The sequence below is a fragment of the Cinclus cinclus genome, chromosome 3, assembly GCF_963662255.1.
Source record: "Cinclus cinclus chromosome 3, bCinCin1.1, whole genome shotgun sequence".
NCBI lineage: Eukaryota > Metazoa > Chordata > Aves > Passeriformes > Cinclidae > Cinclus > Cinclus cinclus.
The window spans coordinates 32,341,207-32,413,295 of record NC_085048.1 but is presented as its reverse complement, the minus strand read 5'-3'; the positions used below and the strand labels follow the sequence as shown (position 1 = coordinate 32,413,295).

The 72,089-nt window shown below is 40.1% G+C and overlaps 1 protein-coding gene across 1 annotated transcript; it reads left to right on the top strand.

Moving 5' to 3' along the window:
• The first annotated feature begins 13,119 nt into the window (after positions 1–13,119).
• Positions 13,120–45,140, top strand: ELOVL4 (ELOVL fatty acid elongase 4). The gene is made up of 6 exons (XM_062488605.1): positions 13,120–13,219; positions 31,760–31,947; positions 35,146–35,226; positions 41,864–42,035; positions 44,240–44,367; positions 44,865–45,140. The coding sequence occupies exons 1-6, from the start codon at positions 13,120–13,122 to the stop codon at positions 45,138–45,140; spliced, it is 945 nt and encodes a 314-aa protein (XP_062344589.1).
• Positions 45,141–72,089: the final 26,949 nt, after the last annotated feature.

Here is a 72,089-nt window from a genome sequence, read left to right as displayed (position 1 = left end):
GGGGGAAAATATATAATAAATCTGGATTGAAGAGAAGCTCATACATAGGGACAGGAAGCCCACTGAAGGTGTGAACAAAACCTGGCACCAATAGACACCTATGTCCCCAAAAATAAATTTGCAGCAGGAAATGTTCATGATCCTGAAATTAAATTAGCTGCACTAACAAACTCCTAAAATGCCCTCTGTCTTGCTTTCAAGGGCTCCTTCCATGCTGTTCTGAAGGTTTGTCCAGGGAGTAGGACCCAAACACTCTCACCCTGTCTTCACAGAAGAGGTGCTCCATCCCTTGGATCACTTTTATGGCCTTCCTCTGGACCTGCTCCTGTGCTAAGGTCCCCAGAGCTAGACACAGGTGGGGTCTCATCAGAGCAGAGTAGAGGGGCAGAATCATCTCCCTTGACCTTGTTGTCACACTTTTTTGTTACAGACAAGGATATGGTTGATTTTTGGGCTGCAAGTGCACATTTCCAGCTTATGTCCAGCCTCTCAGCCATCAGTACCCCTAGTCCTTCTTGTAAGGGCTATAAAATTGTTTCTTTGATGAAAGATTTGATTCTGCAGAATCAAAGTGAAACATACAGACATACAAATATGTCAAGTATGTGGAACAGGTATTTGACCCTTGCCCTGTTGCTCTGTCCTCAGACTGGCTGTCTCTGTACCAAGTTTAGTGTATGACTGATGTGAACTCCTCAGGAATTACCTTGTGCACACCACACCTCAACCTATTTACTTTGAATAGGCCGGAAGCAAGGACCATATTAAACTGTTTGTATTGATTTGGAAACCACACCTTATGATTACCTTATCTTTGGGCTATGATTGTGAGGCATCCTCTTGTATTTACATTTATGCCACTGGTTTTCTGTGCAACTGGGGACAACTTATTTAAACATGATATGGCTCCATTTCTTCATATCTAAATTGGGAGCAGTCCTTTCCTCATGAGATTGTTATGAAGACACATTAATTAATGTAATAATAATGATAAACAGAGGATATCCTGGTGTGAATGAGATAGATACATGAGAAGTATTCTTATTATTCATATTATGACAGCACATTCTGCTTGTATGTACACAGGGAACATACACACCAGCTCAGAATGGGTGAAGTTTACCTAAACTATACATAAGGATGGGATTAATTTTCTTTAGTCCTACTAGTTATTTTTCTTTAGTCCTACACCTAACAGCTACTAGTCACTATTCTAGGCTTTTTATGCTATTAATAGAGACAGAAAACCACTAAGGGTGACAGAAAACATCTTCTGCAAGTATCTGTTTCTCCCCACTGGCTAAGGAACCTAGAGCAGTTCACTGAAAATTTGCGGGTGCACAAAGGAAAGTGAGACTAAGCACAAACTTGCCATTTTGATCAAGCAAGTGCCGCTACTTATTACTTATTCATTAGAATGATAAGGCTAAAATATCATCTATATTGTAGCCACCATATCCTTTATAGTCAAGTTGGACAGCCACATAACAAAAATTATGCAAGTATGTACCCAGCTTTATTATTACCCATGTGGGTTCTTATTGCACTGACACAACACTGGAGAGTCACCTGGAAACTCGAGAAACTCCAAATTCCACAGGCACGAGCTCAGGTTTCTTCATTGAATGCACTGCAAGCCCTAGCCCCAGCAATTGAATAAGCAGCAAGAATCCATTTAAACTTAGCATCAGAGCTGAGCTCATATTTGGAGGAAGGAAAGGAGTAGGAAGAGGTGAAGGAGGTGGACTCACCTCAGTTACCCATTTAAACATCAGTGAGATCAGTGAGTCATTGTTACAGGTCACTATACCTATACAGGAATATTATCTTGGCAGCCTCTAGCCATAACATGGACCAGATGCCGTTTTCCCTAGCCTTTTCTCCCATGGCCAAAGCATTGTTTATGCAGCCATGTCATAGTGTGTTAAAGCTGCCAATATCTGACTTGCCTGCAAGATATTTTTATCTAAACTTATTTTGCAAGACCCTTATGGTAAGGTCTCTGTTCCTGCTGTAGGTGTGATTTCTAGCATAAAGGTTCCAGTTCTAGTAACTATGGTGTTACAGATAAAATATTAGTATTTGCAATTAATATATTTTCTCAGCCTCCTATAATCCATAGTTATGATGCAATGGATGTATTCCACTCATAGGTGAAATTCCACTTATACATGTGTTAGATATAAAGAATATTCACATTTTAAGATATAGTGCAAGACATTTTAATGTTTGATATTGTCATGCAAGAAAAATCTGTACACATTCATATGGAATCTGAGCCCACATGGCAATAAATGTTGCTGTAAGCACTATATATGGTTTAGTGCTTGATTTTCTAGGTAAAATTGTCTTCCAAAACTCCTGTTATGACTATGTTGGATATTCTGGCTGTATTGTAACTGCTGTTATTATTATTATTAATCACAGTATTGCCATTCCTATGCAGTAACATATTTGTGGTTATCATTACACCTGTACATTCACAAATATTCCTTTACAGTATGATTCAATCTGTATCATTCATGAATTTGAGTAAGTTTGGGATTATAAACATTACCTGATCATAAATCCTGTATGACATACTGTGAGATAGCATACACTGAAAGTATAGCTCAGGTCATTAAACATTGTAACCTGTGCCCTTTTGTACATATCAGAAAAAAAAAAAAAAAGAAGACAACTACCTACATCTAGGAATAGATTTCATTTTTAATTGTCATACAAAAACTTTTCTGTCAATTCTGACACATTAAATGCAGTACACATGGAACAGAATACAATTTGCATCCCATCTAGCCACTTCACAATTCACCAAGTAAAGCTATCCCATTTGAAACACTTGAAGTACCATTATAATATAATGGATGCAAATCTTTAATTATATTGGCAATATTAAAAAACCCCAAACAGCACAGAAATAGAAAACTCAGAGTCCAAGAGTATTAAAACATTAAAATACTTGGCCAAATGGCTCCCTTAAATATTAAAGCTGATTTTTCTCTAATCTTGAAACACTAATTAATTTAATGTGCATTAGAGAAAACATGTTCAAATATTAATTTGGTTGGTTTCACAAATGTGTAACTCATTAATATGACTCGTTCAGGACTCAATTAAAAAGGCAGAAATTGGATTTCATCAAAGGAAAAATAAAATATACAAACAGTTAATGGCCACCAGCAGGTATTATGAAATACAGACTTTGTTAGATAGGCTCAGCATTTGAAGATCAGCAGTCTGACCAATAAAGGTAATGGTACTAGCGTATAAGATAAAGCTTCTGTAAGCATCTGAATTATGTGAGTTTAAAAAATTAGAAGTGCAAAAACTAGTCAATTTAATCTATATGGATTAACAAGTAGCTAAGTGACAGTAAGGGTACTGCAAATAGACCATAAGCTGTATGGAGTACGACAGTTTCTGAGAAACCATTGACAGATCTGGCATTCACATTTCTGTAATAATACTAAAAACTTGCAAAAGCTTTGGTGGACTATATAATATCTGGAATGTGCCTAACACTAACCATCAAAATAAGACTAATCTGGTTTGCAGTCCAATAAAAATCAAGAAGTTACTAAATAAAGAAATATTAATTGATTTCCTTCTTAGAGAAGAGATTACTGACAATAGACTGATCTATACAGCAGGGCTAAGTATAAAAGCTGCAACTGGAAATTCTGACAAGAAAAAATTATGATAAGTAAAAACTTACAAGAAATTAATTCAGAAAAAGAGAGAAATGGAAACTCTTGTATGCCACAGAGACAAGATATGACTTCTTTTTCTGGAGGCTATATGATAGGCAGCCAGTCTGGGTTTAACACAGAGCAGAGATGGTGACAGCACCAAGAAGGACGTTTCATCTGCTTCTTGACACAAGAACCAGCAGGTCTGACGACCATGTCCTCAGTGCTGCAGCCACTCAGCACATCTAGGTTGGCACTGGATTATGTAGGCATGGACCTGCACTTTGGCTCAAGTTTCTGGTGTAGTCCCTTACTTCTGTGTCAGCAAAATACAGGAGATAGATTCTCTTATAATCAGGTACTGTCCTGCACTGCATTTTTCTTTAGGTACCAATATTGTACTGTGTAAAAGTATAAAATAAAATTTAAAGAATCATTTCCCTTCTGTACTTAAATAGCCTCTGTGGAGTTTGAATACAGCCCTGTACCTACAGATACCCTTCCTAGAGCATGCTGTTATAATGAGTAACTGTAACTATATATCATATATACTGTGTAGACACTGGTACTGTTGCTTGGTGTCATTCTGTCCAAGATGCAGGACTGCATTTGTTGAATTCCATAAAATGTTTGTCAGCCCATTTCTTCAGCTTGTCAGGGTGACTCCAACAGCAGACATATCATCCAGCGCCATGACTGCTCCCTACATCTGAATATCATCTGTGGACTTGTGGCAGATACACACTGTTCCATTGTCAAAGCCATGAATGGAGATGTTAAATAATATTGCTCCCAATATGAATGCTAAAGGAATATCATTTTTAAACAGACACCACATCATTTTCAGCCTGTTGCTCTAGCCCATTTTTTTTACTCACTTTAATTCACCCAGCTAGTGAATTAAACTAATTGTTAAACCCACCTACTCTGTCTGCCTAATTTAGCTCCAAAGATGCTGTAAGAGCAGAGACAAAAGCTTGCCAAAGTGAAGGGCATCCACTTCTCTGCCCTCATCTTCAAATCCAGTCATTACAATAAAGAATGTAACTAGGTTGGTCAAGAATAATTTGCCATTGGTAAATCCCATACTTTTTTCCCAATCACTTTCCTCTCTCTTATGTGCCTGTACATGGCTTACACAAGGATTTGCTCCTTAACCTCCACAAAGATGAAAGTAAATCCAGGTGGTCTCTATTTCCCCAGCTCTTCCTCCTTGTCATCCTGGAAGATGAGTGTGACATTTGCTTCTGCAGTCATTGGGAACTTCACTGTAACCTCTTGAAGAGGAAGGGGAACAGGCTTGTAGTGATATCAGTCAGGTCTCCTACTTGACTCTGTGTTCAAGTTGCTTGAGTAACCCCTAACTCAGTCTTCCTTCAACACTGGTTATATTCCACCAAACATATGGAAAGCCTGAGAACAAATTTTGCCAATAAAAACTGGGTTGTAAAAACCTCCACCTTTCTGACTCTTTCATTACTAGACTACCTGTTCACATGGCCTTATTCTTCCTCTTGCTGCTTCTTTCATGTACTTCACCAAGTTTTACTCTGGCTAGTCCTTGGTTTTCTTGATTCAGTCATTTCAGACTTGGGCATTCTTTCTGTATTTATCCTGAGCAGCCCATGCCTTCTTCTGTGTCCCATGGGATCCTTTTTTCCTATCTAAGCCCTGTCAGGAGTTCCCCATTCAGATAGTCTGGCCACCTCACACCTGCATCATGTCCTGCAGAGAGAAATTGATGTTTCTCATGGTTTGAAACTCACTCTCCTGGACTTCTTTTTCTTTCAAAGGAGCAGTTCCCAGGAACTTGCACAACAATAATCTCCCTGAGGTCCTCTTCTTTTAAGTTCTGAGTTGATATCACTTCTTGCCTCTTTTGCTTTCCATCTTCAAATCTTATGGCTTGCCAGGTCTAGACCAAACAATCTTGGTTCTTTTGCTATTAGAATCAGCTAGGCAGAAATAAACCCAAATGTTATTACTCAACAAGCTTATTTAAAAAAAAATATTTTTTTTTCATTTTTGACACGTATCAATAAATTGATTCTCAGAATATATCACTGTTATTTTATTACAGTCATATTCCATCATCCTTGGCCTTTCTCACATTGAGCACTTTCCAGTGAAAAGGCAAGTAGTATACTTGGTTTTTCTGCTGTAAACAATATAAAATAGGTGTCCATAAAGGCTACTGAATCCAGTTGAGTCTTGTTCATTTACACATGATCTTTTCCAAGTATTGATCCATGAACTCTTGAAATAATTCAGATACAGACATATCCTTTTGTGTCTGATTTGCCTCTGATTACTTGTGGTTTTTTGGCAGGTATTACAGTATCTGATTGGCCTTTGTCATTTGAATATACTTTAATATTGCCTCTATCAGATAGTTTCTCTTCCAATGTCAGATTTCCCAGGTTTTGGTTTTAAGCATCCTGCTCCATTACATAGATAAGACCTAATATTTTGAGATAAGACCTGAGGCAAAATAAAGATTTGTGGGTAGATGCAGAGTTCATAAAATGTACTTATTTTGTGCACCTACTCATATGCAATAATTATCTTTTAAAAAACACGACAGTTTAAGGTGTCAGCTTCCCCTTTGGGAGTCCATTTATCTGCCACATCGAGCTGTGACTCTTACCTTGGGGACAGGTGACTTCATTCCCACCAGAGCTTTGTAATCCTAGTAAAATCTTCCTGAGTATTAATTGCCTCTTGTGCTAAGAATGGATGGCTCAGAGGCTAACACCAAGCCCAGTGCCACAACACCCTGTAATGGGCAGCGCAAATCCCAGCAGGAAGCACAGTATGCCTGCAGAGCAGTCCTCCCTGGGGATTTCCCTGCCTATCCCCAGGCAGAAGAGATAAATGCATGGCAACTTGAGCTGAGTGTGAGCAGGACGTGGTAGAAGATGATTTCAAGGCCCTTTAAAGGTAATGACTGTATCTCTGATTTCAACAAATAAATAAGTTCTATTATCTTTTTCTGCTCTTGCTTTTTCTTTTGAAACACCATTGTGTTATACACACACATACACACAACTACTACAAAATTTTCTACTGCAAATCAAAAGAAGTCACAGTAGTCACTGCACAAAAACTTAGAACAAAAGTTCTCATAAGTTTAGTAAGAAATCTGGAATTCCACTATACAAGCCTAGGAAGTGTTATATTTTTATGTGCCTGTCTGGCCTTCAACTACCTGGTGGACCTTCAGGTTCTTTCTAAATAGTGTCCTGAGGCTCATGCCCATGCCTGCATATGGCACTGGAAAGACCAGTGAACCATGGGTTTATACCAGGGATTGGCCAAGACATAGCTTGTTTAAGGGACATGCCAAAAATTTCTGCATTCCATTCCGAATAGCTGGAACTGGCATCACTTTTCTCTAAGCTTGGTTTCCCCATACATAAAATGAAATTAATAATGCCAGGTTACCTCAGTAGGGCTATATTGCTAACCTACTGTTTATAAAATATGTAAGCCTGTGGCAAATACTTTCATGCGATTTTCTGAAGATAAGACATCATGCCTATAAATGAGGACTGGCACTCAGGCTGTCCATCCAGAGTGTGCAGATCCACAGTGTATGCCCCTGGCAGAGTGAAAGGCAGAGTGTGTGCCAGCTCACACCAGTTCAGAGGTCCAGAGGCTGACACAGCTTTTATGTAACTCCTTTACCACAATTTTGTCCTCCGCACACCACACAGATAAAATATATGAGCAGCACCATTGTTACCACCCATCCCCACACAGCTACAGCCAGAGACAGCACAATGGCACCCAGCTTGCATAATACGCCCTTCCACCTGACTACATTGCTATAAGCAGCTTCTGCAGGGGACTGTGCCCTACATTTCAGGCCATTACTAGTGCAGAAGCAAAGGTGCAAGATCATCCCTACAAACAGCCACACGCCTTCAGGAGACTGACACACCCAGTGAAGTGGGTGCAGTAGCAGTGACACACACCTATGGAAAAGGCTGGATTTGGTAGTTAGTGACTTGCTGCAGATCTGACTATACATGTTGCTGTCATTTCAACACAGTGCCCTCAAAACACCAGCCCATAGTTTAGCATCGTCCTTCTCCAGCATGTACACATATGAAGCCCTCATTGCAAAAGCGTGCTTGCCACACCTCACAAATGATAGATGCTGTGACAGATATCACTGCAGATAAAAATCTTAGCTGTGTAAAAGTATGAGAAACCATGTAAGAAAAGTATCATTAAGGCAGAGCAAGATAGTATATATACAGGTTTTTGTCATCCTCATGTCTGTTGAGCACTCATTTTTAAAGGGAAGCTGAAATGCAGGTAAAGCTATGAACGTATGTGTACCCGCTGGGTACAAAACACATCTCATATACTGGATATGCCCATTAGCTTCATGGTTAGTGACATCTCTCACATGGGAATCAATTAGAAATTAATCTCTCAGAATGGTGCTGGGAAACACTGGACTAATGGCACCTCTTCTGAACCAGTACTAAACAGCAGCAATTTAAGCTGAACGCAGCCCAGCACTGCAGGCCAATATTTCCAGTCCTGCCCCAACTGCAGTAAATAGGGTTAGTTCTACAGTTTAGAAAAAAAATCCATCTAAATATAATGATCCTGAGTCAAACCACAGTTATATTTAATTGGGAGTAAAGCCTGATACGGCGTGGGAGAAAGCTGCCCACCGCTTCCCTTATCATCTTATTGGCACCAAATTTTTACACAGAAAGATGAAGAAGAAATGTCAATATGTATAGAGAGCCTTTTGGAAACAAAACTTGGATATTTATTTCACTGTGAATGTTCAATCTGGCCCTTGACCATTTCAACCAGGATATTAAACACACTTTAATTCTTACATTTCTGTTAGAACCACAGTAAAAATTGCTGATGTTCAAAACATGAGAAATCCAATTCAGTGCTGGTGACAACAGTGAGGTGGAACCTTGTGGGAACTTATATCAAAGGTAAATTTTGGCCAAAGCCTGCAGTGAGCATTAACATCTCTGGACACTTTCTGATGCATCTCTCCAATATATTTGGTTTGGAAAAAAATTCTTTTGATGTAGTTAAATGTATGAAAGGACAGATGGCATCTAGCAGATGGTTTAGAAAGCAAAAAAAAAAAAAAAAAGTAGGATCTGTTTCAGATCCTATGAAAGACACTCGTTGGTGTGGAATACGTGTGTGCAGCTACCCCACCTCAAATTATGGAATTAACAGTATGTTGCGTAATAAACAAAAAATTAATTAGTGCTGAAAGACACATGGTTTGTTTTAATGTTATCATTTTTAAAAATTATGGTTGTATTTAAACAGCTTCTTTTTAAGCATTTATAGTATAAACCTTCCTTAAATCAGCCTCTCTATTGAAGCAGGTATCAGTTATACTATTGCATATGAATACTCTTGAGCCTGTACTTGTTGATCCAAAGAACAAATTAGCTTTTTTTAGCTCAGATATTAGTCTTTATAAGGCATATCAAGTATATCAGTTGGATAGGCTGTGCAAGAAAATCCCATCCATTGCAAATTAATGTGCTAATTTATTTAATAATTTTCCCTCCTAAGACATTGATGGAATCAAATGAAAAAATATGAGAATTCAGTAATTAAAATAATCAAAACATATTTCTAAAGTTAAAGGTATTTTCAGCATTAAAATTTGGTCATGCTCAGCACATAATACTTTAGATGCCTCATTTACTGATAAGTGAATAGGTTGTCCCTTACCATAGCATGTAACATTTAGATCTGTCAAATGCACTGATTCAAGCAATTTTATGCTTTCCCACCAGGTAAGTTCCTGGTTGTGGTGATTCTTTTTGTAGCAAGGCAGAATTCTTTTACTGCTGTTTTTGTCTTTTGTTGAGCTGCCTGGAGGGGCTCACTGTCAGCAACATACAAAGCTCTGACTTCTTTCTTCCTACTACACTTCATAAATATTACCAAATATACCTGCATTACATTTTCCCCTTACAGCAATTTCATTGCTAACCTGAAGCAAAACCTGAGTGGGAATACTTACAGCTAGTGCAGAAGCATCTGCTGATTCATCAGTCATTATGCTAGCATATGCTCCACTGAAATTAAGGAATAAATGTGTTTTTACAAGCATGACTAAAGGCACTGATCATGGGAAACTTGTAACATTTCTATCCTATTTGTTTATTTCATGAAGAAGCAGAAAATGGCTTGAAACAGTTCTGAAATGAGACATCATCGGGGGTTTTATACAAAAATATCTGGAAGAAATACAAATTGGAATGGGAACTGGGAGGAGATCTTCCTAGAGCCACCTGTCCCAAGACTTCCTGTTACCTTCTGCACCCTTCCCAAAGCACACAATTGCCTGCTTGCCAGCACAAGCACCCTGGAGCACTGGGCAAATGGCTGGAACACACCTGGAAATACATGTGTGTGTTCCTCTGGGAACAGCTGTCACAGATCTGCCTTTTCCTGGCAGAAATTTGCCCATTTGTGATGTCCAGGCCTTAGGAACATGTAGATTACCAAGTAGAAGATGTCAACACTGGGTAACTAATGATATTGAAAAATCATCATTTTCTGACTACCATGCTGGAGATTTCCTCCGAGGATATTTTGATACAATGCCTTTGGATGTCTTCCTACTTCTGCTCTCTTTAAGTAGAAGACATTCTAAGACAGCATTCTAAAGGCAGAATATCCTGCTGGGTGCACAAATGTAGAAAACTAACTGGGATGTGTGTTTGGAAGCCCCAGACACAGACCTGATCTTAAAAGCACATCCACATATTTTCAGGCTAAAAGTCAAACAAATGAAAGTTTCAGCACATTTTTTAAAGGCCATCTCAAAGCACAGAGGATATTACTCTGGTTAGATAGTTCATCTTCTCCTGTTGTCCAAACTCTGCAATCAGTTGTGTCTCCTCTCAAGTCTTAATGGCTCTGAAAAATTATCTATGTACAACCATATTGCTAATACAAAGAATTTAATTGCCATCAAGAAAAATTACCTAATTGGAAATAGCTGAAACAGTAAATTAGATGATATAAACATTCTATAAACTATAATTATTGGTGCCAGTTGTGCAAAAAAAAAGACTTCCACAGAATAAATAATAAACATATGTAGACTGTAATACAAATAATTATTAACAGAAATACGTATTCATATTGCCAATATGTCTTGTTCCTTTTTTGTTCTTTGGTAGACTGTGGGTCTTCACTCCTTGTGTTGGTGGCACTCTCCTAAGTCCCCATCCTGCCCAACAGGGCAAGGGAGTGCAAACCTTTGTCATGTTGATTCACTCAGTAGTGTTCTGTTTCAAGTGTGTGGCCAACGCAAATGGCCACATAACAATTTGAGGATTATGACTCAATCTCCTGGTTTCCTTTTGATTTAAATGATAATGTTACAAAAAGTTCTGAAGCTGTTCTTTAGACAATGCTAACCACATACCGAGATCCTAAATGTCCAACAATACTCTCCAGTGGTTTCTCCGATTGGAGGCACAGGAAACACAGCTAACACTATACTGACTGCCTGCAACTAGAGAAGCAAGTTGGTGTTCACCTTGCCCTACCCAGTGACACATCCATTTCAGAGCTCTCACCAGACCTTCTGCCATGACCAGCACCATCAAAATAAGGCATAATTCAAGTCACTGTAATAAATGAAAAATTTTGATTGATTCTTCTCATGTCAGAGAAGTAGCAGCTGTCCATACATCCACATGCAATAACCTTGCTTTGCTCCAAATTTCAGCCAGCATTGGGATAAGCTGGACTTCCCTGTCCATCGAGGCCTCCAGGTCTTGACATGGCTCCTCTTCCTTTTCCCAGGGAAGGTGATCCCTACTGTCAGCTGCCTGGTTTTGGTGCAGTGATTCTGCTTCCAGTGGAGTAACTAGTGATGGCCAGTGTACCTCTCCTGTCCATGGGGCTGGGATCGCAGCAGCCAGAGAAGTGCGGGAGCTGAGCCGGGGGTGACTCACCCAGGAGGAGGAGTGCGAGTTGTGCTCACCAAGACCGAGTGACAGCAAGTGACAGAGGAGCTGCTGCACTGGAGGAAGGAGAGGCAGACACCATCTGATCTGCTGCCTGCTAGGAGGAAAGCTTGCAGCTTGGGTGGAGCAGGTCCCCTCCTGCCCCTCGCTCCCGAAGATGTCATGAAGCCGTCTGCACTATGCAAGTTCGTGGGACAGCCAAGCTGGCAAGGAGGAGATAGGAAGCAAAGCTTCTGCAAAGCTGGTGCCCCTCACACCAGACAGAGGGTTTGCCGGGACTGAAACACAGGGTGCAGAGTGGATGCTTCTCCTGCAGCACCCAGCTACACTCCCGGCAGCTGAATCTTTCTGCTCCATGAAGCGACCATAGAGGCCTTGGTCCAGGAGATAAGGGGAGGTGTGCCGAAGGGCAGCTGGGTGGCGTCTGGAGAAGGCTGGTCAGGGAAGTCCCACCAGGTGGTGGGGCAGGGAGGTAGCGAGGTCCCGCTGCGGGTGCTGGTGTTATCCGTACTGGGAGGAGAAGGGATCTTAGCGGAGGCTCCTGGAAGCAGCAGAAGAGCCTCGATACGAACGCACGGACGGAGGTTAACGCCAGCAACGCTCACGCCGGACGCTCGGCGTGTCTGTCAAGGGGTAGCAGGAGGGGAAGAGAGAAGAAAAATCCAAAGTGCTACAAAGATAAAAGAAAGAAAGGAAATACGAGTTGGCTGAAATATTCATTTCACACACACCCCCTCCCTTTTCTGGTAAAAATAAAATAAAATAAATCATCTCTGAACATAAAAAGCCAGACTGAGAGAACAAGCGCCTCCTCGCCATCCCGAGGGAGGAGGAGGAGCGGGGTCCCCGCGCCGCCCGCTCCTGCTCGGGCCGGGGCCGCCGGGCGCCTGCGCGGCCGTGCCGTGCCGTGCCGGACTGTGCCGTGCCGTGCCGTGCCGGGCCGTGCCGTGCCGTGCCGGGCCGTGCCGGACTGTGCCGTGCCGTGCCGTGCCGGGCCGTGCCGTGCCGTGCCGTGCCGTGCCGTGCCGTGCCGTGCCGTGCCGTGCCGTGCCGTGCCGTGCCGGGCCGGGCCGGACCGTGGGGCCGAGCGCCGCGGGCGCCGCCGGCGGGCAGCGGGACGGCGGCCACGTGACGCCCCCGCCCCGCACGGCGCCGGGCGCTGCGCACCGACCGAGCCGGCAGCACCGAGGAGCTGCGGAGCCGCGGCCGCCGCCGCGCCGCCCCCCGCCTCCGCGCCCTCCGCCCTGCCCGCGGGGCACGGGAGCCGGTGACGGGAGCGAGGCGGAGTCTGGAGGGAAGATACGGAGAGATAGAGATTTAAATCACATCCCCGGCTGTAGAAGGGGCAGCAGCAGCAGCAGCCCCGGCGCAGAGGCACGGACGCGCCCGCCGAGACAGGTCTGCCGGCTCCGCCGCTGCTGCTGCTGCTCACCATGGGTGCCGCCGCCGCCGAGCCCCCCAGCGCCATGGGCCTGGTGTCCAGCGTGGTGAACGACACCCTCGAGTTCTACCGCTGGACCTGGAGCATCCGAGGTAACGCGCCAGGGCGGCCGCGGCTCCGCCATCGCCGTGCCCGGCGCCCCCCGCCCGCTGCCACTGATGCGCAGCGGCTCAAAATGGCTCCGTCTCCCGGGAGACGCGGAGCGCGCTCCGGATCCCCGGGATGGGGCCGCGGCGGGGGCCAGACCCCCCCGCTCCCGCCTGCCCTCCTCGCCCCTCCGGGCGTGCTCGGCGCAGCGTTCGTTTATCTGCCGTGATCCCGCGTAGCGGCCCGGGGTGCGCGGGGCATCGATCCGCGGCAAGGTGAGCGCGTCCCCCGAGCGCCTACGGGTGGACGCAGCGAAATCCGCTTCACAGGGCCGTGGTTCCTCCGGGTCTCTGCAGCCCCGGCGTGCCCTGGGGTGGTCATATGGGGATCTGATGTCGGAGGTAAGCGAGGCCCTCCGGTAAATCGTTCCGGAGCTCAGGCGGTCTTTGGCTTCGGCGGCAGGTGGGAGCCCCGCGTCGGCATCGCGTGGAGTTCAGCAAAAGAAATGAGGAAATGGTTGTTAGCGCCAGTGCAGCAGCTCTTCACTTTATATTAAATGTGTTTGGGTCAGTTCTGCCGTTTTCCGTTTTCAATGTGCTCCTCTCCTGTATTGGCACTCCACGACTGCAATGTGGCAGATGCTGAAAGAAGAGGAAAGGTCTTGGAATACGTATGGAGAAATGTGCAAAAGCAGCTCTCAGTGCCGGGACGGCAAATGAGGTGGTACCTTGCTGCAGTGGCCGGTAGCTCTGGAAGCGTTATTGGTCAGCGTGAATGGTTCTGTCTCGTGTGACAAATGAAAGGAGTCGCAGCTTTCACAGTTGCTATTGTGAGTAGCCACGGGCAGCTGACAGAAGGATCACTTGCTCCTCTGGATGTTTTCTTCTTTTTTTCCTTGTCCACGCAGCGATGAAGTTTAGCTATTTGAAACACACAGAGAAAAACTGGAGTGCATGCAGCTGTGGATGTGTTTCGATAAGTGGGAAAGTGGGGCCTTCATTAAAGACGGAAAGCTCACTGCATCAGCAGTCTTTGCTTTTCCACCCCCCTCCCTTCTGCCATCTGTCAGATAATAAATTAATCTTGTATTATAGATGGAAGGAGCTATTTTTTATTTTTTTTTTACAATTTGGCTTTCTGTAACTTCTATGTTTTGCAATATTTTAAAAATTTAGCTTGCATGCATAGTTTTCTCTTTCTGTTTTCAAAAACTGCCAGAATATGAGAGCAAATCAAAATGCTTGCAGCACTGCATTGCAATCTACCAGTGTTTGTTCTCTGACTCTTGCAACATACAATTGTTCATGGACTGGTAGGTAACAAATGAAAGAGATGCTATTCTAGTCAATCAGTAGCATTTTCAGATGGATATAAAAATAGATGTGGGTACATAGCTGATAGCCTTATGGATTATTTGATTTCTTTGAAAAAAAAATATTCTGTAAGTTCTGATACATATCCTGAACTTCAGACATATTATTTAAATCTGTCAATACACCGAGTCCATTGTAAGCAAAAAATTATCGGGGGGGGGGGGGGGGGAGAAGAAGAAAAAGCAAGTAAATTTAAAGAATGTAACACTAAGTAACTGACAGCGATAATACACATAGAGCAAACTTTTTTTCTTCTGCTTTTTATATTATATTAAGCAGCAATAGGTAGTGCCCCCAAAATATGTGTAAGCCTTACCAATTTACAAATGAAAAATTTTTAATTTCTGCTTTAAGTTCGGTAGCATTACTGTTAAAGCAGGATTCCATTGTACTGAAATAATCAGTCCTATTTTGTGGAGAGTTTCTTGTTCAGATTTTAGATTACAGCAGGTCCCTGCAAGGCTATTTTGGATAGAGCCTACGTCACATGAAAAATACATTACACTTCTTATTTATACCCAGTAGTGTGTGAAACAAGGTTCTCCTGTAGTTCTTTTACAGTCAGGTAGGGATAGGAGAAACTTGTTATATGCCACATTGTGGTTACAAGGTAGCTCAGGATAAGAAAGTGTTATTCATGAGGCAATGCTGTGTGGCTGTTCAGTGAAATAATTTTTAATGCCCCAAGTCCTGCAAAAATACCTGCTCAGTTTGCATGTTTCTTTGCCCAGACAAAAATAAGTGTCCATTTGCCATCTCTGAGAGAGCATACAGCATCCGTCCAGTACCTAAAGGGGGATGTGACAAGAGAGCAGGAGAGGGACCTTTTACAAGGGCATGTAGTGATAGGGCAAGGTAATGACTTCAGACTGAAACAGAGTAGGTTTAGATAAGATATTAGGAAAAAAATCTCTCCTGCAAGGGTGATAAGGCACAGGAACACGTTGCCTAGAGAACTTATGGATGCCCCATCCCTGGAATTGTTCAAGGTCCAGTTGGATGGGGCTCTGAAATTCTAGTGGGAGGTGTCTCTGGCCATGGCAGGGTAGTTGGAAGTAGGTCCCTTTAGGGTCCCTTCGAACCCAAACCATTCTATGATATGTTAAAATTGTGAATTCAGCACTGTTATGAATTAATGCAATTCACCTTTGTGTTAAGAGCTATGACAGTGATGTTGCTCAACAGAAAACACAAATTATGGCATGCAAGACCATTGCTTAATGTTCAATATCATTAAATAAAAAGCTATACCACGCAGCAAAGTTGCTCAACAAATGATGCTATGCAATAGCATTACACAATAAATCATACTGAAACACTACTACACAGCAAAATTACACAACAAATTGTGAAGAAATTGTATTCCCACTACCACTCCTACACTTATTCTCTCCAGTTCCCACTTCCATTTTTTATTCAACACCTGCATGTCTTTAGCCCTGTTCTCTGTATTCAGCAGGATTGTCCTGCCAGCAGGTGTTTTCTCCTGCTGCCTTGGACTCCTGTGATGAGACTTGTGTAGAACTGTGCCAGAACATCCCACTGAGTCTTGTGCTGCTTTATTTTTGCACATTAAAGATCTGATAATTTTCCTCCCTTGCTTTTAAAAAGTGCTGTTTAAAAAACATCTGACCTTTTCTGAGAAAAAAAAAAACCAAAAAAAGACCAAGTATATGATGAGCCTAAATGGATTTTGAGTTGATGCTACAATTTATTTTAGCATTAAGCATGATGTCTAAAGCTGATTTGTTTGTGGTTTTGGTTTCTTAAGTCTTGCATTTTGGCTGGACACATGCAGTGTTCTGTGACTTTTCCCCCATATAAATTATCAAATACATTTTCAGTGTTAGCTTAATGCATTTGCTTGTTCATTTGTTGAAAAACTACTTTTTTTTTCTCTCCTTCCTTGACTGCTTTTCAGACCCCTTTCATGAATGCCCGAAATCCATTGTAACCATATATTCACCTAGAAGGCTGAAGGACATAATTTAGGAAGCCATAGACTTCAAGAAGAGACAGAAGGGTCAAAATATGCTCTTAGTGGTCATCAAGAGGGAAAAAAAAAAAAAGTGGTCAGAGGAACAGTTACTATCAGGAAATATGATCTAGGAATTCCGTGCCCTTATTTCTGTAAGGGCATGGGACCAGTTCCATGTAATTGCTAGGGCAGGGCTTCTTTCTTTCTCTCAGCTCAAGTAGCTGGTTGGGGTTGGATTTGCCAGGAAGGATTAAGGGTATGATTAGATGACTGAGCAAGTGACTTAAAGGGAGGTTCCAGGCTGAGTCCAGGAGAACTATTAAGATTAATAACTCAGGACACAGTCCAGGAAAGAAGAGTGGAAATCTCAAATCATGGGTGAAGAGACCATTGTCATTTGGGGAGCGGGAATAGGAGACCATGGCTTGAAAAGAAGATTTGTGAAACACTGTACAAAAAGATTTATTTAGAGGAGCTACTTAATTTGAATGTACTGAGCTAAGGAATAGAAGGCTTTACTGACTTTGGGTGAAAATGATTGTTCTTGGTGCTCAAGAGTATAAAGGAGGCAGGGCCATGCCAGGCCACGTGGGACTGCTTTGGAACAGCAACTATTTACAGCTGTTGCAGTTAATAAGATTACAGACTTTTTCCATCAGTAGGAAAGGAGAGAGATGCAAACTTTCACTTTAACGTAACATCTTGTTCAGTAGCAACATCAGTTGTAGCCTTTATCAGTTGGGTCAGAAGTGTAAGGCAGTGAGGATGGAGAAGATGAGAAACTTACAGCTGCTTGCCTAAAAGGTGAACCAGTGGAGCTGCTTCCTTGAGAACACGGATTGCCGTGAACAATTTTGCTAGGAGATCTTGGGACTGATTTAAAATTGCTCAGGAAGTTCGTGCTCATTTTCTTTTTCAGTCCAGGGGACAGAACCAGAACAAAACACATTTCTTCTTCCCTTGTACCTTCCCCCATGGAGAATCCAAATATAACCAAAGGATCCTGAGTGTTTATGCTTGAGAAAAGTTCACTGGAGTGCTTAACAGAATGCTCTGAGTGCAAGTAGTCCCTTGTAGCTGAGGATTTGTGCCAAAGCTGGAGGCAAGTAGAATCCCAGTGAAAGTGCTATAGAGTGTGATGATAGGGAAAGAGAATGAAGGGTGAGATTAAGGTTCGTGAAGTCTGTTTCACAGAAACAAAGCAGAACATGTTCCTAAACTTTCACAGGGCTAGCTGAGCATCAGATTTGGTGATTTGGCACGATACTTGTCTTGCAGATACAATTTTCTTCTCAGGGCAACGGTTTTTTCAGTCAGTGGCCATGACTGGCTAAAAACACGAGGATTAGACAGGGAGAAACACACTGGAAATGGGAAAGCTGTCTAACAGGCTGGCTGTCTTGTGGCAGAAACACAAAGCAAAAAGCCAGTGGCAGAAGCAGCACTTGGAGAAATGTATTATGAAAGTAAAGAGTGTTAATGCCTTGATCACATGAGACTGCTGTCAACTAAACTGAGCAATAGGAGCATCCCAGTTTCCTTGATTCATTTGACATTTAATTTCCAGTTAGTGAAGGGAGGCGATTTATCAGTGAGAAGAAAAAATACATAATCAGAACCAAACGCATACCAAGCATTTTTGGAAACGGAAACATCATTCAGAAAAGTACATTAGTGGAGGGGAAATGTCTGCTTAGAGACCTTGGGTCACTGGGCTTCAAGACCTTGGTCATGAGAAAGTAGCACCAAGCAAAATTAACTCTATGGATGAGAAGCTGAGTTATGAGTGGAAGACTTCTCTTTCCTAAAATGAGGGAAAAGAAGTTGTAGGGATGATATGTGAATCTCAGCTCTAGCAAAGAAATGAAACAGGAAAAATGCCTTCAAAGAGCACCAGTAAGAATGTGATACAAACTTCTGTTTGAACACTCATCAGCATGTTCCAGAAGGAAAAGGAAATGTGTAGACAAAGTGACAAGAACATAACTGAATGTTTGAAAATTCATTCTAAAACCGTATAGGTAGCATGTCTTGAAATCTTTGAAGGAAATAAGTTGATATGAATCCTCTTAAAGGAGAATTCATTGGAAAAGATCCAGAAATGGCTGTATACAGAATTTAACCAAGCTGATTACATGACATTAGTACCTACTGCAGAAGGCCAAATGACTAGATGTTTAAAATTTGGCACGTGGTGAATTGCTGTTGTGGAGTTCTCAGCAAATCATGTTTCTCAGCTGAGGCATCATGAGGTGTAAATCAGTATGTGGTCCTGGAACACCATACTGCAACCAGAGGTGAAGAACTATAGAGCTGTTGAAATATCCTTGGCATGAAGCAGGTGTAGTCATCCTGGAGACTCCACTGGTTATGTAGATTGATCAAGGAGAGTGGCTGAACTCTTGTTCATAGGTAGCTGTCTCTACTTGGAGTACCTTGACCAGGAGTGTTGGTAGTTGTCACCGTGAATTTCTGCTGTGCTCAGGGTGAAGAGGCATGTAGCCATAGGGCTGTGGTTATGGATCTGAACAACCAGGAGAGGTTGTATTCAGGGCAGCTATGCTGTGCTGTCCTGTGCAACCAGGGAAGAGTGTCAAAGGCTGCATAAGGACAGGTAGTAGAGGAAGCTTAGGGAATATAGGATGTAGTTCCTTTTAAGGTCTTGTAGATCAGGAGTCATGAGGAGTGGGTGAGGCAAGACTCCGCTTTTTCCTCTGCCAGTCCAGACAGGTTTTTGGAGTTACTTGATTCAGATGGATTAGGAGAGCATTTAGATAAAAGGTGAATGGATGAAAAGACTCCAAATAGTTATGGAGAGGACTTTGAGAGGAAGAATTTGCTAGGATGCAAGGCTAAGGGAGAAGAGGCTGTTGTGTGTACTGAAGAGTTTTTTGAGGTAAGGCAAGTGGGGTTGAATGAATGCCTGAATGACCTGAAAAACTGGAGCTAAATGAGAGTTCATTTATCTAAAAAGAATCGACCATTAAAAGAATGACAGCTTTGGCTTTTAAAGGGTGTTGGTATGAGTGGAGTGTTCCTGGAGCACAGAAGTTTTTACAGTGTGATTTTAAAGACAGATTTGATCTGTAAGGTAGGACTTCTCTGACTGGTAAATATATGGCAAGGCTTCGCTTTCTCAAGCTGTATTGGAAACCAAGCTGGAGCTACTACTGCACTTCATAAGGGATTCTTTGAGTGGGACTGTCTGACTGACACCTCATTTAGGAGGATGTAGATGCTGAACACAGTTACTGGATCTTGTGCGGTGACAAGTGGGTACAACTGTGCTCAGTGTTGTCAAACTCAAGTGCTTCTGAGTTTATGAACTTCAAAGTCTTGTGGAATTTTAAGGATGTAAATGAAGGCAGCTCTGAAACTCAGGCTTGGCAATACTTAGGTGTTAGCCCTGTTGGGGTTTTGAGTACTGCACCCTAGCTTGTAGGCAAAGCAATAAGTAGCTGCAAGGCAAGCCTAGAGATGAAGAGTGCAACATGGTTTGTGTTAACTCCCTTTGTGTGTACTTGGATCTCAAGATAAGTATGAGCTAGATTACCTTTCTCTCATGGAAGGTGAGGGAGAATAAGCTACCTCAGTTTAGCTTACATTTGATGCAAGATAGTGATACACCTGTGGGCATCAATTGCTCTTGGTTTTGTTTTGCTTATGTGCCTGCAGCTCCACTTCTTTCTTTAGGTACTTGAATAATTTCAGTGGTTTGATCTTTAAGTCCTGTCCTGGAGTGTTCACTCTCTCTGTGACATTTTATCTGCTTGCACCATGGGATACTTCCCTTATTTTGTGTTTGCATGACAAGGTTTTGGTACTAGGGGGGCTATGCTAGAAGCTTCCCCCTTCTTCCAACACAGCCAATGCCTACCCATTCCAAGATGGGCCCACTGCTGGCCAAGACTGAGCCTGTCAGTAGCAGTAGTAAAGTCTCTGTGACAAAAATCACACCATCAAAAGCAGCATGGCTAGCAGATTGAGGCAGGTGAGTCTGTGCCTCTACTCCACTCTTGTGAGACCCTACCTTGAGTACAGCTTCCACCTCTGGGGTCCCCAGCACAAAAAGGACAATGACCTATTGGAGCAAATCTAGAGCAGGGCCACCAAGCTGATTAGAGGGATGGAGCACCTCTCCTACGAGGAAAGGCTAGGAGAACTGGAATTGTTCAGCCTGGAAAAGAGAAAGTTTTGGGGTGACCTAATTGTGTCCTTCCAGTATCTAAAAGGACCCTACAAGAAAAATTGAATGAAACTTTTTACAAGGGCATATTGTGAGAAGATGGAGGAATGGCTTCAAGCTGAAAGAGTGGAGGTTTAGATTAGAAATTTGAGGAAAAAAATATTTAGTCTGAGGGTGGTGAGATTCTGGAACAGGTTGCCCAGAAAAGCTGTGGATGCCCCATCCCTGAGAATGTTTAAAGCCAGGTTGGATAGGGCTTTAAACAATCCCACCTAGTGGGAGATATCCCTGTTCATGACAGAGTTGTTTGAAATGGATGATCTTTAATGTCCCTTTCCAAACCAGGCCATTCTATAATTCTACAATAATATACTTAAGAAAAAGAAAAGAAAAATGGCACAGAAATAATTGCAGCCAGAGAAGACATGAGTGAGAATATGTGAGACAAACCACTCTGCAGACTTTGGAGGTCAGGGAAAGAGGGTGAGGAGTTGCTCCAGGTGCTGGAACAGAGATTCCCCTGCAGCCCATGGGGAAGACCATGGCTGTAACTTTTTGTTGTGTTCCCTTCCCAGTTGTTGTCGGGCAGGGGAAAGTTCCAAGGTTTGTGAGTGCTGGCCTTTCAGGCACTCAGCTTCATGGTTTCTCACAGAAACCTGTAGTTTCCAGCCGGCATAAAAAGACCAGGAGAGCAGCTCAGACTTTTTCCACAGGCTTTATTATCGTCCATGAAGGGGTCAGGCTACAAATCCAAAGATGGGGGATCACACATGTACTTTTATAGGGTTTGGGGGATCACAAGTAAACCAATGGAAAACAGGGTTAACACATTTTGGCCAACTACATTGTCTTTCTTTGTTTGGGACAACCAATTATAAAGAATCAAACCTAACCAATAATATTCTAAAAAGATAAGAAGAAGAGCTTGCATTTTTCTAACAGGAGTCATTCTAAGCAAGTAGTTTTTCTTATCTCAAAGGAGATTCCAGGGGGCTGTCACAGGACTAATTGCAGAGGGATTCATCTCTACACATGGTGAGGTACCTGTGCTCCTGATGCCTGTGGAGGTCCAGAGATCCTTCTGCAGCCTGTGGAGGAGCCTCACACCAGAGCAGGTGGATGCCATAAAAAGGCTGTGACCCTATGGGAAGCCTGTGCTGGAGTGGGCTCCTGGCAGGAAGGATCCCACACTGGATCAGTTTGTGAAGAACTGCAGTCTGTGAGAAGGAGGCTCAGGCTGGAGAATTTCATGGAGACTGTCTCCTGTGGGAGCGACTCCATGCTGGAGCAGGGGGAAGACTCAATCTCCAAAGGAAGAAATGGTATCAGAAACAACATGTGAACATCAGAAACAACTGACTCTAATCCTTATTCCCTGTCTCTCATTGCCATTGGCAGGGAGAAGGTAGAGAATCAGGAGTGAAGTTAAGCCTGAGAAGGAGGGGGGGTTGGGGAGAAAGGTGCTTTTCAGATTTGTTCTACTTCTCATTATACAACTCTGATTTTGATTGGTAATAAATTCAAGTAATTTCCCTAATCACATCTGTTTTGTCCATGTCTCTTTGTGACTTCTCCCTGTCCTTTTACTCATGAGCCTTTTTTTTTCTATTTTCTCTACCCTGTCCAGCTGAGTGGGGAGTGATAGAGCAGCTTTGGTGGGTGACCTCCAGCCAGGGTCAAACCACTACATCTCCAGTTTCACTCTCTGTTTCAACATAATCATGAACTCTTGGTTCTGCTTGGTTCATTTCTGTCATATTTTCCTATTCCTCTTATCTCTTTCTGCTGTATCGAAAAAGTGTTCATCTTCCAGCTCTTGCATATGTTATGTTTAGTTTACATACTTGACTATGGTGTTCTTCTATTTTCTTTGTTTTTTAATCTGCTTATAGATATTATCTCCTTGATTCCCTTTCCCAATTATGACCAATAAGAAAAATTGTTTTATTGCTTTCTAAATGTTCCTGGAATACTGCTGGAAGAAGTGAATTTATAACCCATGTCTTTCACTTTTTCTGTTGAGCCAGGAAATCTCCCCTCTGACTTGATTTTATGTCCTTCGATTCTTGGAATATCATTGTAATACCTTGGTTTTAAATGGTTTGAGGTAGAATAAAGAAAATAAGAAAGTAGTTAATAGTTAACTTGACTAGCTGGGCTGTAAATAGGAGACTTCATATTTTCTACAGTTTAATATTTAGTGTTTACCAGAAACAGATGTGCCTGATAGAAATACCCATATGCAGAGTACCTCAAAATGCTTTGACAGGTAGGGTTTTTTTTCTGCTCTGTCATTTCAGTGCTCCCTGAATTTTTTACCAAGACTGAGAGCCTTTATTGCAGAAACTATTAGGGAAGCTTGGGGGCCGTGTGTTGGCCTGGAAGGTAATGCAACTGTAGAAGTGAAAAGACTTAGTTGTAGCAGTTGTTTGGATATTATGGATATTATGTAGCTTCCAAACTGATGATTTTGCTACTGTGTACTTGGAGAATGAAAGATTCAGACGCTGGTCACCCTTTCTGTAATTTTTGGGTTAAGAACATTTTGTCATTTAGTTCATATTTTGAAAATCAGCATTTCAAAATTAGTCTTTCTTTTTATTTTTTTTGTGTGTTTGATTCCTCACCCCTGATTTGTCATTTTTTGCTCTTGTTAAAGGGATGTTGAGGAATTAAGTTCTAAATGTTTTAGTGTTTTCTTTTTCCTTGGAGGCTTTGACTGATGTATTTGTGTTAAGCTAAGAGAAGACCTAATGTATCTCACAGCTGTAAATTTACTTCTGCCTCTGAACTTTGAAGGGCTAATGCATTTCAGTAACTCCTTTTGTAGTTTTTAATCAAAACAAAATTCTCATCTCATTCATCCTTCTGTAAAACCAAAGTAATGAGGAGCATCCTTGTGATAATGCAAACAGGAGAAACAGGTAGTTTATCAGAGAGCTGTCTGTGCAGCTTCTTGCAGTTTTTCTTCAGTAGCTTTCAGGTATTATCCTTAGGTAGATTTCACTTGCCACTGCTGGTTTTTATACATGCATAAGCACTGCATTTAAAACTCTCTAAATGTTCATCTGGAACCCTGAAAAACTGTAACAAGAGCAGAAGTGTATGTGGCTTACATCTGCTATGTAGTTAAGCATCACTGTCCTTCCAGTGTGTCAGCACATTAGCAAGACATGTATGACTGCTGAATTTACTGTCCTGTGTATGCTGAGTATGTAACACTAGACTCTGCAGTGGATGAGACCTTGCAGAGTTATTATTGAACTGATTTTGATGATCTTCCACATTTTTCAGTGAATTTACTTTTAAACTGAGGGAATCCAGTAATGATTCTGTTTATGGAGAAAATCATCGTACCCTAAGATCATCACCTTCAGCATTATAGAACTTGGGGAGGGCCAATAGATTAATCTGTTATTGCAACATTGGATGTGGATAAATCCTGTGTTTGTATTATTGCTTACTGATACCCCTACAACTGTTTTCACAGTGCCAAACCCCAGTGCTTTTGTGTAAAGTAATGACATGTCCAGCCTGAGCTCTGAAAAATAGTTTTAGCAAAAACCACAAAAGTTTGAATAAAAGTTCCATTAGAAGAAAAGCTTCATGAAGTGTGTTTTGTACAGTACTTTTATTGCTTTAGAAATACAGAGACATAGACTGGATTATAAAGTCCACAACTAGTTTATAAAATTACATTGTTTGGTAGGGTTGGAGGTTTTATTTGCTTTCATCTTTTTACTCCATAAATTATAATATTTAAGAAAAAGCATGCAGATGTCACTGCCCTGGGAATGCATCTTGCATTTGTGATGTTTGGAAAAGTTTTGGCAACCAGAAGAATGCTTCATGCCTCAAGGGCTTGTATCTTGCAAATCTTGTGTAAGCTTCAGTGAGGATTATACTTTTATTATTCCTTGAAGCAGAGCATTTGTACTGTCCTCACAAGTAATCATAATCAATGGAGGAGATAAATCATATATCATTTGAGCAAGGTAATCTCTTTGGACTTGAAAATCCTGAGACTTGATGGCAAATTGTCACGTGTCCTGAACTTCACAGCAATTCCATTATTATTCTTGTCTTGAAACATGTGTATCATGTAATTTCTGCATACAGGCACAAAGACAATATAGTAGTAATGACTGAGTGATAGGAGTCCTGAGAAGACTAGAATGCTGGTCAGAATAACAGGAAGGCTAGTTAAAAATACCTGGCCTTTTAACAGCAAATTGGGATTATGCCTTCCTGTTACTTTAATGGGAGTTTGTGAAACACATGCACATAACACAGGTGTTTGTTAGCTGCAGGAGATGTTGCTCTTAGCTGTGTGGCATTTTGATTTTATGTTGCTGGATGCAGCTTTAAAGAAGACTAAGCAGTCAATGACAAACCCCTGAAATGCAGAACAAAGCCACAACTCGTTATGGGTGAGACCTCTTAGTCTTGCCTTGTAGTCCTCTTGGTTTTGGGGCAGGCATCTCTCATTCCTGACCCCAACACGATTTTGTACAGCAAACTTCAAATATGTGGGTTTCATTGTTTTGATTTTTGGGGCATGTGCTCTTATTATTCATTGTGCTTGAGGCTGAATACTCTTATTCTTGCACCTCAGTTTTTATGTTTTATGGCTTGTTAAAATGTCAATGCTTTCCCATACAATTTTGATGTCTCCTGTTCTTGTCCCAAACATATGATGGGTCTAAGAAAGAAAATTATAATGAACTAGTTAATGTTGAATCCTAATTTCTTTGGCTGTAGAGGGAAACTTTATGCAGTAGGTCCAGTTAACCAGCAAGCTGCTATATGTTCTACTGGGCTTGCTGCCTCTGAAAAGACATATCTTGTGCTAAAATGAGAAATTCTTCTGAGACAGGTCTCAGCTTATAGATGCGTTAATGGAAGCTTCACAGCCTTTGCTTTGTAGATGATATTAGATTGTTTCTGAGTTAGGTACAGGTATCTTTGACCCTGTCAAACTTCTTAGAAATGCCTGTAGTGCCAGAAGACTGCAGACATTACCAAGTATGATAGATAAGACAGCATAAGTTGGCCATTCTTTTTCATCCCAATCATTTTGCTTCCCTGCAGCAATCTGTCTACAAAATCCCTCCTAAGAAGACATGGACCTTTCTTTTGCCTGAAACATGGATGGCTATAGGGTTAGCATTTTAGTTCACGCAGTAGCTTCAATCTGCTATTACAGGATTTTTCATTTGAAAAAACTTTATAAACAGAGATTATTAGCAACAGGACAAGAGGAAATGGCCTCAAGCTGTGTGTGGGGAGCTTCAGGTTCGACATCAGGAAAAATTTGTTTACTGGATGGGTGGTTAGACATTGGCTGCCCCAGCAAGTGGTGGAGTCACCATCCCTGGAGGTGATCAAGAAATGACATGGCACATAGGTGCTGTGTTTAATTGACATGGTGGTGTTCAGTCACAGGATGGACTCGATGATCCTGCAGGTCTTTTCCAATTTTAATGATTCTGTAATATCACAAATTGAGGATTAGAGTGCAATGAATAATCAATAGCAAGCAGGTAAGTTAATTCAAGCCATGACAACTTAAAAGAAAAATTTATTTGGGGCTGTATGAACAGCTTTATTAAAATAACAGTAAGTGAATAGAAATTTTCTTAATTCTGTAGATTTTCAATCCTATACACACAATCAAAAATGTGGCCTCTCAATTTTCACTCTGCAATGCTGCTTCATTATCAGTCTTCAGTCTCAAACTGTGCAGCCCATGTAGTTCATGTACTATTTTAAAGGCTAATTTTATAGCTTTAGCTATTGGTGTTCTGAGGTGTTAGTCAAAGACTGAGCTTTTTTCTTGGAATTTCTACAAGCTGCTAACAGTAAATCTGTTTTTAAATTATTCTGATGCATTACTCAATTTAGTTTAAGAGCATAGTCAAGTTTACTTTCAGTGGATCCAGTCAGCAGTGGTTGTGTAGCCAGAGTGAATCTTGTATTCACTTGCAAATATTTACATGACTGAACCAGTATTTTTAATAAAAATGTTGGAGAGAAGTATATCATATATTTATCTGTAGCCAGAAAGAAAAGGGGGAGGGAGTGGAGCACTAAAGCACTAAAATCACTGAAGGAATCTAGTGTGAAAACTTTGTAAACTTTTCGAGGTGTGTGAAGCTATGTTTCTCACCTGTTTTTTTATATGATATGTGCTTCCATTTTGTAATTATTTCAATTATAGTGGTAGTGGAACTAACAAGATGTGGGAAATTTTTAGATAATTAAAACACTGTGGTTCATGGAACAGTACTACAATTAGATAATACTTATTTGCCTTCCTTATATTGTGGTGTTAAAATTTGACTTGTTTAAGGAAATCTTTGTTAAACTTGAGATTGGCTGTGAGAGTACTTTTTTTAAAATAAAGGTAATCTGCAGAGAGCTCTCACAGAACCACTTTTAAACGCTCACCATCCTTTCTGCAGTCTCTTTAGAAATGTAATCGGACAGATGGATGTGCTGGATTGGCACTGTAAGTGTCTTTGCGCTGAGAATAGTATCAATAGCTATTAATAACATTGAAAGGCTCTCCAGATAAATTAGTGAGTAGCGACCTTATAGCTAAGGAATACATATGTTGTTAAACTAAAAATAAAGATTTTCTAAGTAGTCATTTTGAACCCAGCATGAACACAGGGAATTACAAAAATCATGTATTTTAGTAATGTAATACTTTCTCTAAAACTCATTTTAAAAGCAGAGATAATCACCATTGTACTGTTTCAGGATTTCTCTAGGTGAATGTCAAAGTGACTGTATTATGCATCTGTTTGCTTCTTTGTAAAGTTTGTACTTCTTAGGGAAAGAAAAAAATTGATTATAGGCTAAGTAAAATGCAGGAAATTGAACCATCTAAAATCTTCTCTAGCAGAAAGGAAATGCTGAACCATGTTTAACAGAAATGCTTGCTTATTAAAGCAATTACAGTATGTTTCTCAAAAGTTTCTTGTGATTTTTTAATGCTAGAACACCATCACTACAACTCTACTTACTGAAATTCATCTTCACTTGCCAACCATATTTCATTGTAGGTTAATTATGTCCTCTTTGGACATTGCCAGTCCTTTTCACTGGCCCTGCTTTTCTTCTTGCTTTGAAGGAAGATATCAAAAGGGTTTATGTGTGTATTTCTTGTTAATTTCCCCAAAAAAGGATTACATCCTTCAAAGGTAGGTACCCCAGGGCAATTTCAATTATTTTTATATATATATAATACTGTATATACTTACATATATATAAACACACATATAAATATATAGATATAAGTTTTTCTGATTTCTGTCTTTGCAAGGCAAAACTTTAGAATACATATACACAAAATTACAGGAAAGGCTTGTGTATATACTTATTTCCTCCTATTTCCTTACATAATGGTAATTTTCTATCAAGCACATATTAGCAGATGCCTTAGTCTAGGCTGGATTAATTTTTGCTATGAAGTGGAACCCTAAGTGTTCTAAAACTTTTCCCACCTTACCAGAAGAGCACTGTACTACAGGCTGTGCCATCAGAGCAGACATTTTATTTGTGATGGAATTAGAATCTGGGTCTTCGGATTTGAAAGACAAATGCATTAATCCCCTGAAAGATTCAGTCAATCTCTGTCAATTCTAATCAGGTAAAGGCATTGGTCTTTTTGCTTCACAGCAGTTGGAGGGATTTTTTTTAATTCAGGGAGCTGGCCTTTTTATTTCAAGCTTATTTTGTCTTTGAGGTAAAAATGTCCCTATTCCGTGTGAAATACTGCAGGATTTAATGCACTCATATGTCCCCTTAAGCTATCACAGTTCTCTGTAATTTGCAGAAATCTTTTGTGGTCATCAGCAACAGCTAGTAAGTAGGACACAAAATTATGCTGATTTTTTCTAGAACAGGTTGGGGACTGGGACAGAGGAAGGTGTTGGAGTAGTTTGGAATGTTTGTCTCTTGAGCAGATGACTTAAGATAGTGAATTTATCTTGGTTTGAAAGAGAGCATCTGAAAAAAAGCTTGGAGCAAGGGTCTGCATTTTACTGGGTTTTCTATGTAGAACACGGACAAATAGGCTTGCCAGGAAATTGGTTTTGTAATACCTTCTGTGCTATAAGAATGATACGTGGAGTTGACTTACAATGCAACAACTTACTTTGCATATCCAGGAGTGATGAAAAAGTTCTGGGATTAATAGTATCATGTTTTCTGATGCCACAGTATGCAGAAGCTCCTAGATGGCCTTAAAATAAACGTCAGGTGGTGTTTGTAGAATAGACTCTTCTGTTTTGGCCAGGATGTACTCCAGAACTGAATTGCCTACCATGTTCCCTGTCATAGAAGCATTTTGCGTTTGAAGTGTAATTACTTGTCCTAGGAGAGGTCAGGCCCCAAAATGGCAATGCTATATTCCCTGGGCAGTGTGTTACAAGATTTTTATTAGTAACATATATTTTTCCTGTGAACACTTCAAGACTTCTCTAAAGTGTGGTGGCTCACTGTCCAGTAACCCTTTGCAGAGGGAAAGTGGCTGACACCATGGTTTGGAAGAGTAATGGCAGCTTCTCAGGTGCTCTTATGTAGTTGTCAGAGTTAATGAAATATATCTCTTGGTTTTCTCCAGTGAAGTTCTTCAATTTATAGTATTTGTAGAAACAAGGTGGAAGAATTGTTTACAGTGATGATGAGGTGTGAGGCAAAGCCCACTTGCAGCTGGGTTTTAATATGTTGTCCCTTTGTCTTTCACCCTCTAGTGAATCCTCATTCTTCCATCTAGAAGTCTAGAAATATTTGTCTCCTGACACAGAAAGAAATCTGGAATAGGTTCTGGTTTCCTATTTTCAGCACTGGGTGATAACATTTACCTGATGGCTAAAACTCAAATCTTCCTTGTTCACATTTCTTTGTATTGCCACTTTAGAGTGTAAGATTACCATGAAACACTGTGTTAGAAAATAGAAGACAGATTCTCTAATGTGTATTTTCCTCTTTTCCCTCTTTATATTGCTTATTGCAAGAAACCTGGTAAAGCAGCTATGCTCTTGCCTCACCTGCTTTTAATTCTACGCACACTACAGTGAAGGGAGGTCTGGATTTGATTAAAGCATGTCACTCACTGTCTATTCCCAGAGCTGTCTCTTAACTCACACCTTTCTTCTTGTTTTCAAGATGAGTCCTTGCCTATTACTTGGTACCAGGTAGATAATGATGAGGGAGTTTTTTTGTTTGGTTGTTTTTTTTAAGATCTTTTGGTTTTAAATTCAGATTGGTTGAGCAATCGCTAAAGGCAAGAAGAAACTGAAGAGTAAAGGGTATAAGAGTAATAATTGCAATGCAGTAGTGATTTCAACTTCGGTAAATGGTATTATGTGTGGTTTCAGGAGCTTGCCAAAAAGTTAAGCGGTAACTCCCTTCTCTCTTTTCGGGTCCTCTTTTATTTCCTGTTTTTCTACAGCTGATCTATCTGGTTTTTTGACACTCTTACCTGTAGTCGTTGCCCTATCTTGCCCTTGGCTTCTTTTGGTGGCTGTGGCCACATGGAATCCCATCACTCCGGCAGCATCAGTGTCCTTGAAATTTCCATGCATTAGTTTGTGTTTTCTCTTCTGGTATTAACAGCCATAATAGAAGCAGTTAGACCTCATGAAATTTGTTCCTAAAAATCAGGTTCTAATTTATGGCCTTAAGTACAACAAATGAAACAAGAAAGAATTATAGAAGTAATGACAACACTGTTCTGTACTTCCCTCATTCTCTTGATAAGAAAGGTTTCCTAACTTGCTGGTTGTATGCCTGGGTTCAGGAATTAATTTAAGGCATAGGGATTTTTCATGGTGTTTGACTTACAGTTCTCTAAAATAACTTGTCCTCTAGGTAAATCTCTGGATAGCTGTATTTGTGAGTTTTTCCCACACTTGACTGAAGGCAGCTGTTTTAGAAGTTTGAGCTTTCCAAGGAGCCCTGTGATGTGATTTTCTTATGAAATGTAACTGGCTAAGCATCTGGAAAATAATCCAGTTAGCATCTTAGAGCTGTGCAGTATCTAAAGTTCTGGTAGTTATAAAGTAGTTACCTTTTATCTCTTGCTACAACCTGATATTAACCTTCAGGACAGGGGGGTGGGAAATGTGATATGTGGGACAACACTGTCACTAAGTAAGGAGGTGTCAGGGAAGTCTTGCTTCCATCTTCTAGCAGAGCTGTCTTCTAATCCTAGATGTCACTGGTTCATCAGGCTAAGACTGCTTTTTTTCATACTGATCCAGAACTTAATATGGCATATTCTCAGCTCTGAAATGTGTGGCATATTCTCAGCCCTGAAATACATGTAATGTAACTGGATCCTGTGAGTGACTGAAGGGGACTGTAAATAAAACCTTTGTTTTCCATATGGCAGCACAGACTGACTAGAACCATCCCTTTAGAACTCTTTTATTTGGTTGTTTTCTGGTAACACTGTTAGTATTCTGTCTGAAATGTGAGACTGACCTACATCAAATAGCAAATGTTATCGTCATACAACCATATAAAATAGGAGATAGGAGACTTTCTAGTGCCTAACTTTAAACTAATAAAAGCTACTGGTTTTATAAGTATTTTGCCAGATTTGTGTATCTTTCATTTGCAGTAGTGTTGAATATTTGGTTGTACTGTCACTGCAGTCACTATTCATCATAAGCAAAATTCATCTGGGGGGATTAGTGGGTTGATTTGTGTTTGGGTTCATGTGATTCTGTTTGCTTTATTGTTTTGGACTGTAGAACCAGACAACAGAGCTTGAGTGACATAATGAGTCTCTCTGTGTGGTAATGTGATATGGTGGGGTGTTTTTAAAAACTATTTTCTTTAACCTTCCTAGAAAGAATGAGTGCATTGTGTTTCTGCTATCTGATGCAGCTATTCCAGGAGAAAATAATTCTTAACAAATTCAATGCTTTAAGTGATGATGGAATATATTTTATTCAGCCCTTGCTGACTTCTGTTTGCTTCACTCCCGCAGACAAACGTGTTGATGACTGGCCCTTGATGCAGTCTCCATTTCCAACACTGACTATAAGCACTATTTATCTCCTCACTGTCTGGCTGGGCCCCAAATGGATGAAGACAAGAGAGCCCTTCCAGTTACGCTTCCTGTTGGTTGTTTACAACTTTGGAATGGTTCTGCTCAACTTCTTCATTTTCAAAGAGGTGTGTATGCCCTCTCGCAAGAGGGAATTCTTATTGAGGTTTGAGGATGTCAGAATGAAAATGGTGTTGCATACTGTTGATGTCTGTTGAGAGTGAATGTTTTGCACAGACTTCTAAAGATGAATTTGCCTTTGAGGTATTTCTATAAATAGGTAGTTTCTGTTTGAGAATAATTGCACTAAATGAGTCTATAGAGAAAATGTGTGTCTGAGGTATTCCAAGGTCTTAGATTTATGTTAGTGTAAATACTGGAAAAAATAAAATCTGTAGATTTAACACCTGTAACTGATACTTTTTAAAAATCTTAATAATACTAAAGGGTATCAGAATATATGTTGTTAGAAATTGAGCTGTTTGTTTACACTTTCAGTGTGTTAACAATATTTAGAAATTAAGATGTCCACTGTCTGTGTGAGAAAAAGTATGTCTGTAAGTCATCTTTAAGAATAAAAATTAAGAGAACCATATATTTAAATAAAAATAAAAAGATACAGACTTCTAATATTTGGTTTGCAATGTTCTGAGTGTGTCACTTGTAATAAATTTCAGTGTTCCTGCATTCTTTGTTTGTTGGATTTTTTGGAAATGAATAGGAATACTGCAGTGGATCAGCTGTGTAGCAGTAGCTAACTGGGATTACTTGACAGTTTGGTAATTATTATTCAAGGATAGCTGGACAGAACATGGCCGATGCTAAGTTTATGTTGCTGTGACTGCTCCTGTGGATCAGGAGCTGTCTTCCTGGAAGACCTCTGATCATAGATTTGCAAAATCTCGTTCCAGAAGTAAACAAGTGAACGGAGCAGTTAAAATTACAGCATTGCAGAACTGCCTGGTCTGTTCTGTACTTTTGCCAGAAAAATATGGTAAATCTGATGATAATCTGCATTTTGACCCTTTCCCAGAGCTCCTAGCACAAAATCCTTAATTGTAAAATGATTGCAGCCTCTCTTTAAGACATGGTTTAGTAAAATTTTTGCCATCACACCTTGGTCATCATTTTGTCTAAGTTGTTTACTTGGACTATTCAACTAAATAATAAAGCGTGTCAGGTACAGAAGAATTTAATGCTGACATGAAAGCATAGTTGAAGGAAGAGATTAAATCCAGTCATCTTGGCAGGCTAAAACGGAAACTCCTGAAATTATTTCTGGAGTGTTACTGCCATGCCTGTCTTTTACACATATTCTTTTAAACTTGTTTGCTTTATCCATAAGCTGCATTATACCAAATTTGCAGTCAAATGATTTTCAGACCTATGTTCCTTATAGGATATGTGTTTGTAGCATTTCCAAGTCACTGAATTAACACAAAAACGAGTGGGACTGCAAATACGTATTTTTTGTTGATATGTTCTAGTTTCCTGCTCTCTCAAATGGTAGGTTGTTATTCAATGGATTTTAAGGCAATAGATACAGCATTTCCAGCGTCTTTTCTTGATTGTAGAGACTGATAGGAGGAAGGTGTTCAAGTTTCAGTTATTCCCTGTAACAAGGCAATTTCTGCTTCTGAAGTTTACAATACCTCTGTGCCACTATTGTAATTCACACAAGTTTTAATGTAATTGTTATGAGTAAAATGATATTGTGAGTGATTGTAAAATTTCCAGACACTGCTAAGAACAGAATTTGAATGTGAAACACCTTTAAAAGTTATTGAAGTAACCATCCTGATGGCAAGATCTTTTGTTGATCTGTGGTAGCTTTTGTTAAATAGTAATTCATAAAGCACTGCGAGTCTAGTGCAAGACTCATGCTGAATTCAAATCCAGGTCCAAATCTGGAGCAAATTTGGCTTAGAACATGCACAAGTCACAGTGGAATAGACCGTATTTTGACACAAAATCATGAATTTCTTGTTCTACTTCAGGGCAATCTGGTGAAGTCAATTTACTGCCTTTTACCAAGGGAGCCTTGTTTGAGTTATCCAGTAGGTCACAGTAGAGATTGGTTGGTTTCTGTAACAGTGCAAACTAAACTTTCCCTACTCTTCTCTATTAGTACTGGATGTGCTTGTGCCTGTGTGGGAACACACTGGAGTTACAGTTAGCTACAGCAGCTTGTAAATGGACTTAGATGATGCAGAAGTAGTTCAGTTTCTTTTCTAGGATAATGTCTGTGGATAGTTCTTTTGTTTATCTCCTTTAACACACATGCAGCAAATAAGTCCAGAGGTTCACAAGGTTTTGTATGTTGGTTTTTTTCCTGTGTAACACTTGTTTTTGCATTTAACTGCACTCCTAGTGCTGTGTGCAAGATGAGACACCAAAGTATACTCAAGTTCAGTCTAATTAAGATGGAAATGAGGTTAGTGTAAGAGTAGTCAGTACCTATCCATGACAGGTTTTTGTGAGATCTTTTTCTATCACCCTAATTTGTCTGCCCCACTGCTGTCTCTCTTTGATCCTTAACAGAGTGAGATTACTTGGCTTTAAATATTCTTGGTTCATAACATTTATGAATGTCAAGATCAGAAGTATTACTTGAACTTTGTACAGCTCTAGACTGTACACTGAAGGTGCACTTCTTTTCAATGGGAACTTGCTCAAATGTCAATTTTATCTTCTCCTGTCCAGGTTTTTTCAAGCTGCTTGGTTTGGAGAGGCCCCACAGAAATGCTTCAATTGCTTTAGACCATTTTTGAGGGCACAAATTTGGGAACTTTTCTCAATCCTTTTTCCCTCACTGTGTTTAGTGGTTATTCAGCTTTGACTGTTTGAAGTTGGAGAGGGGGATGTTCTGGATTTTGATTGTTATACTGTGTTCAGAACTGGAGATCCAAATTATCTAATCCCTGTCTCTTGAATAGTGTTCTCTTGAATCCATACTGGAAATAGCATTTCTGTCAATTGTAGTGAAAGCAATTAAGTATTTTCTGTTTCTGAAGCTAGAGGCAGAAGAAAGAATATTTGTGTCCGAATAGCTTAAAGTCATACAGGAATTTGTTGTACAAGGCTCTAATTATCTGGGCAGGGGAAAATGAGTACTTTCTTTTTAATTTATAAGAAAAAAATAGTCTGTAACAATAGGTTGTTAGTACTAAATATTGGCTTTCTTCAATAGTATTCTCAGGACTAATAAGAATATTTTAAGTATTTTTGTTCATGCAAGTTTGATGTAGCAAGAAATTTGCTGATAATTGTTATAAATGTGTTTTATGTATTATATTTCCCCTCATGTGTGGCTTTAATATTTTCAGTTGTTCTTGTCATCAAGAGCTCGAGGGTACAGCTATGTCTGCCAGACTGTGGATTATTCAGATAATGTTTATGAAGTTAGGGTGAGTATTTCTCTTTTTGTATTTGTATATAAATGTGTATAATATATAGCACTAGCTGATGGTTTAAGCTTTTTCTGAAAACAGTGTTTCCACAGCTGCTGTCAGCCATGCCTGTATCCCGTTACATCCTCACTTCAGGTTCGACTACGTCGTACGTAGCAGGTTTAATCAAAGTGCATCAGCATGTTTGTGCTGCTTTCATCTGACTGCTACAAGTATGGGGAGTCTTAAAGATACCATCTTTGGCTTCACCCACACTTGTACAATGCAGGGTAAACTTTGTGTACATGCTTTGGTTCCTAGATTTGCTGAAGTTTGGGATACCAGGGCAACCTCAGTAATGGTGGTGTGTTCTAACTAGATCAAAGCAAGTGAGATTTGTCATCTTATCTTGTGGTTGCACTTCACCCATACTGGTGAGGCAACTCTTTGTCTCCTTTACCCATGTTTGGCTTTATGAGGTCGTGCTGGCATTTGGCAAATGTATTATCAGTACAATTCATTGTATAATCTTAGATTTCAAATATCTGGGTTGTGGAAAACATCCAAATTAAAAGCAAAGTACAGATCCTTGTTCATTTTCATAATGCTGTTAATTAGCTCATGCGTTAAACCTTATCTTCCAGCAGAGCTGACACTTAAGAATCTCTCAGCTGTTCTTGCAAGTTTCATGTGCAGATTAGGACATGTTCCTGAAAATGCAGTGAAAGTGTGTGTTATGTTTATAGTCATTTGTAAAATGTTTGCCTGTGAGGTGGCTGTTCATGGATAGTGTTAGTAAAAACTGGTGCATGTGGCAAAGGTGGTAGTGAGAATGGAAGGTTTGAGCCTGACACCGTGTTCACAATGGCAGATATTGCAGAACAGCTCTGTGTGTAGATTTTTATTGGCCTTACTGTAGCTGCCAATCTTTCGCCTTTGCCAATACCGAGTTCTCACTGTGTCAGTCACTAGAATGATTCTGCTAAAAATTTTGTTGAGAAGCAAGAGCTAGCAAAGTATAACAAGTGCTTGACAAGTTTGGGGTTTTTAATAGATAAGCAAATTAGAATGCCCTTGTACCTAGCTGAGTGACATTGAGGACTGGTGTGGTATATATTGAAATAATTTTTATATTAGCTAAATACAAGCAGAACTCTGTTTCACAGCCTCACACTTAGGTGCACTTGTTTGTGGGAAGCAGTGGAGAGGTCAGACCTGCTCAAAAGAATTATCATTCATTTTGTTTTTATGACAAGCACAGCATTATTATACAATGAAATAAAGGAAAAATTACCTGAATAATGTGTTTATACTATATAATATAGTGTACCAGAAAGGAAGGGTTGCTCTAGCAATATATACTCTTTTGACATCCAGACTTTTTATTATTTTTTTAAATTAAAAAAATATATATTTCCCAGATTTAAAAGTAAATCCCAGATTTGTGGATTTGCATAAAATTTATCCCTGAAGTTCTAAGTTGTAGAATGTTCAGTTTGCAGCTGAGGGAGTTGAGGAAAATGGAGTCCTCTCAAGTTGTTGCAGCAACTGTGTAGTATGTTATCAGTCAAGATTCTTATCATGATCGTTTTTCTGGTAGTTTTTCTGAATGAATTCTCAATTTAGGTAAATAAACTGCAAGTAGAAAATTATGTTTTCCACAAGTGTGCTTTCTCTAACTGAGGATTCTGGAATACATTTGTCTAGCTGAGGATTCTGGAATACATTTCTGTCCTGCTTTACAGTATATCATGCTGTGGATTTAGAAAGTATGCTGGTTTTTGACACTGTCAGACCAAAAAAACCCCAATCCAAACCTCCTCAAGATTTCTTTCACCACAGTTTTTTATAATATAAGCCTGCAAAATCAATTTTAAAATGTTTTTGCAGTTCTGAGTACAGAATTGATAAGCATTTTAGCACATCTCTCACACCCTTTTCATAGATCTGGATACTAAATATCTAGCATTTATTAGCACTAGGTTTGCTCTGCAGAGAAATGCTGACTGTAACAGTAGAATCAATTACAAATGCAATGACCATATTTGCCAGGGAATGAGCAAATAAATCCTGTGTTGCTCAGATAAAGAATACTGGGACTAACTCACCTGGAAACAGCACTGAGCCCAGAAGGCATTATGGAACATGCTCTGAAAAGCAGAGCTTCATATATGACTTTAATTTGGGGCTTTGAAGTTTGGAACAAATATTGAGAAACTAATCATATATAGTGGTCTAAATGGCAACAGAGGAGCCTTGGTAGGGCCTCTGTTTCTGGCTTTTTGGGAATGTCCCACTGTGCTATTGCCATCACATTGAGTAGCCTCTTTTGTGTAAAGCTCTTGATCAAAGAAAGGGGTCAAGAAACCATCCTTTGTCCTTCAAGAGAGTACAGAGAATTCCCAGAAAACAGTTCCCCAATAATTTAAAAAAAAAAAAAAAATTGGCTATCCTGGGTACCAGAGAATGTCTTTCTCTGCTTCTCCAAGTCACATCATGGATCAAGACAGTAAGCCAGTGTTTTTAAGGGAGCAGTGTTAGCACTGTGGTGCTAAATGTGCTGGCACTTCCCCTGTACAGTCTAGCAACACAGCAAGCAGCAGCTCAGAGACCCCTTAAGTTCAGACCCAGCCTCTTTGGTTTTGACAGTTTTTAGGGGATATATTTCCATGTATTTGTCCGTATATTTTCTTCAACTTTATCCATCTTCTGGCTTCCACTGATGGTTAATTGTGTAGGTAGTTTACACAAAATATGAAGAAGCTGGTCCTCCTGCTTACTGTTTTGAACCTACCTACACATGTTAATCTCATTCAGGCTCCCCTGGCTGCTCTGCAAGAAACAGTGGACAACTGGAGCAAGCAGGGATGAAAATTAAATTCCACAGTTGCAGAAACATTTGCTGAAATAAACTCCTCTGTGAAGGACTTACCTGATGGATGTAGTAGGTAGCCACCTTACTGACTGCTGTCAGGAAGTTGAGTGGTTTTGTTATGAAAAGAAACAAAATGCTCGTAACAGACATGAAAGAAAAGGGGGAACAAACCTCTAAGAAAATATTTAGAGGGATCTACAGATGTATCTTATAAAAACTTTTTTTGTTTTTGCTTAAGAGTCAAAATAATTAATGCAAAGTGGTGAGATGTTAAATCCATGCTTTGTAGTGCTCCTTTGGGAGCTTCAGTATTTGAAGTGAATGATTTTGTAACTCTAACTTAATGTATGCTGGTGTCCATGAGTAGTCATTTCCCCCCTCTGCTTACATTTGTGTGTCCTTGTTTCCCAGGCCACAGTTCATCTATTTTATTAGCATTTCTGAAGAGCTAAGAATTGGGAATATGGGGCTGTGTGAATTAGTTCTTATTTTAAGTGTGCTGATGTAATCATGGAGCCAAGCAATGGTTGTTCTCTGTATTGTAACTGTAATCAACATTATTTGTATTTATGTCTAGAGCTTGAGTGGTTTCCTTTTATGAAAAAGACATAATATACTTTAAACTTCTGTGAACTTAACTTCACAAGTTCTGTAAACAAAATTCTATAACTGAAAGGTGGAAAAGAGTTCACTAGAAAAGTTATTTTAATTTTTCACCTTTCAAGGAGTACCTGTCCCTTCATACCCCTTAATAGATAAATGTCTCTAACATGAAATGTGGAATAATTGTGCAGAAACAGAGTCCTGTAATAAAACAGCCCTCCAGTCAAAAACTCTGCAGCAGGCAGAGGACATGGGATTGGACCTCTTGTTGACCCCCTTAATCCTAGGCTGTAATGTAATCTTTCTGTACCATCTGGTGTTTTAACAGACTTAGATTGGTACATATAAAAATTATCAGAAAATATATAGTTGTGACTAGTATTGTTCATTATAAGAATGTGCCTTTTTAATGCATATTTCCATTTATTTTCAACTAAATCCTTCTTGTATGCAGTGTTCAAAGGCTACAGGTTAGGTCATGATTTCTGATGCTTTGCAAAAGAAGTTTAATAGTAGCCACCTGCTTCTGACTGAGCTTACAAAGCAGTGTATCAGTCTATTTCTGTCCTTTTTTCATTGAATTTATGCATGGCCTCAGGCAAATGACTTAATATCTGTTTCATTTTTTTCTATAAGCTAATGATGAATACATCTGCAGAAGTCACTGGAAGTACTGAAATAGGTTTTGTGTACTGATGATCTATCAGGTTTGAGAGTAAATGGTAGAAAATTTGTTGGTAGTAAGTGAGCAAAGAAGCTGACAGGCAGAAAAATCTACAGGAACACAAAATCAGCAGGTATAATCCTTCAAAGAATTCTGTTGTTTTTCTTAAGTGATGGGTACCATTTTGATCAAAAGTTCAGATTATTTTTACCCATGGACTGTAAATTGCTTTCTCTGCTAGGTGGCATTCAAAAGAAGAACAATGATATGTGTTACATGACTTGTCCAAGAACATACACTGAACTTGTGGCACTTTGGGTATAAAACAGAAGTATTTTTGTAGAATTTTTATATTTTGCTCTGCATCACAGTAAATTTGTTTATTGGCTATTTGACTTATTGTTCCTCTATTTCACTAATAAAAGTGTCCATTTGCTTTATTAAGATTTTATGGCAGTTTGCTTGTAACTGACCTACTGGTTCTCTAAAAGTCTCCTTGAAGGGAGGAGGACCTCCAAAGAGCTGAAGTATTGCAGTGCTGGATTGTCATTTTATGGCTATACAGTCCAAAGTGTTTATTGTTAACTTATGAAATGAAAAGATGCTTATCTTAATTTATTTAAGAGATGCAACTTTAGCAAAGAGCTGTAAAAGATGCTGGACTGTTATGCTAACCCATTGGGTGTGAGACAAACTGTGATGTGGGTGTTATTAAATACCTGACTACCTGTCCCAGAGGCAGTACTGGATATTGAGCAATATATATATATATATATATATGTATATATGTGTGTGTATATATATATATATATATATATATATATGTATATATGTGTATATATATATGTATATGATTCTTGCAGCTTGCCTATGTGTCTGGGAACTCCAAGATCTGTGGGAGTCACTTTTCTGTCGTTAAGTCTCACTCCAGCTCTTTGTATAAAAGTGTAAAAAATCTGCCTCCTCTTCCCAAAACCTGAAGGAGGCTAAATCACATCCGGAGAATGAGAAGGGTGTTCATTAATGGATACACAGAAGGCTGCAGTTTGGCTTTAGTAAGATGTGCAGTCCCTCTGGGAATCTGCAGAGCCTGCAATGCAGATATGCAGCACTCTTCTCCCATGCTGCATTTTTGCTTCTGCTGTAATTTCTCCTAAACTGTTCACCAGACCAGTTATGGCTATGACAAACTCAGTCTGTGGAGAAGTGTTGTCCTTTCCCACTGGTTTAGAGAGGTGGAGGAAAACACCATGCAGGGTTATAGCATTGCTCTCTACAGCTCTTTATGGTTCCTCTTTATTTCACCTAAAAGTATGTGTGTAGTTGGGAAGGGAAGCTACTCTGTGTTAACTCTTTTTTTCTTCTGTCTTCCCTGGGGACTGAGGGCGTGGTGGGGTTATTTCACACCATATTAAGTTAAGAAAGTCTGGTTTACCATCAACTGAGTCCTGAAAGACAAGGGCAACTTCTTACAAATAGGTGTGTTGTGACATTACCTGCTCTCCTGGCTGGTGGTACCAATTCCAAGTGTTTTTTTTTTTTTTTTTTTTTACTCTCTGTGTGAGTCACCAGCTGGTCCCACCCTTGCATAACAAGCTAGATGACTTGCAATGCCAAAACTAGACTTGTTGCTATGTTTTGGGATCTGGGAGGGAGTCCCTACCACCACCATACTCCCATATCATAGCATTAGCATATTGCTACACAGAGCTTCTGGGCTTTACTTGCTTTGACAATATCCTAATTTCAGCAGGAAGCCCTGATTATGTTGCGTCCTGGGCAAGATGCACTGTGATGGGTGGATTAGAAAAATAATTTTGGGTGTGTAGCACTTGCCTGTTGGGTAGATGGATTATATCTGTTCAGTTTTATGGCTCCAGTGGTCCCTTTTGTTCTACTCCCTGAACAGCAGAGAGCCACTGAGGGAATGCTGCTTTACAGAGAGAGTTACTGAGCAGGCCAGAAGAAGCTGAGGGAATATTGCTATGAGGAATGTGAAATCTGTATACTGTATGTAACTTTTTTTGATATCTTTCCACCCATATGTCTGTGGTACTGAAGGTTTCACCTTTGCAACTTCATTTTATCATAATGTTTCTGCCTCATCGTTCTGACCACATCAAAGTGTTGCCTCATTAGAAGGGGAAGCCCTGTGGGAGACTCCTGCAAAGCTTAAGAGAGAATGAAGACAAGAACTTCCTGTGTTTAACTGGAAACTGTTCAGATATGGCAAAGCTTTTAACTATATCAGCTCTTTTTTACAGATGTGATTTGTGAGCAGTAGGCTCAGAATAATCTTCTTCTATAATCTTCTACCATGTCTAGAATAGATGAAAGGAGTATTTTTTTGCTCTTCTCATACTGTCAAATGTTTGACTCCACCTCAACATTTAACCAGGATTTAGGGAAGGAAGAGGTATCCTTCTTTCTCTTACAGCAGATAGATGGTGAGAACTTTATTCCATTTGGTTTGGAATCACTAAAACTTACATATTCTCTGTTTTTCATTGCAGATAGCTGCTGCTTTATGGTGGTACTATGTCTCTAAAGGAATTGAATATTTGGATACAGTATTCTTCATCCTGAGGAAGAAATTTAACCAAATCAGTTTCCTTCATGTCTATCACCATTTCACCATGTTCACCTTGTGGTGGATTGGTATTAAGTGGGTTGCAGGTGGACAAGGTGAGTTCCCTTCCTCTCATATGCTTTTCACTGGGCAGAAGAGAGAATTATTATTGTTTGAGAAGAATAAAAGAAAGTTTTATAGACTTGACTTTATAATATACAAAAGTGTTTATTAATGCATAGTGTCTCCCTCTGTGGGAAACATGGGGGAGGAAAAGATAGCAAGGCAATAATCTAATGAATTGCAAAACTTCTTTTCTTTTTCTCATGGGCATCAATTGCAAGCCTGAAGTTCTGCCTTTGAAAGTATCTGTATCTGTGTGAAACAGAAAGATGGATGCCTCTTGCTCAACCTTTAATTTTTGCAGAGAGCAGCGAAATCTAATTGTGGGCCACAGTCTGTGTGCAAATTTAATGAAGTCAATGGAGATGTTATTTTGGCATTGTATATGAGTTTGAGGTTTGCTTTTATTTTTATAAAGAGGCATGTATAAAATTCTGAAACCTTCGCTCGGAGGTGAGCCAATAAATCTGTCAATTTACTTTTAAAACCTATTCATAATGACACAAGTGTAAATTATCATTATCAGTCTTTTTATTTCCCTTGCTTCCTTTCTAAAGCCTCCATCAAATAATTGTATGATTGTTTATTGCACTTGCCACACCCTTCTTTGCCTACATTGTACTCTTGTTCCTGTTGTTTAGCCTTGTCTCTCTCAAATTGAAAGCTCTGTAGAGCTGAGGGTACAGGGAAAATGCCCTGCTTTGCTTGATGTGCACTTTGTAGGCTTGCAACACTGAAAATACCATACAGTAAACACAAAATACCATATTATGAGCACCAATTTTTGGTTTTTTGAACTACACTTAATGCATTATGCTCCCATTTACCATAGATATTTTGTACTGAGTTGCCACTTACATTGCAAAGAAGAAATATGTAAATTTACTGCCTGTGACTACCTTTTAATTTCTCTCACGTAATATGTGGGAAGCAGGTACTCAACCTGATGTTGAGATGTTTCATGATCTTTATTTGCAGCTGCATCTATAAAATAAGATTACTGGAGACTGGATGGTTACTTGTAGTCTTGCTTAGAAATTCCCTGGGTATCTCAAATGGCCCACTCCCTTGTTGCCTTTTCAGAATTTTCATGCTAAATATCAGCAGTTTTTAATACAACAGTTGCCACTATTTCCAAATTTCTTTCAAGTTTTGGTTTTCTAGCACTGCCTCTTAGTTCCTAGAGCCTGCAAAAGGAAAAGCAGCTGTTGCTTTTCTGCATTTATGTGCAGCACCACTGCATAAATGTGGATAGATCTGTGTTCTTCTGTTTTCTAGTTGATAGCACACTGCTTACATAGACAAGTCTATTATAAACTGGACCCTATTATAACAATAATATTGTGGGTCCAGACCACACAGGCACCTGAGCTGTTTGATGTCAGCAGATGCTGTCTGTATCACCCTAATCTTATACATTAGAGCATTTTTGGGCCTCTGTCAGTGTAAGAGTACCTTAACAAGATATAATGTGTTTCTGTTATATGGCTGCTAATCTTGACAAAGATAAGAGATCCTAATGCAAATGAAACTGTCAACATAGATCTAACAATGGATCATTCTGGAAAATGTTGTACTATACACTAACATATTTAAGGCTGCTGGATATTTTAAATCACAAATAAAGAAACTAAAAATGTTTACTTTAGACAAACTCACCTGGCAGTGCCTTGAAGTTCTTATAAACAAGTTTTGATTTGTATTGGCTTTTTTTGGCCTATTTAATCAGACTTCCATGTGAGTTTCTTGACTTCTTGCTGAAAAGTGAACCTTTTGCCTTTAAATACAATTTAAAAGATTTAAGTTCAGAACCTGATACTTTGTACTTTACAATGTCAAATAAAGATTTTAATAATCCTTTAGAAAAATAGTTGCAGTTACATTACAACAACTAATGTGGAATAGATGTCATTTATGTCTGTTCAACAAAAATATTATAAAAAGCTTTGGCGTAAGTAGTTACATGGAAGATGTGACATACTACTTGCATCAACATCTGTTTGTGTCAGCACATGTTGACAGCCAGGTCTGTATTATACTATTCAGTATTTTGGAGATGGAATCCTGACATTTGTCAGGATTTGTCAGTCCTGTGCTTTGTAATTTTTACTATTAAAAATAATGATACAAATAATACTAGAAACAAATCCTCTTTTTCCAAAATTACATGATGGTCTTTCCTTTTGTTCCTGGACAGCTTTTTTCGGAGCTCAAATGAATGCATTTATTCATGTCATTATGTACATGTATTATGGATTAGCAGCTTGTGGCCCTAAATTTCAGAAATACCTGTGGTGGAAACGATATTTGACCATATTGCAGTTGGTAAGTAGAATTCCTCCTTTTGGGATAAAAGGTGTTGCCTCTGTGTGGATTTGCATTGGCAAAGCTTTGGATCAGATGCTTCTCCTTCCAAAAGTTCTTCTCTGCCTGACACTCCTCAATTAGAACACTTCCTGGAGATGGAAGCACTTATTCAACTTTGAAAAAAAAATGCAGCATAGATAAAAGTTGTGTGAGTTGAAGTCTAATGCTTCCTTGCTGGTTGTTTCAATTGAATTACAAAACATGTTCAAAACGTAGAAAAAGCCCAGGTCGCTTATTATCTTCTCATTTTCCTGTTTCTGAAAACTGATGCCAGATATCACAGTAAATTTGATGATCCTGGTCAAGCATAGATGTACCTTCATGAAGCCAAATACAGCTCCCTATCACCTCCCAATTCAGCAGTTTTCATTATCTAATGAATTGATATAAACTTATGCACTCAGACATACAGAATATATACAGATGTTTGTGATTGTATATTTTCTGTCTTTCAGGTGCAGTTCCATGTGACTATTGGCCACACAGCCTTGTCTATTTATATTGATTGTCCTTTCCCTAAATGGATGCACTGGGGTGTCATTTTCTATGCTGTCACCTTCATTTTCCTGTTTGGTAACTTCTACTATCGGACTTATAAGCTGCCCAAGGAACCTGTAAAGAATGGCAAAATAGCAAATGGTGCTGTTGCAAATGGAGTAAGCAAACCAGAAAGTAATGCGGTGGTGGAAAATGGAAAAAAGCAGAAAAAGGGAAAAGCAAAAGGAGAGTAACTTGATCCAGGCCTTAACCATTGTTGGCAGTGAGGAACCTCCAGTTTGGTTTATAAAAGGAAGAAAAAAAACACTATCTGTACCAATTAACCTTAGGTTACTGAAGAGCTAGAACACAGATATTTTCATTATTTATGAAGATTGTTTTAAGAACAACACTAAAGTTGAATTTATATTGTAATTATGTAATTATCATGCATATGGTCTCTGTGTAAACTTGTAGACTGCTGGTGTTGGTGAATGTAAGGAAGAATTGCAGTTGATTCCATGTTTAGCAGTCCAAAAGTTAATGCTACCATTGATACAGGGAGTTATGTTGGCACCCACATTTCTCGGGGGGGTGGGGGGGGGGGAAGGGAAGGAAGTAGCATTTGAATACTTGTGCTTTCTTTCCAGAAAATTATTAAATTTCAAATTATGATGTATTATCTGATCAGAATGCGCAACTTTTCTTGTCCTCCTTGGAGAGTACCTTCAGACAAAATATGTCAGAACAGTGTTTGACTTTTCAGACATTACTTGATTTAATTGAGTATCTGTTACAGTTTGGTTTTTGTTTTATTATTTTTTCTTGTGTGGAAATATACCTACCTCTTCATCTGCTGAAAAGAATATTGAGCATTAAATAACTGGTTTCTGAAATATGGAGTCCTCTAATCTAAATATCCTTTAATACTAATTCAGGAGAACATGTGTTTCTCTGTGGGAGTAAAAGTGATTTTTGGTGGTATCCTTTGGTCAAGTAATTATTTTAATGTAAACTGAAATTTTGGAGTGGTACTCTTAGTAGAGCCAAGTCAAGAATACATTTTAAGAATGTATAAATATGAACAAATATATTGGTTGAAGCAAGCAGTAAAAATAGGCCAGCTGCTTGTTGTCCATGACGTTCATTAGATCTGTGGCGCTGACTGATGCTCAAAATGGTAAGATAATGCTATGGTGGAGAAAAAGCAGCATGTAATTCCATTTAGAAATGTTGTGTGCATGGGTAGTCATGCTAACTACAAGACCAACCATCACTTTATTGGGAGAGAAAATTCAGTTTAGAAGTACTAAATACAGTGAACATAAAATGTTGAAAATGTTGCTATTGTTTGATACCTGTCAAAACTCTATTTGTTAGACACTTGCCGACAAAGTATTGCTGATAGACAGGCCACCATTATAACTTAAAACTGCTAAAATAAGTAGAAACTTTTAGATGGATTTTCATTTACATGTTACATAAAGGGCTTTTTACCATTTCTTTTGTGAAGAAAATAGGGAAAGATTTATACTCCTTCTGAATAATGTGATTCTAAGAGGTACATTTTGAGCTGTTTAGCATGCAATGAGTAGAAGATGGGTGGAATTAGAAACTGTATCCTGAATTACTGTGTTCCTTGGCCATCACTGCAAGAACTAGATTGTTAGTGTCCAAATACATTCTCCCCCTCCCCCAGCTCTGGTCAAAAATATATCCAGAGGTAGCAACAAACATACATCTGGCAAGTGGCACCATTAGTGCAGAAAGAGTACACAGAACTGTTGAGTGTGAAGTAAGTGACACGTTTAATAGATTTTTTCATCTCTGTCATCCATTGACTGTTTATAATATGCACGCAGGTCACATATTCTGTGTCTCAGGTTTGTTTTGTCTCTATCTAAAAAATGATCATCTAAATCCAGAAAACAGGTCCTAGGAAAAAGAGTTTTGGAAATAGTCTGTTGTATTAAAAAATAATTAATTCCTAATGCTGGGGTTGGTTCAGCTGGAAGGTGGTTCACCCCTAATCACCATCACTGTGGATTTTTTGGGCAGAATATAGAATTGTGAAAAACTGTCTCTGCTGAACTCAAATGCATGTGACCATTAAGTTTCTTATCTGCTGTGTCTTCTTATTCTTCCAGCCTTTGTAATGATGCTTTTTTGCAATTGCATAACTGCATATTTTTGTAGTGTGGCATGGGGAAGAGGGATGGTGATCTACCCTTCCTTCTTGGACAAATGCCACTACCCTTAACCAAGCCAAAATGCTGGCTGAGTCAGTAACTTTGGAATGGCTAAAGGAGTAAATAACTACAAAGCAGATTTACAGCACACCTGCTACTCCAAGGTAGTGACTGGTGTGAATACAGCTGCCCTACTGCAATTTCAAGGTCATTTACCCCACTATGATTAAAGGGTAGCTTCTTTCTATTTGCCATGGGATGTGGGCAGCTGTTAAATCTGTATAATTCCTTGACTTGTGTTAAATTGCTTGTTTGCTGTCATTCATTCAATAAGCCAGATGAGCTAAACTGATACTCTTAATGTGATCTAGCTCTGAAACAGCACACCAGAGACTATTCCAGTACAGGTTCAATTGTGTCTTTGCTACACTTTCTGAGTTAAGAATTATGTCTTGCATGATGGTAAATATTTAAATAACCAAAAGGCAAAAATTTTTCCACCTCATCATGCATGGAAGTGAATTAAAGTTGATTGCAACTTGAACCTTATTGACAGAACTTGAGTGGAAGCCTACTGTCAAATTCTGGGGAAATCATTAAATTCTTAAAAAAAAGTGAAAAAAATCTCATTGTGAGAATGCATGTGTACATACACATCATGTTGTCTGGCCCTGTGTATAAAACCAGTTTGAGAGATTGCCATTTCATGGACAAAAAAGCCCCAGTTATTACTGGAACACTGCTGTTTTGAGTACGTTTTTGCAGTATGACTTTCCTAGGTCTATTTATGATATATTTGATTGTTCTTGTAATTCAAGTCCCATTACAATCTTGACTATAATGGCCTTATTAAATGTGCATTTTTGTAGGCATGGTCCCGAGTGCAATATTTTTGTTTCTGACTATGCAGCCAGACTCACAGAATACAAGGCTGAACTTGTACAGCTTTTTGTTTTTCAAAATATGAGGCAATAATGCACATGTGAAATACTGACAGATTCATTAGAGTCATCTTTGAGTCTAAGGAACCTTAAAATTTTGCAATGAAAGTATGTATAAATACGTGTATTTTCTATAAACCATACTGAAATTCAAATTAAACAATCTTTTGCAGTAAAGTTATTCTTTACAGGGTTATTGGAATTTTGTTCTTCTAAATCCTTTCAATTTATTGAAAAATTAAATTCAAGCCGTGTGAAACTTTTCCTTTTTTGCCAACAAATGATATTTTTTTTGCTGAGAGTTCTGAAGCTCTTGAACGAGAATCTCTAAATATTTGATGCCATATAAGTAATACCATTTCATTTAGCCTCATCTCTAGCAGTGACAGTTGTTGGATTATTTTAGCACTTTTTCAGTATAAAATGAAATACAAATTATCTATACATGTGTGTATATATGTGTACACATACATAGTGTATGTGTGTGTGTATATGTATGAGTTCTTAGCAGATTCTTTCAATATGTGAAGTAAATTATATTTCTTGAATGTGAATTTGGCAGGAGCTAATAGAATAATTCCTGCAGCTCCAGCAGTAAAATGAAGCAGTTTTCGTTCCATAGATCCAATATCAGTCTTGCAAACATAAATAGTATTTCTCAGTCATTTTAGGCATAGAATGGCAGACAAGAGAGACCCATTTCTATCAGTGTAATAAATATTTTGAGGCATCGGTTGTAGATTCTGAGGGGAGGGATCTCCACTCAGGGTAGCTGGGGGATTATGCTGTACTGTAGTAGGGATCATTTTAGTATGAGTAACTTGCTCCAGGTAAGTCTTTGAAATCATTGCAATCATATTCTCTGTTTAACAGAAAGCTTCTAAAAATAACTTATAGAGTCATAAAACCATTTAGGTTGGAGAAGACCGTTAAGATGACTGAGTCCAACCATTAAACAAACGTTTCTCTGTAAGTTCTAAAGTGTGGCCTATTTGATTACAGGACCATCAATTATTTCCAGCTCCAGATCGGGAGAAATAGGTGATGGCAAAGTGAAAATGCTGCACATTTTTTTCAGGTTAACCTAAGGGCATATTTCTTCAGAGTAAACGCTTGAACTGCATGTGCTGGGAAGGGAGGTAAGAAAGGACAAATAAGTTTTGTGATGCAAGGTCTAAGTCCTAAAATAGCTTACAAGCACTAGCTATCTCTTTAAAACTTGAATAAAACTGTTCATGGTGCATAAAGTTAAACCTTGCATGAAGCTAGTGTGGGCTGAGAGTTATATATTTAAAATGAGATCTATTACAGTTAAAATTGAAGAGAATGGAGCTAATTAACTATCTGGATAGTGTATTTATCTTAGTTAGAAACACAGACTTATCGAATTTGATACCTAAAGCAAGACACCCATATTACATCTCATTGCACTGCAGTCTGATGTGCTGGCCCCTTTGCTAAGGTAAGCATAGGGAGCTCCATGGAAATGAGTGGATTGGTTCCCATTTACCTCAGCAGATTATGTTGAGAACTAAAGAGCAGAGGAAATACTTGCTTTCTGCCAATATCCCAGGAGCATTGAGGGAAATGTATGGTTCAGGGTGCTGCTTTTGCATAAGGTGTTCATGCTTTTGTAAACATTAAAAATAAACATTACTTTTTTCATGCTGTTTGAGTTTGGTTTTATACATTCCGTAGTATGTTCTTCTGTGTCCCATCTTGCCTCGGGATGCCTGCTAATTGTAGTGTTGTGCAGATTGTGTGATGTAATCTGTTTTGTTGCCCAGGAGTTTGAGAAAAGCATTTTTGTGACACATCCTCCCATGTTAAGGTTGCAGGGACTTCCTAATTTTGAATATTGTTCCCCAATAATAGAAATCGCTCTCAGGGAACTGACTGAAAATAGGTTGCCCGCTTAAAACAAACAAAGGAACAAAAAAATCCCCTAAGTTTCCTTATTTTCTTGGAAGCTTTAACAATTAAGAATACAATTAACTATGAAGTTTAGTTTTTCTGGACACTGTGTGGTATTAATGAAGTCTCTCATCCCAGAGAATCTGGAGCACTTTTGGCACTAGGTGCAATTCGTGGTTACATGTGTTGGGTACAGTAAGTTCCTTCATTGTCTGCCAAGTATGATCTCTGTAATCAACCTTATAATACCAAGTTGCACCCATGTTGCACTCCTAGAACCTCAGTGCAAATAGTTACTCCGGATGTCAAGTAGTAGAGAATCAAGTCTGCCATCATAGCAAAATATGGTGTGGTCAATTATGTCTTGCACAATTCTGAGCTATTGCTTCAACCCACTGCTTACATCCTCCCTGGAATCAGAAAATACACTAAGTGTTCAGAACAAGATTTGTCCCTTAGATGATTAACATGTGCTGGGGCAGGCTCTCTCTGCAGGCATCTTTCTCATAACTATTCCCCACCAGTAATTAAAACTAAGAAAGTGAGCAAATCAGATTCATAGGATGATTGGATAGAATAGACTGGATCCTCTAATATTAGATTTTCTTTTTTGTATCACTTGCTTCTTAACGTCTGGGAAACTGGGGTTTGGTGGGGGAAGGGTTTTGTGACCTGTTTTCTTACTCAGCTCAAAGCACTGGGTGAACATGGGCTACTCTCAGACAAACACATGAAGAATGTACTCAAAGACAGCTTTGAAGGCAGTGCCTTCTATGGACTTTCAGGGTCTTTTTATGCTTGGGACTTGTAGGTCACATCATTTTCTGTTGACTGCCTGACATGTCAGTGACATCACATTTGGCTTAATTACAAAGATACTTATTGATGAGTAAATTTATGTCTGTTGATCATCCAGGCCCTCATTAGCGACACTACAAAACCATGATGGTAGTTCCTGCCAGAGAACCACACAGTGCTGCTTTGAGGGGAAAATCTATTTGCATCTTGATTCAGTAAGTGGGAATTTATGCAAGCTCATATGTCATCTCTGCTATCTGTCAAATCAATATCAGATAGGTTTTAGTCTGCTAAACAAAAAAAAATCTTTGCTTTTTGATATGATTCAAAGTGTTTTCTGTGCTTATCTTTAGCTAGACAGCTATTGTTCCTGAAGTGGTATAACCTTTGCTTGTTTGACAAGGAAACTACTGTCATGCTAGTATTTCATGGAGCATGTTTATGAGAGAAAAATGGAGAAATACAAGAAACAACTTGGGCCAAAAGCTAGAGAACCTGAGGCAATTGCTCCTCTAGTTTTTGCTGTTGCCCCTAGATGTTGCAGGAGTTAAATGACTACTCTATAACTGTTACTGCTCTGTATTCATTACAGATGCTGTAATGGAATACAAGTAGTGTACTTCTGCATAAGTACATTCTAAAGTACACAAAAGTTTGCTTTGTCTTAAATAACAATCAAGAGAGTGATTTATCTGATTACAGATGCTTGGAGTGAAAGTAATGACAAACATCATGCTCCTGCATTGGCACAACTCCATATTTCCTCATTATTAATCTTCAGAGCTTCTGAGCAGCTTCTTGTAGTAATACAAAGCCCTCTAAAGCTGAAAATTGCTGTATAACCTAAAAACCTATTTTTGCAGAGCTTCTGTTATTGCTTTGTTTCTTTTTTGTACATGTACCTTCAGGTAAGGTGCTTGCTTACTAAATTATTCCAGAATGGGATGTATGTCATAGAAAGATCTTGTAGTAGCTACAAGTGAGTAAAATAAATTTTAGGGTGTTTTACAGTCAAGGGTTTCAAGTCCATGGCATCATTTGGTACACTGGCTTCACCTCCAGTGGTGCTCTTGGGTACCAGGTACAGCAGCCTGGGACTACCCAGCCTGATAATTTTTCTTACTGAACAACAGATTCTCACCTAGAAATTGGTGTCTGACCTGGCTTCCACACATTTGGCAGATGGCACAGAAGAAGTCCCTGGGCCAAGGAGGAATGGGGTTTTTTGTAGTTCGACCTATTCTCAAAGCATCAAACTTAGCAGGGGGTGTTGGAACATTTTCTGCTGACAGCATGATTGTATGGAATTTGAAGAAAGCATGTCCTTGGATTCAGTACTTGTAGAGAACCTAGCACGCTTTTCAATTCTTAGTTGCTTGATATAAACCAAATATGCTGGAAATGCTCCAATTAAATGTAAAAAAAAATCACATTGTTAGGATTTACTCAGAAAATGAGATTTTAGGTAATAGCTAGTTCTTTACTGAAAAACTCCCCTATTTTCCTCTTTGCCCTCTTCAATCACTATGCACGCCTTTCTGCTCTGCTAGAGTGGCTTCTTGGATGAAGACTGTGATGTGTGTTCAGGGAATAGCTTACTGTTGTGATTTGTCACTGGGGCATGAGAAGTGACTTTTCTTGAAGTCTGAAATGCCAAATAGCAGCCGCACAGTTTGAGCAGGTTGAGTAGTAACAATAATTTTCATTTAATGATCTCAAAACTGGGTGTTCTGTATACAATAAACTAATAGAAGGGACAGCTTTTATTAAATTTTGTCTTCCTGCTTAACAAATTTGGCTACAAGGACAAAATCCAATTTTTTAGTCTATGATATGAAGGCACACTGCACATTCATAACCAGAGCTTTTGGCTGTGAGAAACAGAGAGTTTACTGTGCTATAAAATCACCATGGTAGAGATTTTATACTGAGCTCTTCTGTGATGACAATTTAATAAATGCCAGATTTTTATATAGATCTGACTTTTGGGTATTTTTTATTTTAAAGCCAGGTAAGTTTTCTTGCACAGGAAAAATCCCTCATTGTGACTTTTGTTGATTTTTGGTATTATTCAAGGAAGTTTCTCTTACTTAGTGAGGATTTTCACTAAGGACAGTCCATGGTGCTAACAGAATTTTAAAAACTTACTTACCATCTAGACCTCACATTGCACACTAGGAAATTTGGAGTATAATAGAAAAATCAAGACCAAGACCTTTAATTTTTTTATAAGACTTTTCAATGAAGGTATAATTGCTTTAGTAAAATACTAGAGGTGGCAATGTATTTTGAACTTACACAGTGTTACCTGTGGCAGAATTATTACTGGGAAAACTCTGTTGTGCTGCAGACCAGTGCATGGGTGGTTTTTTTTCTTGCTTTATGGCACTTCATTAAATCTGCTTTCAATAAGGGATGAGATATGAGACTTGTATGTGCAATGCTTGTAACTCAAACTCTCCTTAATGCGTTTAGTTGCACCAGCATTATGGAATACACCTGTAGTATCATCTTGATAAGCAGTTGGCATAAGTTGCCTGTCTCACAGGTCTGTAAAATCTCTTGCACCCAGAAGGTGTTGTCTGAAGCCCATTGAAAGCTACAGAGGGCTTGATTTACTAAAATCCTTGAACTGAACCATTAGAACAACAATTTCAATTCCAAGTTAAGCAAGCCTGTAATTTTTTTCATTCTCAGATTCGCAGGGTGCCTTTCAAAATATATTTCAGCACATTCTTGGCAGTGGGACAGTGTTTCAGTCTTTCAACACCTTGAGTCTGACTTTGCCAGCCTCTGCTCCAGCCACTGGCTACCAGGGAGCAGCACTGGGATCTCTGAAATTCATGACAGGTATTAGAAAATTGCTGCTCAGCTCAGTAGGAGATGCATTAAGTAGAAGGAATCAATTTTGTTTTTAATATGTTTTGTTAGGAATTTTAACTGTCTGGGACATAAGTGGGTATTTTAATCTGACCAAAATATTCTTGATATTTTCTTCACATTATCTCTTGATGCATGTTTTCATGGGGAATAGAAACATGTGCTGTAGGAACAAAGAGATGCACAAAGCAAAGTGGTCCGCTTGCTTTTGCATTGTGAGGATGCTGAAAATAGCATGATGTTTTAGCCAGACAAAGGATTTGAGACTCTGTTCTCCATTTAATTTTTGGTGTAGCAATTTTGACAGCATGACATCTTGAGGCAATGCAATTCTTCTTTGTTAAAACAGCAGCAGAATGCTGTGCAGTGCCTCCTTCGCTGAGCAAATTTCCCATTATAAGCATAATGCCAGATACTAAGATTAGTTCTCGACATCATTGTGACCTGGTGAGCAGTGCATTCTGGATCTAAATTATAAATTTCTAAGAATTCCATAATCTGCCACAAAATCAATATAGTCAACAAGCTTTTTTACAGCACTGTGACTAGGCCAGGATATAGAGATTATTGGCTGCAAAAGCTATGTTTAGTAACTAGGAACTCAGAAAAAGAAATTTTAAAACTCAGGATATTTTTTGTGTTCTAGTTCCTTGATTTAAATAAGTTTTAAAAGTCATAGCATTCTATGCAACTTTGTTATGTCTTTCTTCAGCATTGAGGAATAAGGTAAAGAAAAGAAACATCCCTGAACTGTGCTCATTGAGGTTATTGCTTATTGTTCTTTTTGTGTCCTCTTCTATTTCATTAGCTAAAGCAACCAAATTAGAAATGCCCCCATTTTTGCTTATTAATGCTATTTATTTTAAGAAAATCAGTACCAGGTTTAAATCCCCAGCAGGAGCATGTTTCTCTGTGTTGCTTAGATAAAATAGCTATTACAGTTGTGAAGAATGCTTTAGACTGATAATATACTCAATAAGGGGTGTGTGTGGGGGGGTGCTAATTAACTGTATCTCTTAGTTTATTTTTTCAGCTGTTATAATGCAATCTGAATGTCTATGACAGAATTTCAGGTCTTGAAACTGGAAATTCCAGAGCAAAAGGAGTATTTTATGTTAGCAAGGAGGAATTAATCCATGCCCAGTGGGATGGCCCTGCTGTCCTATGAAAGTTGAAAGAATAAGAAACCAGCAATATTCAGCCCTGACCCAGTTTTAAAAGTACATTCTCATCACTGGTGATCCCTACTTTTTGGGACTGGTTTACCTTTGAGGACTTCTGGGATTGACTGTGCAGCAATTTAAATATGTAGGTAAATAAAAATAGCAGATTCCATAGTTCCAGGCAATTTAGTGGGGAAAGGGAAAATTCCCATAGCTGGAAACTGCATCCACTTGCAAAACATTTTTTGGGAGGCACTTGAATTTAGCAGGTTTGCACAACCTGCAAGGTGTCACCAGATTGCAGGAGGAGGGAATGGATACAGGTGAGTGGTGGTGAAGGCACAGACAGCTGGATGATGCATTTCATTACAGAGTTTCCTTGGGGAAACTTGGAGCCCTTCCTAACTGCTGATGTTTTCTAAGGAAGAGCTAAATAATGTTCTGGCATCAATAGGAAGGGCGTTTCTGCAGCTCCACCTCCACAGCTTTAGAGCTTTAACTGATGGGCAAGCTTAAAATGGCTTTTCTGGCATGTACCTACCACAAAAGCAAAATCTGCTCTTTCCAGAGCTCTTCAGCCTTGGTAAAAGACCACTCTCAGTTGTTTAGCTTTGGGGGCTTCCTTACCTTAACAGGAAAAAGAGACTGAAAGAAGACTTTACCTTGAATGGCTACTGTGTGAACTGTGAGAGGTTTGTATCTTTTCCAGTGGTTTACAGACAAGGATGAGAGGACTAAACAAGTTTTGAGCAGACACCATTTCTGCAATGTGGTGTCATGCCTTAACAATAGTATTATCCCTCCTGGCAGGGCTATAAAGTAAGGGGATTACTAATTCAACAGTAAAAAGCAGAGTAGGTAATTTGTGTTAGTCCTAGATCTTTGTTAATATTTTTTTCCAAGGGAAAAAAAAAAAAGACATTTACAAAGTGGTTGGAATACCTGGTAAACAACCAGAAACAAGACTTGCAATAACTTGGGTAAGGATGACTCTCTCCTTTGATCCCATTCCTTCTGCAGTGTGGCAGGCTAACACAGGGCTGGCGCTGCATCTGCAAGCTCAGTGCAGGACTTGTCACACTGCGGAGCTGGAAATTAGGTCCTGCAATCACTTCTGCCTCCTGGGACATGGTAATGTGGAGAAACACTGTGAACTGGCAGAGCTTTTGCTCTCCTGCCCACCCCCAGAGCACCCTGAATCTTCTCGTGCAATGAATGCACCGCAACGCGTGATTTGTACCGACACGGCTTTTGCAGTTTCTGGTCTGGGAAAAGAGACTGAATTAGTTTGCACAGCATTAAACAGGAATTCTGCTGAATGCTGAAATCAAATGCCAAATCCTAGTATCTTATTCATTAATAAGGTCTTTTTTAATTTGGGATGTAATTAGCTTACATCATAAAAATACTCTAGATAAGCATTTTCTAACAAACAGCTGAAAAGCAGTCACATGGAAATATTCATAATTGCTGGAAATAGAGCTAAAACAGTTTTGCTAAGAAAACTTCTAGCATAATAGTAGTTGTGTTAGCCAGAAAATCATGACATTTTTTATTTATTATTTATTTTTGCTACATCTGTCTAGGTATACACACACAGACACCCATCTTACCAGTCACGGTGCTGCACTTTCCACTTTTTCTACAGCTCTTGCAAAGTAAATTGTAAAATGCCCAGCATCTTTCTGGTGCTATTCATGAGCATTCCCAGATACACCAGTTTAGCTGCCTGTGTGCAAACCCTGAAGCGTTTGTCAGCTGCACAACAGCTCTTCCTTAGCTTTGACTGTCTCTGAGCCACAGCACGGAGAGTTTTATAACGTCACAGAACTCCTCTGTCCTGAAACTCCAGAGCACAAGGAATAGTTCAGTGCCAATGATCAGCTGGTTTTATGAGGTGTTTTTATATAAGTATTTTATTACCCTCTAAGGAAGATTAATGTTGTGATGGTACCACAGCCAGCAACAAAATATACGACATATGGAAGTGTTTTGAAAAGCTGGTAACAGCTCAGGCATGGGACTGGTGGCTCGCCCTGCAAAAGGCTCATCAGCACATGGGCTCCAACCCCTTCACTTTGTCCAGAGGATGGGTCACCACAGGGCTGGCAGTCACCTCTCCACTTCACCCATGTTTTGTGTTTCCTCATTCCTAGCCTAACCCTCAGCTCATGCCCATTGCTTATGGAAAGGAGTCTGGCTACAGCAGCACTGGCTCGGGCAGGAAAACATGCCAAAACCTCACCACGCAACAGGGAAACATGAGCAGGTTTGGTCTTGGTGCTGCCCAGGCTGCCTCTGAAGAGCACTGGCTGTGCAAGGCAGGCCTGCCCCTCACCTGCTGACAGCCCTGTGTTATCTCCCCCGCCATCCTTCCCATCAGCTCATTCTGCTTGGCTCAACCCATGACTCAGTCTATTAAATGGGCGTCATATTTTATTACAAACCTGAGCTGATTAATTACATGCTGTTAGGCAAAAAAAAATGCAGGCCAGCCGTAGAGGGGAGCAGTGATGCAATGGAGGTGCAAACAGAAAAGTTGTCACTTCTGGAAAGGGAGAGAAAAGGATTAAAGAGCTAAACGTAACCAGAAGAGCTGCTTTCCTAAGTGGATCAGTCACTGGAGGCGTTGGGAATGCATGGCCTCACAGGACGGCTGCCATGGGAAGCACTGCCACCCACCATGCCAGTGCCTCACAGCTTCACTTGCAGGCCTGGAGAGACGGGGAGCCCTTTGTGCCTTTTCAAAAGTAATCATTGCCATCGGTGCTAGCCAAAACAAAAAAATGGTGATGCATTTTAGAAAAGATTTTGAAAGTTCTTTAAATGGCGAGCATCTGAGTTAGTATGCGGGGATGCAGAAGGAGATTTTGGAAACATGGTGCTTCCCTTTCTTTGCCCAATAGTAAAGCAGGAGGAGGAAGTCTCCACTCATCCTGGCTTTCTGTTTGGGTCAGCATCATAAGTATGCAGTCTAATCAGGAAAGGGCAAGGCACTTCTTCCCAGGAAGAGATGGAGAGGTCCTGGCAGCTCTGTGTCTGAACTGGCGCCTGTGGGTAGGGAGGACACACTCCATCCCTTCAATGGGAAAAGCAAGCATGAAGGAGATGAGTAAGGTCAGGGAGGATGTGACTTTCCACTGCCATATCTGTCTCTTGGGGCACAGGCTGGGATTGCCTGTCTTTCAAAAGAACACACATACAAGCACCCTTTTAAAACAATTTGGAAATTTTGGGTCCAAGGCAAAGGGTTAGTGGTGTGGTTTAAGAAGCCAGGAACATCAGCAGATGAGAGCATGAATCATTCAAGAGACCTTTTGCAAAGGGGAAGTTGGCAGGTATCACACAGAAATTACCATGGGTGGCAGCTCACACCCTTTGAAGCACTGGCTAAGCCAATTTATTTTTTGCTATACACATTTGTTGCTCATGCTTGGAATCACACAGAAACAAAACTTCTTCTGCTTGCCCTGTAAAATAGCCTGTCTGCTTAAGGCTTGAGCTGGCACATCCCTGGGTGCTGGGTTCACCCTGGCTGGATGCACAGTGCCCACCAAAGCCATTCTATCACTCCCCTCCTTGGGGCAGGGGAGAGAAAATAAAATGAACAGCTCATGGGTCAGGATAAGGGCAGGGAGAGATCACTCATCAATTGCTTTCATGGGCAAAATGGACTCAACTTGGGGAAATTAGTTTAATTTATTGCCAGTTAACACCACAGTAGGGTAATGCAAACTAGAAACAAATTTGAAAAGACCTCTCCCACCCCTCCTTTCTTCCCAGGCTAAACTTCACTCCTGATTTCTCTACCTCCTTCCTCCCAGGGGCACAGGGGATGAGGGCTGCAGTCAATTTATCTCATGGTTTCTGCCTCTTCTTCCTCCTCAAAAGGGGGCTCCTTACACTCTTCCCCTGCTCCTGTGTGGGATCTTCTAGGGGCTGCAGGTGGATCTTTGCTCCAGCCATGGACCTCCATGAGCAGCAGGGGCACAGACAGAATCTGCATCACAGGCTGCACCTGGAGCACCTCCTCCCCCCTTCTTCACCTACCTCGGTGTCCACAGAGTTGTTCCTCTCCTGTATTCTCACTCCTCTCTGGCCAAAATTTGCTCCTGGGCAGTAAATTCTCCACCTCCTTAAATGTGCTACCGCAGCAGAGCTACCACCATCACCAATGGTCTCAGTTTGCAGCAGGTCCATCTTGGAGCTGGCTGGCATTGATTCTGTTGGGCATGGGGAAAGTTTCCAGCAACTTCTCACAGAAGCCATCCCTGTAGACCCCTGCTATGCAAACACAGTACACACTGTTTTTCAATGCCACATGAAAATGGTGTAAGTGAAAGGGAAAATAATCCTGCCTTATGAACAACTACACTCTCAAAGCCAAACCCATGGACTCACCAACTCTGGAGAGACAGCATAAGCCTCCTGTGTGGTAGATGTGCACTTGCAGAGATTTCTAACAAGCCAAGGCCATGTTCCTTAGAAAACCACCTTTACCATTTGCTGGTGCTGGATAACTTCCTCCTGTGGCCCCACACTATCTGGTAGGTGTCCCAGAGTCCTGGCTAAAATACAGCCAGAAATGGCATAGATTTCGAATGTATTATTAAAAAATGCATGTGACTCTCTGCTTTCAAAACAGCAGTGTTACCACTGTGTCACTTACCAGAGAGGACAGGTTCTGTGTGGCAGAGGAGCCCACAAAGACAAGCACATCATCATGGGTGCACCCCAGGACACTAGTACTGCAGACTGTCATCAGGTGAAATCCTTCAAAACAATTGAAAATATCTTTGGATTAGGGAATATAAATTTTTTAAAGAATGTTTACACACTTCCTGTAGGCTTTTTATTTCAGGAAATAGAATTCTAAATAATAAAATTTTTTCAACAATGTTATTATGTCATGTGTCTCATCCTGCACCCTATCTTTGCCTGTTTAATACTTTCAGCCAGCTTACTAAGTGATGTACCTTATTTTTACATAGAATTATAGAACAATTTAGACTAGGAGATTTCTCTGGCAACCTTCTGACCCAATTTCCTGCTCAGGTCAGGACCAAATTCTAATGACCAAGAAGCACCTCAGATATCCCCTTCCCATCACTGAAAACGTGCCTTTCCAAACATTCACTCTTTGGACACCTTGACTAACCCAGGTACTGGGCAGAAGGGAGTTGGAGGTGTTTCAGCTGTTAGTAGGGAGGGTGAACCATGGAGGATCTGAAACAAGAGGTTAGGAAGAGGGTTTGGGGCTCAGTTGGCCCATCTGTTACCTACCTGCACATAGAGACAGTCTGGATCTCTTTTAAAACAAGCTGCTTTCTGGAAATAATGGTGATTCACAAAAAAAAAGAAAAAAAAAATAGAGCAAAACCTCACCCACCAAGGATGGTTCAGAAATTGAAAATTCAGAATTTGGCATAAGAACAGATCATATGAGACCCAACTCCGGGAGCTATGGCCAAAAGCTCCACAAGAAAAGATGCTAAAACAGGAGGTGAATTTACCACACACCACCAGGAGAGGCAAGCCTTTTAAGCTGTGTATACAGAGGTCTGTATTTTTATGAAATGTCCAACAGACCAGCACAGAACTTGTGCTCCAGAAGGGGAATAGGGCATACAAAGGGGAAAGCCTGATAGAAACCTGAAAACCAGCAGGCAGCAGTGATATCCTGCTAAAGAGAGGGGCAAGAAAGTGTAGACAGATAAACAGAGATTTCTCTCACAGATTTAGAAAGAAGCAGGAAGGTACTTTCAAGCATAATGAAAGAAGTGATATTTTTTACCTGCTAAGTTATAAGTGAGGACATTAGGAATCTTTAATAGACATAAACAGGTTTAAGTCTTGCTACATACTCAGAAGGCCTGTAAAAATCTGCTAATGGAATAATTGACCAACCCATTTTCATTTTGAGAACATCCTGGTGTACCAGGGAAATTCTTGAAGACTTACAGAGCATTAGGATTAAGTCACTGATAAAAGGCATAAAGATGAGCATACTAATGGCACATTTAGTCTGACATCAAGTCAAGACAAACTGACAAGACTGCTGACTGACAAGACTGGACTGACAGATGACAGGAACAGAAACTAATGCTGCTTAACACTTCAGTGAAATTGTTATTGGTAAGTTGTATCAGAAAGAGCAGATAACTCTGGATGGGCAGGGGAGGAGTTACTTCAGGAGCTGAAGCACATAATCCACTGCACGGATGATGATCCGCACCAGAGAAGGTTTATCCTGAAGAACTCCAGCCCAGGGAGGACCCCATGCTGGAGCAAGGGAAAAGCATGAGAGGGAAAGAGCAGCAGTTATGGTCTGACCCCAGTTTCCATTCCCACATCTTCCCATGCAACCTGGGGGTAAAAGGAAGTAGAAGAGATGGGGATGAAGCTGAGCTTGTGAGAAGTGTGAGGAGAAAGCTGTTATATTAATGTTTGTCTTTGTTTCTCACTACCTGAATCTATTTTAATAATTGGCAACAACTTAAAATATTTCCACCCACCTCCATCAAGTCTAGTCTGCCTGTGATGCTAACTGGCAAGTTACCAAGCTCCCTGTCCTTACTGTGACACAAGACCTTTCTCACACATTTTCTGAGAACGGGGGTGTGAGTGAGTGAGCAGCCGGGAGGGATTTGGGCTGTTTGTGAAGGTTAACCCACCCCATACAGATCATGGGAAGCAAAAAACAAATGTATTAACTAACAGAGAAAAAGAAAACCCAGATGATTAATAAAGCTAATAAATAAAGAATAAGGAGGCCAATTGTAGGGATATATTCTTGCTTCTCCCAGTAGCAGATCCTTGGAAGCCATAGGTTGGTGGCCCATTGCCATCTCAGATTATTCCAAAAACTGAAATTGAATGTTATTGGCAGATTGATTTTCCTTACACTTAGTTTTGGACCTGTACACATCTACTAGATTAAAAAAAAAAAAAAAAAAAAAACAACCAAGCAGTTTGTCTAGAAGTATTGATTTTTAATCTTGTTTGACCTTCATGTTCGATTTAAATAAAGAGAAGGAGCTCTTGCAAGGGTTTGCAGCTGTTTGCATGCGCTGTGCTTTCTGTAATCCATCCCCTATGTACCTTAACTATAAACATAATGCTTTCCAGAGAGCTGCTGCCGAGGCTCCAGGGGCCAATAAAGAGCTGAGATATGTTTTCCAAAATATCCACTAGAGGGTACTCCATGACCTCCTAGTGGAGAGAGGTTTGCGTCTAGCGACTGGGAGAGGGAAGCCAAAAGAAAATGTCCCTGATCGCTGCAGTAACAATAGCAGAGCCCAGCGCAGCACCGGAATGCACACTAAGTAGGATTTTAGAGGAAAGAAGTGTTGGACGAGCTTAAATCCATGAGGATCATATCTGTACCACAGCTCCAGTGGCCCCAAACTGCCAGATGGAAATGGGGCAATGGGGAATGGGGCTTTGCTCTCCTTTCCTGGGAAGTGTGAGTCCGTACACGGCCCTACTGTGCTGGATGTGGGGCTGCCTGGAGCCCAGTTCACATACCTGTGACAGCACATTGCTGGGATTTCTTCCTTTCTTCCCTTCTTTTGTTGTCTGACCTGCATTTGGGGTGACCCCTGCACAAGTTGGTTTGGTATAGAGGAGGTTTCCTGGGGAAAAAAAAAGAAAGTGCATTTTTTTAATACTGCTGGCCACTGAGAGAGTTGATGTGGGATTCTGTGGTATAACCACCCATCTTATAAAACAGCAGTGATTATTATTCCACTTTTTGTTGTTGTTGTTGTTTGGTTTTTTGTTTGTTTTTGTTAATCAGCCATGATCAGTTTAAATGGGTAGTAGATGACGGTTCTTTTTTTTGCTAGAAAATTAGATCATTTTACCATGCAAGTAAGACACAGACACAGGCTTTATAAACCCACCAAATCCCCTGGTCACACATTTCTGCTGGTTTTATTCCAGGCTTTTATTTCCCCATTAAATGCTACAAAGGACATGTAAAATGCTAGGCATGGCCTCAGAATGCTGGCCCCGCAAGGATATGCCATTCTTCTTTTGCCTTCTGCTTCCAACAAATCAATAATAAGCATCTTATTTCAGTGTTGGAAGAGAAGATTTTTACTATCCAGCAGGACATCTGAGTTGCTGACCTTGAACACTAATCAGTATGTTTGAATGTTCTCACCAGGTTTGGAGCTGAGGCTAAAAAAACTAATTAAATCAGCAGGGGGCACAATTTCTTCAAAATATCACAGGATTATCCAGCCATGCGCTGGGTATTCTTTCTGTTTCACAGAGCAGAGCTGCCCACCAATGCTTTTTCTAAAGATCTAATGTGTTTTTTCTGAGTTAACCTGTTCATACCCTGAACTTTCCCACAAGGAAACCTCAGGTCTTACCGACATAGTTCATGCTCCTGCAAAGGCATTCTCTGCCATAGCAATGGGTCAGTCCTGCAGGGCATTGCTTAAATCATCTTTTTTTTCCTTCTTTCCCCAAAAGTCCAAATATCTTGGAGGCAGGCCAAGCCTTGGCTGCTTTACCATTAGCCCATAGAATGCTGAAGAAGTTCTGATTCACTGCCATGGGTCAAGGGGACCAAGACCAAAGGTCCTGGTGGGATGCAGGAGGCTTGCCTGCACCTCTGAAATCCTTCATAGTAATAAGCAAACAGGAAATCCTAGACACACACACACCCATTACAAATACTCTATTGAAATGCACCTTCAGATCAGATTCCAAACCCAGGGATAAAGCAAAGGTATGGTCAAGGGTAAATGTGGGTGAATAGATTTTATCTATTTTTAGTTCAGGATAATGAAATTTCTCTAGCACATTGGCTGTGTGTATTTACCATTTCTTTACCAGTTACACCTCTGGATGATTTTCACCTGCAGAACAGGCAGGGCAAAACTAGTGAACATCCAGAAGATGGTCACTGGGATGGTGTTCTAAAGTGGAACACTGTCAGGTCTAATGCCCATAGCAGTATGGACAGATGACAAAAGAAGATGTCTAATAAGGACGTATCCTTATTTTCTGCATGTCACCTTGGATGCTTGATCCAAAGGCTCATGCTATTTTCATTGGAAATTCTCATTCAGAGTCTGTCTCAAGTTCTTGAAAATTCAAGTTCACCCTCAGTCTTTGATCAATAGAAAAGAGGATTCTCTCCTTGGCATCAATGATTGCACATAGATTTGGAGGCTCAGATTGACTAAATTTGCTTTGTCTTGCTATAAAAATTGGCAATATGGACACAGCTATGTAAGTCAATCAAAGTTCAGAATCCAGAATAACACTAAATGAGTGGCTCGTCATGGTTTATAAAGCAACATATTAGTTATTTTAGCAATTACACGGTGTCTTTTTGTTTCATGCAGATTCCCTGCCTTCACTCTAATTAAGTCCCTTTGCTTCAGCATTAGTTGCCTTTCATGTGCATCTCCCTCCTTCTGGGTTTTTGATGCCTCGGACAAAGAAATGGGGCTGGTAAGGGGCCTGTTTGGGCTTTGTTGCACAAGTCTGAGTGGCAATACAATATTTCAGTTTCTGCTAAGATTCTGGCAGGAAACCTACACACTCAAGAAGACTTCCCAGAAGACAAAATACTTAATCTTTGTTGCTTCTTCAGTGAATACACAGGTGTGGATTAACAGACACCCACCCTTTTCTGATCTCAGGCATAAATCATGGCTCGTGAAGTGGGCACATCTTACTGCCAGTTGCTAAAAGCCTTAGTGACACAATTTTAAAGAGCTATTAAATGCTGAGGGGAAAAAAAGATACAAAAAGTATTTTCCACATGGGAAATGTTTTCCAGACATGTTTAATGAAAAGGCAGAGAGGATAGAAGGCAAGCTGCAAAAATGTCTTTTTATTTTGTCCCCAGTGCCCCCAACAAATGCACATGTGACTCCCCTCCTGCAAATGTATATGCCAACAACTTCCTTGGGACAGGTCTCTATATCTTGACTAGTCGAGACCTGCAGGTCAGGCAGAGGGATGCTTATGCCTGCCCACAGCCCCTCTGGCACTTCATTGTAGACATTTGTGCTAAGTGGGCTGACAGCGCTGGATTTCTCAGTGATATGGTGTGAGCAAACTGGAGGAGCAATGGCCACAGCAAGAGTCAGTCGTCCCATTAGACAACATTGGCAACTTACTGTCGGAGTATTTCCAAGACGGGAACAAATGAAGACAACAAACAAAACACAAACAAAGACCTGATTTTTGGTTTGAAGTTTAAGGAGAGAAACAGATAGTTGATATTTGCCTGCCATAAAATCCATCCGAGGATATAACATAACCACCATAACTCTGTGGTGACCAGTGACAAGACCCAAGGGAATGGCCTGAAGTTGTGTCAGGGAAGATTTAGGTTGCATAAGGTTCTTCCCATAGAAGTTGGGAAAAGGAAAAGGAAAAGGAAAAGGAAAAGGAAAAGGAAAAGGAAAAGGAAAAGGAAAAGGATCCCCAGGGAAGTGGTCACAGCACCAAGCCTGACAGAGACCAAGAAGTATTGGGAACAATATTCTTGAGCACATGGTGTTATTCCTAGGGTCAGGAGCTGGACTCCGTGATCCTCATGGGTCCCTTCCAACTCAGCACATTCCATGATTCTGTGAATATTTGGGTGTTCTTGGTAGCTTTTGGATGTATTTCCTTATATCCAGTGTATTGCTTTCTTCTCTAAGATGGTTTCTACCAGTGCACAATCTTACCAAAAGCTGCACAAGTGTTTAAATCCCTTTTTGTTCCTGGCTGTGGCAGCTGGCTGATCTGTGTTGGTGTCTCTCTTGGAAGGCTGCTCAGGGAAGGACATACTTCTGCCAAGTGGAAGAACGGTAAGTTTGTGCTCTGCAGGATCTCCATGACATAGAACAAGTGTTGAAACCTGGACTGTTCTTTCAAGATGAATGGAAAGCCTCCAGCTGCTTCTACCTCAAGGTAGAAGAAGAGATTTTCCCCTTTGTTCATTTGTTTGCTGACACTGCTCTGAAAACCATCAGTTTCAACCTCATGTTTAGAGATTAGGTGACCAAAACTGTCTTAAGCATTTGAATACAGGAGTACTACTGACCCATGAAGTGACATTTCCCAGTCCTTTCTGTTTTGCTGAAGATGCCTAGATCAGAGCCCACTGCTGGATTATAGTCCCAAAGATTGCCCAGATTTTGCCCAAAAAAGGCAGATTCAAAAGGAGATGAAAAAGGGGCAGGACAGCTCAATATATTTCTCATTATTCCATACGGACAACAGCCAATTTTCTCCCTTATTTTGTTTCACAAGTGCCTTTCTTTTGCTAGTTTTTCCTGGAGTTTCCCTAGTTCAGGAAAGAGATTTGTCTTTAAAAATGCTTCCTTCTTCAAATTTTTAACTCTGCTCTCTGTACTTTTGAGGTTCCAAAATATGTTTTAAAATGGTCAACAAATTTGTATTTTTCCTGTCTCTTATTTCCATTTCTGCTTTTACTAATACGTGTATCACTGTTTTTAGTTTGCTTCAGTTTTTTGTTTTCCCCCTCTAAAAAGCTGAAGAAATCTCCTCTACATAGCCCCTGATCCTTAGCCAAAATCATAAATGGTATGTGATATATGGGTGGATATACAAACTCCTGAAAGTCCTTGCAACTTATATAATGTGAACCACTTCCCATTTTGCCCTTTATTTAGCAAAATTTAATAACATTGCTTGTTTTTCAGTGTGTCAATACGTTTCTCAGTAAATGTTATGTACAAAATTATCATCATGTTAAGTACTTAAGAAAGTCCAAATCTTTGCTTAAAACTTGTCTGGCACCAGTCTTTGGCATAAATATATACACATATATTTACACATACACACTGTATGTACACAAAAAGAAAACCACTGCACCCAAGTTGTCCACTGGAGCAATGCCATTAGGAGAAGCAGAAATGAGCCAAGATATTTCCAGGAAATGTTGCTTTTGGGGGAGAACAAGCGTGTTGAGTTGGAGCAAACCCCAGACTTTACACCATGGTGCTCACATCTTTTTCACACCACTCTTAGGTGTCACCCACACCTGGGATTGCTACATCTTAGCCATCAATTTGGCAGTTCAGGGCCAGAGCTCCAGGGTCTGGAAACAAAAAGGAGGAGCAGCACAGTGGGGAGGGGTGTTGGCCAGGCTGAATCTCATGGGGGATCTTCTTGGTTTTGGATACTCACAGCAGAACAGCATTCCCTTAGATATGTTTTGTGCCCATTTTAAAACCTGAGGCTGTTAAACTGGCACTCATCACACGCACCCATTGTGCTGAATTTTTGAAGCAAAATGAGTGATACTACAGCAGAGATGGGTTTCTTGCTCTACTAGATTATGTCGTCATGTTGATGTATGGACACCCAGGAATGCATCTGTCTTGATTTGCTCATTCCTAGTGGGCAATGCTCTCTGTTTTCCAACTTCTCAGCAGTGCAGGCCATTAATTAAAATGTATGGCTCTCTCAAGTGCTATTTTAATTGCATTTCAAGTGCAACCTAAAGGGCTGGCAAATAATAAAACTGGGTATTATGTCCATTTTGAAATGCTGATAGATGTAGGGGGAACAGACAACTCCTGCAATTAATCTGCATCCCCATACTGCTCAGTTCCTGACAGTGCCATTTGTTTGATTAATGGATTTTTTTTTCTGTAAAAGTAAGCAATTTTAATATTGTTTTCCTTCAGAAACTATTTGTGCCTTGCTTGTGGATTAAAGAGAAACTTCTTTGGCATGTCTCCCACATGTTGGTGATATCATTACTCAGAGCAGGCTCTCCTGACTTGGAAGGACAGGAGCTGTTCCAGGCACTTTGCATGCTTGTGATTGAGTTGGCAGCTCATTTGTGACCATCTTACTCCATTGCCTGCCCTGCACTTCCTCCTCAAGGAATCTCTCCTGGTCTTTTCATCTTCCTTCTCCCTTCACTACTCCTCCTACCCATTTTGACTGGATGGGCAGTATGGAAAGCCCATGTGCCCATCCAGGGCAGCCTGAGGTGATGCACAGGAGCTCAGACAACCAGCAGATGGCAAAGGCTCAGTGTTCCATTAGCCATGGTAACAGGGTAGAGGTCCACACCTCAAGCTCCCAAACCTGGTAGGTTTAATACCTTCACTTTCATATTCATATAGCTGTGATCAAACCCCACATTTTCAATGGTTCTCCTGCCACCTCCTCCTCCTCCTGCCACCTCCTTCTCCTGCCCCACAGATGCCAGGACCCACTGCAGAGGGGACATCTCTACAGGTAGATAAGCCCCCAGAGGTGTGTTGAAAGACCTAGATGTCACTGTCATCTCATGCAGCCCCTTCCACGAGGATCTCCAAGCATCTTGTCTCATTCTCACTCAGCATTTATCAGCAGAGCTCTAAATTTTCCCTTCTTGGTCAGTATTGTCTTACCAGGGAGAGATTAAGAGATTAATGTTGTGATTAAGCAGCTGCATCCTACTTCCAGTCACCACCAACTCCATCAGAAACACCTCTCATCAGCATTTCTTCTCATATGCTACTTTTCTCTCTTAGCAGGAAAATCAGGGGAAAGTTGTGGGCTTGAAAGCTCTTCTTAGACATCACAGCACCTTTTCTTACTAAAGAGAGGTGCTGAATACATACGTACATATTAAAAATAAAGGAAGAGCTTTCCAATAAGAAAGTCTGCTTCTTCGTACCACTGTTCGTACCACTTGCTTCTTCAGCCTCACTTCTTTTGGCTTGGCTGGTGCAAAGCAGCTGGAGCCCACCCTCAGACTCAGCCCATCCTCACAGAAAGGTTTCCAGGACTGGGGCAAAGCTGTTCAATCTGCTTGCAAATGCATCAGAGGAAGGCTTGCCAAGCAGATTACTTTCTACCAAGGAGGTGCTTCTGGCTTCAGGAAGTTCCTGATTGTTTCTGTAGCCTGGGACATGACACAGGTGCTGCTGGCAGGATCAGCAGTTGTGTTTCAGCTCCAATTTGCCTCTGTAAACTCCGAAACAAACCTTCCTCTTACCCATTTCCAAAAGGTCACTGACACCATTTCACAGCTTCACAAAGCGATGGTGATTCAGAGTTACAAGAGGCTAAAGGTTATAGAGGATGAAGAGGCACATCCATTTATTTTAAAGTCAGTATATTGATATGTATGTGTGGGAGCTGTAGTTTCAACAGAAGTCACTGTATTAATTCCTTCCTATATCTGAGCATAGCAGACATATCTGCCTATTGATTTCATATTCATATATATAAATATTAAGGTTCCTTAAACATGGTTGTAGAGGAAATGTTTTTCTTTATTAACTATTAGCCTGAGTGGCCCATTTGGATACAGCTCACTCTGCACCCTCATGAATTTTATAACACTCCCAGGAATAAATAGATTAGTCCTGGGTTTAAGAATGCAGCTGGTATCAAAAATGATGAGCGGATGAAGAGAGACCATTGACTTTGTCAAGAACAATCTGTGTGATTCACATATGAGCAGCTGAAATGGGGTGTGCCTGATGCCTGCTGTGACATTCCATCACCAAATGTCTTCCATGCTTATCACACAAAATGAGGTGGGATCAACAGGGTTTCATGTCAAACCCTGGAATTCTCATACTGGGTCTTCCCATTCTCCATTTGAATCACAGACCTTTAGACCATTTTGACAGACATGACTTTTTTTTTTTTAATTCTGTTGCAGCCCATACTTATTTGGCTTGCACTGTCTAACAGCTTTGCTGCCAGTTTCATTGCTTGTTTCATAATATTTGGTCTGACCTGACACCTATCCCTTACCTGGTTAAACTTCTTCCCTTCACTGGAGAAAAGCATTCCTGACTGAGACAGTAGCAGACTCCTGAGTTATTGAGATTTCCTCACCATCTTTTATCAAGATGAACAAGATTTAGCTAATGCAGAGAAGAACATGCCCAGTACTTACCAGACAATTTGAATTTGTCTAGTATTACTTTAAATATTTTAATCAGGTGAGTATGAGGAGGAAACATGGTTTCATTAATTGGTACATTGAAAATGTTCATGGATAAGCTCCTGAGGGAAGAATTGCAGGATGTGGGTTATTTTAAGCAGCATTTTCCTACCTGTGCAGAAGTGAAAATACTTGTGATCTACAGCACCTGACAAATAAAAATTTAAGCAATTATGTGGAGACAAGAAAACCTGTGTATTGTGTGTGTATTGTGTGCTAAATTATAGATCACTCTGCATGGACAGGTGCAAGGGAGCAATTGCACTGGCTAACATAAGGCCAGACAAGTCTAATTTCATAAAAATGGCCTCAAATCCAACTTTTAATCTCCTCTCAGACCCTCATCACTATGAGAAAGGGAAAATCTTTGAATGTTTAATTCACCATCAAGCATTTAAATTGTATTAAATATATTAAACACTCAGGAGCCTTAAGAACTTGAAACCTGTGCTATTTTGGACAAATTAAGGTTGGCTCGGAATAAATGTTGGCTTCCCTTTCATATGTTGCCTCTTAACTTGGTAACATGTAATCCCAAATCCTTTTCCAGTGCCATGCACCTTGGCAAGCTTGGTTGCACCAGTCAAATGTTGATGTGGGGTACAGTCAAATCACTTGAGCTTGTACTAGATTGATGTGTGGGGTTACTGAAAATACATTTTAGGCCAGTGACTGTCATAACGTATCAGCTGATTTACTTACTAATGACATCAGCTATGTTGCATGCCAGGCTGCCATTTGACAAAAGTTCCCTTTGATGGCTTCTGCTCTGCCTTGTCTCTCAGCAATCCCAGCCTCATGTTACCTCCTCATTGTTGCCTCCTCAGCTTTTGTGGGACCATAAAATAATGCTGATATAGGCCTTAAGTGAACTTCTTTAATGGATTCTCTTAGGCAGATTGATTCCTCACTGTATGGCCCTGGATGCAGCAGTACTGCTGTGATTTCCCTACTAGTTGTAAGATTTGGGCTGGCCCTTACCACTTCAGCCTCCCCCACATTCTCTGAGTGATTGGTTACAACCCACAAGAGTCCATGTTAGAGATTTTCTCAGCTGTAATTTCCAGCCTGATTTAGAGGCACTTTAAAGAGGTCCTTTGGGATGTGATTTTAGAAAGGAGCAGCTTTGGGACAGCTTCTCATCAAAACCAGGACACCTTCCAATAAAGAACTGGAGAGTACCATGGGTCCCAGCTGGGAATCTTCATCCCACAGAGCCAATGATAGAATGACAGACAAGAGCCCGGATCTGGGAGTCCCTGGAAAATGCTCCTGGTTTCCCACAAGAGCGGTGTGGAAACATACACACCTGCTCACTTACACCTGCATTTCCACAACAGCAACAGAAAGCTCACATCAACTTCATAGATAAGGGAAGGAGACTGGGAGACCTTTTATTAATGCTGTGGTGCTGTATTTTACCTGTTTATTTCTTTTGAACACCTCCACACCTTCACTGCAGGCTGCAGAAAGGGGCTCCTCCAGGAGCAATCCAGAATTAGAGACAATGAACGGCACTATTTCAAAACAGTTGAGTGGATCTTATGACAAGAGCTAGTATTACCTATCTCTAAGAACCTTAATTTTTAAGCTTCAAAAATTTGCTGTGTATGTTGGGCAGTGATAAATTAGTCAAGGAAACCACAGCTGAAATGTTTGGACAGATGAGCCTCTATGATGTACAGCTCTAATGACAAATTATGGAGGTTGACAATACGGTTAAAATTAATGGATTTAAATAAAGTACTAGATTTCTACTTAAATCCCAAGGATTTCTTATGAAGAAATATTTGAAACCTCCAGTAGTCTCTTCAAAAATCTGTCATAGCCTGACTGCTTATGCATACTTATTTTACTCATGATGATGCAGGTACCTTAGTGTTTGAGACATCAGATTTGTGAGAGACATGGTACATACTAAAGAAAAAATAATTCCCTGAGATTTTTATGATCTGTGGGCACAGAGGAGATGAAGGTAATTGTGAGACAGTGTAAAATGGCACAAAACTAAAAGCCGTATTTTGCAGCTGAAAAAAAATTTTAATTGTTGCTTTGGAGACATCTTGATACTGCAGTTGTTACTGTGAAATCAGGTTTAGAAGATAATAACACAGTGGAAGGATAAGAGGATTTTGTTTGCTGCAATTTATTTATTTGAACATTTCATTGCTCAGAACTTACCCCCAGCGCAATCTAATATTGCATGGAATAATGGTCCACATAGACTCATCTCAGCTCCGTTGTATACTATGATTTAAAGAACAACACAACATCTTAAAGGGTATTTTGTTACTGCTGCTCTAACAGAGCTAAGAAAATAACATTAGAGAGGTTAGAGATGTTGCTTGATAAAATAGCTTTAGGCTCAAAG

Coding starts and splice junctions, on each gene's coding strand:
- ELOVL4 (XM_062488605.1), top strand. CDS start 13,120: ATGGGTGCCGCCGCCGCCGAGCCCCCCAGCGCCATGGGCCTGGTGTCC. Junction 13,220..31,759: donor CTGGACCTGGAGCATCCGAG/GTAACGCGCCAG, acceptor TCACTCCCGCAG/ACAAACGTGTTGATGACTGG. Junction 44,368..44,864: donor ATTTGACCATATTGCAGTTG/GTAAGTAGAATT, acceptor TCTGTCTTTCAG/GTGCAGTTCCATGTGACTAT.